We start from the raw sequence: 71,500 nt of genomic DNA, 5'->3' as shown, positions 1-71,500 counted from the left end.
TAAAAAAATTATAAAAATTATTAAATTTTAATAAAAATTTATAAAAAATAATAAAAATCCAAAAAATAAAATACACCAAAAAAATCATTTAACCATTAACTTTAACCGTTGATTGTTAAAGTAAATGATCCCAAGTTATTTTTAAGTTAAAGTCATCATGTATTACAACACAAACGTGATATGTGGTGAAAAATGACAAAGATAAAAATACTTTTTTTGGTACAATAATTTTTATAATTTTTAAAAAAATTATATTTCTTTACATTTTTTATAATTTGCTTAAGACTTATAAAATTTTATATATTTTTTTATATTTCTATATATTTTATAATTTTTTACGATTTTATATTTTTTTTAATTTAAATATTTTTATATTTTTGTTAAAATTAATACTTTTTATAACTTTTATTAATTTTATTTTTTTATTTTTTTTTGTCACATGTTATGTCATGATTATGGCACGTAGTGGCTTTAACTGAAAAAATTTAAAGGCAATTAACTTTAACGGTCAAAGGGCTTTTTTAATACATTTTGGCAGTTCAAGTATCTAATTGAGTAAAAAAAGACAGAAACTTAATTGTTTTATTTGAAAAGTTTGAGAGTCTTGTTGATATATTTTAAAAGTTAAACTATTTAATTGAGTGCAAAAAAAAGGTAAGGACTTAAATATTTTTTTAAAAAAAATTAAAAACTTTTTAAATTTTTGATATAAATTAAAAATAAAAAGCAACCCAATTAAATTCACCAACAATTTAAAATTCTTTAATGCAAATTAAAAAAAAAAACAACTCAATTAAATTCACCAACTAGTCTGAAGGAAAAGAAGAGTGGTGCGTGCTTAAATTTAAAACCACCCCGCTAAAGAAACAAATCCCCTTTGTCGGCGGCTGCCTCTGTTTCTACTTTTGCCAATTTAGGGTTCTTTTAAGCATTTCTTGCTACAATTTAGGATACCCATGATAGTCGGTTTTGTATAGATTGGTATGTACTGTTTCGGTCATCATTTAGTATTGTATTTCATAAATCTCGATTTATATAGATGCATATAGAATCATACCGGTTAATATAATTTTTTTATATTTTAAATTTATTTTTTTATTTTAAAAATTTTAAGAATTACACTTAAACTTAAAATATAATTATAGAATTAAATTATTCAACTCAATTAATAATTTTAAATTTTATAATTGCATAAATGTATTTATATGAATGTAATCATATATATTTAATATAACAAAGTATATACACTATAATTGCGACAAGTGGCATAATAATTTTTTTTAGTTTTTTAATTAATTTTTTATTTAATATGTAGTTAATTTAATTTTTTATCTCTAAAAAATAAATATTTAACTAAATAATAAAATTAATTAGATATTTATCTAATTGATTTAACTTATACATTTATTTATATATTATATATTTTAAATTTAAATTTTAACATCAAAATTTTTAAAAATTAATTATCAAATTTGAATAAAGATAATTTAAGTAAAATTAAAAATTGAATATGCATTTGATAATTAATATATTACCCATAGTAAACAATGGGTAAAAGAAACGTTTATATTTCCGAGTGAAATGGGTTAATATATTCATATAATTATTATATGTTAATTACCCATGGATTATCAATTTTACCCATCTTCATATTAATTCATGGGTAACATATTTATTTTGTTATATTATTATCAATTGAGAAATTATATGTTAATGAATATTTATTATACACAATGATGCTAATTGATAAATAATAATCAATTTTATTATTTTACAATCAATTTCTGAATTGTACAATCGCAATTATGTATCAATTGGTAAATTAATTGCCATATTAATATATTAAACGGAAAATTAGTTAAGAAATTATAAAATATATTTTAATTGATATTAAATTTATCTAAAAATAAATAAGATAATTAATTAGATAACTATCCCTTTGATTTAACTTATATATTTATTTATATATTATATATAATTTTTATCTATTTTAAATTTTATTTTTAACATAAAAATTTTAAAAATTAATTATCAAATTTAGATTTTTTTCGGATAATTTAAGTAAAATTTACATTTCATTTTTTTATATATTACCCATTTGATTATAAAAGTGTTTATTTAATTAAATAAGAAAATTAAATATAAAAATTTGGATAATTATTATATTTAATAATTAAAATTTATTAAAATTCTAATTAGACAATTTAAATTTTTAAAATTTAGATAAATGTTTAATTAAATAAAAATATAATTAGATAAATATCCATTTATATATTTTAAATTTTAATTTTAACATAAAAATTTAAAAACTAATTATCAAATTTGGATATAATTTAAATTAAATTAAAATATAAGTAAAATTCACATTTCAAAATTTTTATATATTATCCATTTGTTTATAAAAATATTTATTTATTAAATAAGAAATATAATAATTTAGGTAATTATTATATTTAATAATTAAAATTTATTATAATTTTTAATTAGATAATTAGAATTTTTAAAAATCTTTGACTACCATGTACTTATTGACGGTTATAAATAGATGAATGCTTGCAATGATTTTCATTACAATAGGTATGTTTCTTGGCATTTAGCTTTATATATATATATAATTTTTAAAGATTTTTACGTAATTTTTTAAATGAGAAGAAAATGGAAACTTGGGGCGGTTACTAAAAGTTGAAGATATAAGCTGTGAGTAAAATCTGATTCGATTAGATTCAAAAAATTCGATAAAAATTTTAAATTTTGAATTAAATAGTTCGAGTTATTTGAGTTAATCAAGTTATTCAGATCAACTCGAATAAAAAAATTAAGTTTTTTAGTTTAACTCGAATATGAATTACACAATTCTAGTAATCCAAAAATCCAAATAAGAAAAACAAAACTACATCGTTTTAATAAATATTTGTCTTTTCTAAAGTTGAAAGTCAAAACTATGTTGTTTTGATAAATATTTACTCGTTAAAAGTTAAAAGGTAAAACAATTATATTGTTTATGTAATTAAATAATCTCGTACTTTGTCTACTAGTTAAATAATCGGTTTATGTAAACACAACATTGAGTATAAATAATATGATTCGTTAACTCGACTCGACTTAACTCGAATTTTTTTTACTTGATTCGATTCGATTCGAAAAAAATTTAAATTGAATTCGGTTGCTAAAATATAATTCGTCAACTCGACTAATTTAAATTTCTTTACTCAATTCTACTCGACTCGATCGAATACTCACGTACTAACATGCTTAGATAAGGAAGGAAAAGGCGAAGGATAGTATTAGAAAGTCACCACTACCAAACCATTGTAATTTATCAGATTCAGAGTTGTAGCATTTGGATTTTTTAATAAAATATTTTCAATTATTTATTGATATAGATTCTTTTTAGCTATAATAATAGAATTTTACTGTACGTTAATTTTTTATTCTGCTTATGTATTTTATAAAATTATTATTATTTAAATTTATTTTACTATAAAATTGATTACAATACATTAACTACCCTAAATCTTGCTTTACCATGACAAAGCTAAAACATCGTCTAATTACATTAATCAGTCCATATAGATAACTACCATTTACATATGTGTCATTCAAATTTTTCTGTCTCATTTATATTGTTAACAAATCTTATCATGGATCAAGTCAATGTAAAAACTTTAGGTCTATTTTTTAGATTTGACTTGGTTTAAGTTCGGCCTAGATAAAAAATGTTAAACCTAAGCTCGCTTGACCCAGTAATATTAAAATTTTTTATATTATTTTTATATAAAAATAATTTTTAAAAAATATAATATATCAAATGTGCTAAACATTAAAATAAATATTTTTAATAAATTAAAAATACATTAAAAATTAGTAACAAAATAAGAGTTATACAATATTTAAATAAAAACAACAAAATAGTATTAATATGATAGAAAAATGATAGCAAAACATCAACAACAAAAAATTACCTAGATCCTCGGACTAAAAAATCTTACCCGAGGTCCGATTCATTTAGAAAACTGATCTTATTTTTTGTTCGAGCCTATATTTTTATTCAAAACTTTCACTTTTCGGATAAGCCTTCGAATCTAAACGAATAGTGGTCACAGTTGCATATTAAAATCTTTTGTCGAAATCACTAAACATTGTTCATTCTTTTTTAATTACAGGGTGCAAGATAAGGAGGTATTAATAAAACAGCAAGTTCAACGGCTTCAACTAAAAGCAGTGGGTTTTACGGGTATAAGTTATCGTATGTAAGATTTTGATTCACTTATATATTTTTCTTAAATTCTCAAAATTAATTTATTATTTTATTTGATTATTGTATAAATTATGCAAAAAAAAAATGTTTAAGATTATTATAAAATTTAAAAATATTTTCGAACAGTTGAAGTAAATAACGAAGCCGAAATCTAGAAATGAATTTCCATCCAGTGACGGCTGAAGGGTAGAAATGAAGAAAAAGGAAAGAAAAACATTATTATTTCATCTTCGGATGGATTATTTATCCCTCCATCTCGTATAATTTATTAATTAGGTTACTCGGCCTTTTTTATTTACAATTTTAGTCCTTGCTATTTCCCCTATCTCAATAATTCTGAAATTTGAATATCAACAGTATCAATCCCTTATATATTAAAGGTTCTTTAAAAATGTCTTATATTTCTTATTATTTTTATGATGCTTAAATTTAAGTGGAAAATAAGCAAATATTCATAATATTTTATGATATGCATGACCAATTGACATATAAAAATCAATACAACTGCTTTTTATATATTATTAAATTTATATGATGGAGGAAATAGTAGGTTTTAGTTACATTTTGATCTGTTATATAAATTTTATATTTATGACCAATTCACTATTTAATGTATTTGATGTATCATGTTTGATCATCTTTTAAGTTTATGTATTTTGAAGTTTTGAAACTGTTGTTAGCAAAGTATAGAAAGAGTGGTAGGGAAGTGGGTATTTTTTTGACACCAACTCTAAAACCAAAAATCAAATCTAACACACAAGAATTGCTTGCACAATTTGGTTTTCCTACGTTTGTGGATCCTAGTTCAGTGAGAAATATCCATTCTCTTCAACAATTATAACAAGTGAACCTAATTTATCACACACCTTGTGAGAATTTTCCTCACCTTTGAACTTTAAAGATTGATACTTTCACTACTAAATTCACATCTGTGAATTCAACAAGTAAAATCAGAACACAAATGTTTTACTATCAATATGCAATCACAAAATATTTTTCCTCATTTGAATAGATTTAGTGCACTTTATTCTCTTCATACAAAAACCTATCCAAGTCTCTCCCTTAAGTAGATTTATGCGCGTGGCAATATGTGTCAACTTGAATGAGCTTTTGGTTGCAAAGATTCAAATTGATGGAAAGCACCAGAAGGTAGAATATGAATCTCTACCAAATATTTGTTTCGAATGTGGATTTCATGGGCACCTAAAGGAGAATTGTGGTATGACTTGTGATGTGGAAGAAGAAAATGAGAAAGTTAACAAGAAAGGGCACCCAAAGGTCCAACGGAAGAAACTGGCGGAGGTTGAAAATCTTGGACTTTGGATGATAGCATAGTGGAAATCGAGGCATAAAAGTAGGAAGGACTAATGACAATTGGAATATGTTGGGAATGAGTTGGATAACTCTAGATTCTTGGTGCTAACAGATTTAAGTGATGTGTAAATCCTCGTAGATAATAGCAGAGGCATATCTAATGTTTCCTCAATTGGTAGAGGTGATGTTAATGGGTAGGATTCTAATGCCTTAAATTTTTAAACAACTAGGTCGGAGAAAGGGGAAAGTAGTGCATCCAAAGTGAGTTGTTAAGAGCCTAGGAGAAATAGTTGAAGTGGCTTGCGAATAGATCACTAAGGAGGCAGACTTAACCAAGGTGTTGGAAAAAATCCACTTTGAAAATGTTTTTTTTTTCACAGCAAAAATTTAAAATTTTGAAAACTAAGCCGATTTGTAATATTTATAGCAATAAACTCTGAATTGAATTCGCATATATGTTTTTAGATAAACAAATCATTGTCGTTCTCGGCTTTAAACCAATGGCCTTCTCCGTTATTCTTGTATCATGAACTGCTTCGAGTGTGGATTCGAACAATTCGAATAAAAATGCATAACTAGAAATAGTTTTCTTTGTTTAAGTTGGAAAACGAAAATTCTCTTCTCAATGGAAACTGACATAAATTGTTATTCCAGAAAATAGATTTAATAGCTGAGAATAAATTATCTCTATTTTTTAGCAGAGTAACAATATTTTAAAGTTGTGTAAATAGCACTACTGGTGTCATCTATTTATATAGAGAGGAGGCATAACTATTGTTGAATTGTAGAAGTTTATTTCAACTAAAAAAATGGAGTCTTAGTCTATCTAGGAGTATGGAGGCAACAATCCTAATTAATAATACCAGGTTTGCCATCCATTTTATTAACATGAAAGGCTTTTGGGCCTCTCCCATATTGGGTTCAATTACAAGTACTTCATAAACTTTTAACTCAGTACTTTATAATTCAATTCAACCAGATATATGTTTTTCTATTTCCCAAAATAAACATCTCCATATTTTTCAATTAAATAATCTTCTCAATCCAACTCTAATTTCGTTAAAATCATGATGACTTTACCGTAAAAGAATGATACGAGTCGCCCAATTCAATTCAAAGTCCATGAGGGAAATGATCTTAGTTTACCTCAAGGCCCAATCACGAGATCCAAATCCAATAAGTTGAAGTCAAAACTCAACTTATTCATTCAAGACTTTGTCACAAAGAAATTTCGAGAAAAAGAAATGAAGCTTCAAGACGATGAACTTTGGAGTTCAATATGAAATGAGGATGAATTAGAAGGGACCAATTTTATTCGCGGAATTGAAATCTCAATGAATAAGGACAAGCTCATGTGAAATATGTTAATAAGCTTAGATGTTACACTTCAAGGACCTCAATCAAGCCCACACATCTAACCATGTTATAATCAGTCAAGTTGCAGTGCATTTTTGGAAGGTATATAGGTATTTTTGGTCAATATTTCTTCATATCAATCGAAGATTTGTTTCATTTCTTTGCAATGCACTTTAAATAACTTAATTTCATGTTTCGGCTTTTAATTCAAGTTTAAATCATATTGGGTTCAATTTTTAGGCTTAATTTTTATTATATATGATACCAGTATTGAATTTATTAGGTTTTGTTATTTTATTATTTATTTATTACGAATTTCGGATATTGTTTAAGTATTTTAAGTTGTTTAGGAGTTTTATGTTTCTTAGTCAAATAAGAAAGTATTTGAATGTGCTTAGCTAGCCTATATAAAGGCTTCTTCATTGTCCATTAATGTCACAAATTGTTTCATTAATAAAGTTTTCAACTTTAAAAGTTTGTTTCTTTGCGCAAGATTTCTTTCTTGTGATTTTTAGAAGTAATTTTTTTCTTAATTTTCTTCAGTGAGAATTCATTATTTATGCTTCAATTCGCCAAGGATTATTTTTAGGAGGGCTGATTAGAGCTATTAATTGAGTTTGTTGGGATTGATATATCAAAGGGTTCAATTTGACACTTATTCATCTATCCATTGGTTTAGTCGTTCTATCTTCCATTTTGTATTTTTCTTTGAATTTGCATTAATAATTTCCGATTCTACTAGATTAATAATTTTTTAACTTGTAATTAACTTGTTAACACATTTATCAATTTGGCAATTCTTTGGGTTTGATCTTAGAATACTTTGGTGTTCCATTAACATTACAAATATACAACTAACACTATACGCTTGCATTTAAAACCACACTTTTAAATCATTTTAAAAAATTGTTTGTTTTTTGCGTACGCACGCATGTAGTCACTGGTTAGAGTTTTTTTGTCTTTTTTATTTGATGAATTTTTCGGGATTATTTTGGAATTATCAATATTCTAGTAAAAGTACATTTCTGCGGATCTTTAGAGAATATTTCAAGGAATTTAAGATGAGCTTATTTGATTTAATATACACGAGAATCAATGGTTTGCTAACATGCAATGTTATAAAGAAACTGCATTATAGTTTCTCCCGCATAATAGAAGTTTTTTGGATTTTCTAGGGGCATTTAGATTATTTAGGATAGTTTTGTCTTTATCATGATTCTTATTAACCACCCTCAGTTTGTTCATCTAAATATACATTCCATTGGTTTGAATAAAGGATTTTTCCTTACCATCATTTATGGTAGTCCCAATTGTTAGTGTTGTAGGCCAATTTTAGCCTGTTTACAAGCAAACCCGAAAGGCCCAATCATTAAACCAAAACCCAATTACAAAAAAAAAACTAACCCACTAAACTAACCCAACTACCCATACAAATTAACCCAAAGCCCATTGCAATAACCTACCCAATTACAATAACTAAACCTACCCAAGCCCAATACCCAAAATTAACTCAAACAACAACAAGCCCAATACATTAAAAATCAGAAAAAAAGAAAAACCCTAGCCTAATCAGCTGCTGCCGCCGCACTTGTCCCATCGCCCCATGCCAGTCACCTGCTCCACCTGCCCCCGCCACCACTGTGCCACCGCTCCACTTGCACCTGCAAAGAAGAGACAGATAATATTAGAAAATATATGTAATTCGGCTTTAAAAAGCCCAAATCGAAATCAAAAAGGGGGATTTTTTCCTTTGCAAAAAAATATAAAAACATTCGGCAACTTCTTGATAAAAAAGGAAAGCATTTAATTCTAAAAACAAACAACAGAATATAAATTCTAGTGATACCAAATCTCAAGCAAAATACCAAATCAGAAGATCCAAGATACCAAGATCGAAAGATTAAAAAACCCTAAGGTGATTTCTTTTTTTTTATTCCTATTTTATTTTCATTTGTTAAGTATTTTTTCTCACCTATATGTATTAAAACATATAATAACATAATAACAAAAAATATAAATAAAAAAAATTTACCTTTTTCGGTCGCCGGCGCAGGCGACGGTCCGGCGATCGGACCGGTGACCGGCCCATGGCTGGAAATCCCCTTCCCCCCCTTCTCTCTTCCTTCTCTCTTCTTTTTTTTTTCTTTCTCTCCTCACCAAATGATTTTTTGTTGTTGTTAATTTTAGAGTTTATATAGCCCTCCAAAACGACGTCGTTTTGGGGGCTACCCTTTAACACCAAAACGACGTCGTTTTGGCCTATGCCTGACCCGTCCGACCCGACCCGCTAGAGGATCCGCGTGTTTTTTATTAATGGGTTATTTATGCGCGCAGTCCTTCCGCTTTTTCACTCTTGTACAATCAAGTTTTTTTATTTTTAATTTGGCCCGAAAATTTGACCCGCTTTACAATTTAGTCCCGCTCAATGTTGTGCGTTTTAGAGGCTTGGGCAAATTGCCCTTTAGGCCCTCCGTTGTTCCATGCGCGATCAAATAAGTCCTTTCTTCTTGTTTTTATTGCGAATTTGCCCCAAACTTTCTGTTTCAATTTCGATTTAATCCTTTTTTCATTGTTTAGTTATTTTGTCATTAAATTGGTTAATTTTATCAGTTTTGCTATTATCTATATTACTATTTCCTATTATTATTATTACTATGTAGTAGTGTATACTTTTTATGTACGTATATGTATATATATTTATATATGTTGTTACTTTATTACTTTATTTTAATATCTTTATTATATTTGCTTCTTATATTTTACTATTATTATTATCATGATTACTATATATTAGTGTATAATTTTTTATATATGTATATGTTTTTAATATATTTATGTATATACTTATGTAGCATTGTTATTAGTCGTTTTTATTCCTAATATTTATGTATTATGTAAATATTTTAATATTATATTATATATATCTATATATTTTTCCTATATATTATGTATATATATTTTCAATATTGTATGTTATATATATTATTGTTTATATATTTTATCATTATTAGTTATACATCTTTTATACTATTTTATATATATTTCTAATATCATTGTATATTTCTAACATCATTATTTTATATATATATGTATGTATTTATATTGCGTATGAATAGTTTTTATATTATTATCATTTCTAATATATATATTATATGTATTTTATATATTATGTATGTATTTTAATGTTATTAGTTACATATATTTCTTATACTGTTTTATGTATGTATTTTTTATATTATTATGTACGTATATAAATACTATGTTATATATATAATATACTTTTTAATACCATATTATGTACGTATTATTATTATATCTGTTTTTATCCCTATTATATTTATTGTTAATACTAGTACATACATTTTATTATATGAGTATACATATACTTTTATGTATAGTATTATTTTCATATATTATTATATTTATTATTAGATTATTTATTTTCACTAGTATTATTATTATTTTTTTTATCGTTATTATACATATATGCGTATAGATGTTTTTTAGTACTAATAAGTAGATTAATTTCTTACTATATTATTTTTTCTATTATCTCATGTATATTATGTTATGTTTTTAATACTATATTTTTTAATACCATATATATTGTGTTTTTTCTTAATACTATATGTTGTATGTATTTTTTATATAACTATATTATACGTATATATATGTATATTATGAACGTATTTTTAATAATATTATGTTTTTTATATATATATATGTGTGTGTATACTTATGTAATGTTATTAATAGTTGTTTTTTTAATATTATTATTATTTTTAATATGTATAAACTATGTAAATATATTAATACCTTATTATGTATACATTTTTATTTATATATATACATATCTTTTTAATATTATATCTTTATATATGTCATGTATATATTTCTAATACTATATTATGTTTTCATATATATTATGTATATACATTTTTTAATATTATATATGTATATATATATTTTTTATATATACGCATATATTTATGTAGTATTATTAATAGTCCTTTTTTGTATGTATACATTATGTAAATATTATATTATGTATATATATATTTATGTATATTACGTACATTTAAAAAAAAAAATATTATATGGTTTATATGTTATTATGTATATATTTTGATAACATTTATTATATATTTCTTTATACTATCTTATGTACATATTCCTAACACCGCTGTTTTTTTTATATATACGTACTTATGTAGCATGTGTATAGTTTTTATATATATACTATTATCATTCTAATATAGGTATATATTGTATATATTTTATATATATTATGTACTTATTTTTAATGTTTTCATGTATATATTTCTTAAACTATTCCATCTACGTATTTTTGATCATCTTATGTATATACATTTTTCATATTATATTATATATCTATCCTTTTAATACCATTATGTATATAGTTTTTTATTTGTTACTATTAAGTATACGTATGTGTAGCATCATTAATATTTTTAATATCATGTTTTCTTAACTATATTAACCATTATTATATGCGTATATATATACATACATTGTTTCCACTTCATACTTAATTCTCATATTACGTTTAATACCGCATACATCTTTATCGTTTTTGATATTATTGTCATATTTATTATTTGCTTCAATATGTTTCTAGTTCTTTTATTTATTTTTATTTCATGTCAATTTGCTTAGCATTACTTCGAAAATCTTATTATCGTTTTCTAATTAATTTCAATACATGAGGCGATGTATCGGTTTAACACTAAGTCGTTGATCTCATCGCTATGTTGGGTGAATCATATCGGCTCGTGTTGAAAACGGAACGCCCTTTTAACCAATTAAAATTTAAAAAATTCTCGTCTTTTCAACCGGATCACAATTAAATCTTACATTGAATTCGTATTTTTGAAAATCAAGACAATGCGTGTTTTACAAGATACCAATTTTGGGCGTCGCGAGGGTGCTAATACCTTCCTCGCGCGTAACCGACTCCTGAACCCTATTTTACATTGATTTTCACGTAGACCCAAATTTGGTCTTCATTTTTGTTCGAGAATAAATTTTCTTAAAAAAGATGATTTATTAGGTGTCCGATCACACCTAGAAGAAAGATCAGTGGCGACTCCCTTTTTTTAATAAAAAGGTTTTTGAATTTTTAAATAATTGCCTCAATTAGCGATCGAAAGCAAAATTTTACGTCGCTACAGTTAGAATTGAAAAGTGCTAGACAAGTTATTAGGTTGCCTTACTAGTTCAGTCTCTAAGACCTTAGATCTTGGCTAAGGATTTTAATGTTACCTTAGAATCAAATGAGAAGAATGAGGGTATAAGTACTTTTACCCCAATGATGAAGGGTATTTATGGGGGATTGAGGTAGAGCATGGGTCCCAGTCATTGTGTTCCCTTTCCTTTAGGTGCAATGATAAGGTGGCGAGTGTGACCTTAAATCAGTTTAGGACACTGTTAGAGTTAACTTAGAAAAAATTTAAAAAAACGTTTATTGGATTTGATAGATTGATAGTTATTGTTAGAGGTTATCTCAATATGTTTTTTTTTGTGCATTATTAAGCCTATTGAGTATGATGTTTAAGTAAGATTATAAGACTGAGTTTTTTTTACGATGCCATGAAGAGATTGTGCGTTACTAAAGTTCTGCAATGATCAATTATTTTGGTGAAAGGTCTAATATGATTGTCTAATATATATAATATAAGTTATTGAAAATTTCATATTTTATGTAAATATAAATATAAAATAATTTAAATATGTAAATCAAATATTAAAAATTGATTCAGCTTTTATTCAATTTACAAAGTTGATATTGAAACAATTAGTGGATTTGAGAGTACTTTAATCACAAATTCTCATTTGCTTTAAAGAAGGGGAAGGACAAGTCATCTCCTCCTCCCAACATGACCGGCAAAAACAGGTAACTTCCACAGCTTGACCGGTTAAAAGAGTCAACGTTTATAAATAAAATGATCTTAGGGTGCATATGTTCCTCGAAACACCCGCATCTCTATCTGTTATAAGCCGATCTCTCACAAATCTCATTTTCGAACCAGATCCTTTCAGTAATTTCTCTCTTATATATAAGAATTCAAATAAAAACCTATATAAACAGCTCTTTTCAAACATTTCTCTCTTTCTTCTCTCAAAATTCCCTCCATTTTGTAGCTTTATTGTTCGTTATTTCATAATTTTTTTAATGAAAAATAATGAATTTGTTCAAATTTGTATCAAACGGTGATCTGTTTTTGTTTTTTTGTGATTTCATTCATTTCCTTCTAAGTTTCGTGTTTACCCTTTGAAAACTTCAAATTTTGTTTTAGGGTTCAGTTTTATTAGACTTGTGTGAATTTCGATCTGCTTTTTTCCCTCGGTGTTTGTAAGAGGAAGCCCATAGTCTTTTTGGAGGATTTTTTTTTTGGGTGAGGAACAAAAAAGCGATGGCAGAACAAGGTGGCTTGGAAGGGAGCCAACCAGTGGATCTTTCCAAGCACCCATCTGGCATTGTTCCCACTCTTCAGTAAGTCTCCTTTTTGCCTCTCGTCCTTGTATTCTGAAATGTATACGTTTTCTTTGTGCAATAAATTTATATGTATGCGTAAGATTTGGTTGAACAGAGTCTCGCGATGGTATGATCTTTTAGGTGTAATGGAGATGTGTTTTCAATTAAATTGTTGGGCGGGGGGGGGGGAAGTGCTTTTGGGATATGGGTGTTCGAGGTTTTGGTGAATTTCTAACTTGAATGGGATGTTATTTGGCTGACCAGAGTTTGTGGATGATATCTTGTATTGCAGACCTGTAGATTAAATCATTGAAAATGAAATCTTTTTGGAGCAAATACATTGTGTGTGTGTGTGTGTGTGTGTGTGTCAAATTTTGCTTTGAAATGATGAGATGGAGTTTTGAGATGGGTCTTGGTTGTATTTTGGGAAGAGAAATGGTGAATTTAGTGGCCATGATATGTCAGCTTGTGTTGTCTATGGCTTAAAGTATGCTTCTGTTGAGAATATCATTGGAGTAATGTAGAAAGCTTTAATTCGATATAATTGGAGTAACATTGTGTTATGTTTCATTTGATGCGCTTGATATAGTAAAAAAGTTTTGTAGATTTCTTTGGATTAATTTTGATATGAATGATAAATAAATTACATCAAATACGATTGTGCAGGCTTAGCCCACTAGCCTGCAAATGAAATCAAGCTCATCTGGTTTAATCATGTATAAAACTTGAGTCTTGTTCTTAGTTAAACCAGCCAAACACATAAATTGCACGGGGCTTGACTTGTTTTGGGCTCGGTTACTCGTCATTAACTGATCTTAACAGATGTAGGAAACTGTTGCATTCAGTAAAATCTCTTTATTAACAATTCAGATTGAATGGTTTACTGAAGTTCAGCATCCGAGCATATATCCTTTCTATGGTTGTAAGGTTTTAATGATTCAGCAACTAACAGGGAGTGGATCTGTATCGAACTTTTAACCAAAAAAGTGGAAAGTTTTTTTTTCCCAATTTCTTCTATTAAATTGTGCTCTGATTCCTTTATGGATTGGGGTTTGACCACAGTTGATATTTAGAAATCTTAGAATTAGTCTTACTGTGTTTCAAGGAACATTGTATCAACTGTGAACTTAGATTGCAAGTTGGATCTTAAGCAAATTGCACTTCAAGCTCGAAATGCAGAATATAATCCTAAGGTATGCACGGGATGGTTAAATTCTAGTTTTTTTAGTTTGTGCAGCTTCTCTATCAGCTGCTAATATATTTGGATGCTAACCTTTTTATTTATAAAACAACCCTACAGCGTTTTGCTGCTGTCATTATGAGAATCAGGGAGCCAAAAACTACAGCTTTGATTTTTGCCTCTGGAAAGATGGTACTTCCATTGGAATTAAAATTGCACTTATTTGGTTGTTTTAAGTATTGAAATCCATAAGTAAATAACTGGTGCTTACATCAATTGCTTGAGCCCAAGCATGTTCTTTTTGTTTAATTACTGATTTAGTTATTTACTAAAACAATTTTTCTTGCTTTTTCAGGTTTGCACTGGTGCTAAAAGTGAACAGCAATCTAAACTGGCTGCAAGGAAGGTAAATATTTTTCTTTGAGATGCTTTTTCCTTTAAATGTGTTTGTGAACTATGTTTCATGTGAATTTGTTGTGTGATTATATGTGTAAATATATTCTATCATTAGGATAGTTGGATGCAAAGATGAAGGCTATAGCTGACATTATTTTTGTGTTTTTAGTATGCCCGGATTATCCAAAAGCTTGGTTTTCCTGCTAAGTTTAAGGTACTTAAATAATTCCTTTTTCTCTTCTACAAACCATGCTCATAAAATTCCATGTATTTAGACTAATATCTCTTCCTTCGATGATGTTTACCCTACTCATTTTTAACCTTTTTGTTGTGATCAGCAGGACTTCAAAATTCAGAACATTGTTGGGTCCTGTGATGTCAAATTTCCCATCAGACTTGAAGGTCTTGCATACTCCCATGGTGCCTTTTCAAGTGTAAGTGGTGTTCATTGTTCATTTTTTGTTTAGCTGTTGTTTCAGAATATTGGATATGTTTCCTTTCCCAGTATGACTACCTGGCTGTCTGAGCTCTTCCCTATGTTTGTATGCACGTACAAAATGAGCCTTTTCTTTGTGAGCTCCTTGAGTTTCACTTGCTGGCCCTTAAGGGTGTTAAGCTCAAGGGATTGAGGTCAAAGTTCTCAGTCCATTGATATTGAAATTTGAAACATCTTTTGTAATGAACTTGAGACTGAGTTTTCATTTAGCTAGTAGACAGCCTTGAAACATAAAAATAAGTTTGGTCTTATAATATGCTATGTATTCTTGGATTTGATTCTGTTTTGGATGAGGTTGAGAAAATTAGTTGCGACTGTTACATATTTGATGTCCAGATTTTGCTTGTTTGGTTTAACGACTGTGACTTATCTTTGATGTTGTTTAAATACAGTATGAACCTGAACTCTTTCCAGGGCTCATCTATCGTATGAAACAACCGAAGATTGTGCTTCTCATTTTCGTGTCAGGGAAGATTGTGATCACTGGAGCCAAGGTGATTGCTTTCAGACTGTTCATCAATTCCACATTCTATGTCCGACATAATTACTAATTTCTCTTTGTTGGAGTGACTCAGGTTAGAGATGAAACATACACAGCCTTTGAGAATATATATCCAGTCCTTACAGAATTTCGGAAGAACCAACAATGGTAGGAAGCTACATCTTGTCCCCTATCTCTGAAGTGATTGACAAGTGTTATTTGTTTTCTTTTTCCGGTTTTGCTTCAACTGATCTTTTAATTTGCTGGCAGATATACCTTCGGATGGGACTTTGATTTGATTTGGTTATCAGCCATGGTGCATGGAGTTGGATTCGTAAGTGTGAATATATAAAGAATGGGGAGGCTGCTTAAATGGATGGTAATAGCCTTCATCTAAGCAGTAATGTAGGACATTTTGGTTTTAGTGATTAAAATTTTGATCCTTTATCTTAGTCTTAGGAAACTTTGGGTACCTTGTATATGCTATAATGTATAATTGTTAACATATTGCAATTTTGGATATTATATTGACCAAGTTAAAATTTTCTGAGTGGAGATAAACTAGTTGAAGAAAGACAAACTCGAGTTCATTCTAAACTTGGAGTTTGGCATTTGATTGAGTTCGAGTGAGCATAATTTTTTAAGCTCGAGCTTGGTTAAGCTGTGTGAAAATGGACTTCCCTCTCATTCTCAGGGCTCTGCTGAATTTGCAAACCGAGCTGCCATTTTTATGGTCTCTCCTTCCTCCCAAAGCCATTTTAACTACGTAGGGTCCATATAAATCAAAACTTAAAACAGTCAACGGCTCGATGGAACTTTTTGATGTCTTTTTGTCTCTCCTCACCCTCCCTAAGTGACTCGGTTGTAAACATCCGGGCGAAAAGCACTATGATGGTTGCTGCATTAGACTTTTCTATGTAGTTTTTAGGGTGTTAGATTATCATCTAGCTTGCCATTTTGATCCTCACAAGGGCACATATGATGAGCTTGTTAACAAAGTCTACAACAAGGTAATTGCTCTTTTAATAATTGAATTATACTGTACTAGGAAATTTCATAGGTAAGATGTGTAATTTGGACTTGGTCTTCTGGACACTTCGGCTGTGTAGTGAAGAAAATTAATGACAACAGCCACTTTTCAGGGTGGCAATGGAGTTGTAGTGAAAAAGATGAAAGTAGGAAAAAGAAAATAAATTATGGAAGATGGGGAGTTTGGTGGAAGGATATGATAAAAGAACAAAATGGAAATCCGTTTAAAAATTGGCCCAAAAACCACAAGGTTTTTAATTTTATAAACAATAAATATATTGTTAATGAAATCATATATAAAGATAAAAAAAATATTTTATGGAAAATAATATCAAAGAATGCATGCTTTCGCAACTAAATCACGATTTTGTCTTTAAAATATACAATTTTTCACGTGGTATATTACTTTCAATGCAAATGTCAGAGTAGTAACCTTTGAAGGGCAGGTTTGGAGACACATTCCAGAACTAATAGAAGGTCGCCTACTTCCTGAGGTAATAATCCGGTTATTCCTAACAACAACTGAATATACTTGTTTGTAAGATTAAGCCATGCAAAATTTGGTTCTATGCAAATGTTTGTTGTAAACTTTAGCAGTGAGTAAATGGCAAGCTAACTTCTGGTTGCAGTGGATTCAACTGAATGGAGTTTGGGAACGTGATAGCAATTTTGGTTGGTGTTTTGAAGCTCTTTTACAAGTTTAAAGGGATTCTTATTTGGCTGTTAACTATTTGATATCAAAATACAAGTACGGATTTAATTATCTCCGGACTGATATACAGAATACATGTATGGTGTCATTTGGAAGAAGATGGCTAATATATTTGTTGCACAAGGGTAGGTCTCAACCTAAGTGATGACTCCTAGTTTGTCATATGTTAATGGTTTGGCAGTGAACAATCAGAATCTTTGGATGAAGATGGCTAGTATTCGATATCATACATGTTTTGCTGGTCTTTATAACGGTAACGGAAGGTATACTACTACGGTCGGAACCTATGGAGTCGCCATCAATCCTTTTTGTTTAGGTGTGATCGGATCACCTAATAAAACATTTTATTTTATTAAAATATCAATTTTGGTCTACGAAGTTCAAGAAAACGAATTTGGGAGTCGGTTACGTACGAGGAAAGATTAGCACCCTCGTTACGTCCAAAATTGGTACCTAATTGATTAAATAATGTCCTTAAGCCTAAAATTTAAAAAAGGATTTTGAAATACGAGTTCTTTTAAAACATTTGAATAACTCTAATTGGGCGTTAAAGTTCTCTTGTTTCGAAGGAATACAATATCACATCCAGTACGTTAGGACATGATCTTTTAAACCCTCGAAACCACGATCAATTATTGATTTTCAAAAGCTCGTACATTTGAAAATTTCAAAAAGATATTCGATTATTTGATCCAAGAAAAAATCGAAACCCAATACGTTAGGGCACGATTTATCGGATTTCCAAATATAGAACATTGCTTTGTTTTGAAGTTTAGAAAACACAGACAAAATTTTAGAGGGATATTTGATTATTTGAACAAACGGAAAATTGAAACCCAGCACGTTAGGGCACGGTTTCCCGAATTTTCAAACATCAAACATTGTCTTTGTTTTGAGAAATTTTCAAATAAACAATTATAAAGCCGGCTCAAAACGTATTAGTTTGACTTGGAATAAAATGGAATAATTAACTTTAGATCAATAAATTGAAAATTACAATGCAACACTCGTGAATGAAAGGCGAAATTGCGAACATGGAGCAATATACACAGATAACAAACTCTACTAATGAATGAAAATAGTAAAATCATACACAAAATAGCAATGAACTCACCTCCTATTTTAAGAAAACTAGCATTAATAATCAAATAATGAAAACTAAAAATATAAACAAATTAGAATAAAATATAACGAGCTCCTAAACATAGATGAATAACAAATTTTAAAAAATATCAAAGACTAATGAACAATATACAACAATGACACATGAAATAATACGAAAACTAAAAGACAACACATAATATACGAAGCAACACGGAAACTAAGAATCAGTATAATATAAACAATTTAAAAACTATTAAATATATGATAATTTACAAATGAACAACACATGAGAGTGCTTGAAAGAGTTTATATATATAAAAAAATAAAAAAAAACTAATAAAATATAAATGAGTATTAAAATAAATATTATGAAAGAAGAGAAAAAAATGTATATATACATAACAACATGGAATTGATAATGTACATAAAATAAGGTTAATTTTATCACAAATTATATATATAATAATATATAAAGGTATTTTTGTTAAATATTATACAAAACCTTCAAAATAACATGATATAAAAGAATTTTAAAATAACAACTATATAATAAAACAAATAAAAAAAACATAAAAATAGCATGCTAAAATAATGTTGTAAAATTAATAAAAAATTTACATCATAACAGGTTTATAAAGCTGAATAATAAATAAATTAAAAGAAATGAAGAACTACAAAAACTAATATGAAAAAGCTCAATTGAGATAAATGCAAACTAAAAGGAGTAATTAATGAATAAAACCAACTATTGGGATAAAATCAGGGACTAAAACTCAATGCGCGAAAATCAAGAAGGACTAAAATAAATAAATAAATCAAATCTCAAAACGAATTGTTTAAATGCGTACCAATTTGAAACGGTGCGCAAATTCAAGGAGAAAATTAAAAAAACAAAGAACATATAAATAAGGTCTAATTGAACGCTAGCGCGAAAGAGGTGGACTAATTGTACAAATCCCCCATTCAGAACCAAAACGCACGGACCCTCCCTGCGGGCCGGGTCAACGCGCGGGTCTTGCTCCCACCAAATGGCGCCGTTTCCTAAACCCTATAAATCCAAAATTTTTTACAAAAATTCATTTGGTCACTTGTTTTTTAAAAAAAATAAAAAACCCTAAAATCATCTTCTTTTCTCTTAACTCACGCACTTTCCCCTTGTTTTCCAGCCAAAAGGCTAATATCCAAGCCCTCAACCGCCCCAAAATCCAATTGCGACCAATGGAGTACTCCATCGATGTGAACTCAAGACGACTCCGGTGAGACCCTTCCTCTCTCTCTTATATTTTGTATTTGTATTGTGGATTCAAATGAAAATAAGTAAGGAAAAAAAATCGAAAAAAAGGGCGGTAAACCACCTTTAAAATGTATTCTTCTGACTGTTTCTTGTTGATTTCTGTATATTTGTTGATTTCTTTATATCTTTATTCTATCTCTCTGGAAAAAAAAAAGAAAAAAAGGTCCCCAAAACAATCAAAATTTGAGGGCTTTATAGCTGAATACAACTAGTCTCTTGCTATTTTCTTGCTCAAGTCGCAGGTATCGTGAAGATGTGGAGGAGGAATGCACGGACGTGGGGTGTGCAACACGCGAGCTGGGGGTCGTGCATGGGGCGTGCGGCGCTCGATGGAGGGGTGGGCAACCAACCTAGGTGCGGCGCACCTAGGGTTTTCTGTTTTTACTGGTTGTGGGTTAGTGCTAGGTGGGCTAGGATTTTGGGCCTAGGTCTTTAGTTTGGGTATTTAATTTGGGCTGTAATTTTGGACTAATTCAGTTATTTTGGACTTTGTTTTTTATTTGGTTTTGTTTTTGGCCCGGGCTAAAATTGGGCTCTACAACTACTATTTAGACTTGTTTATGGGTTGAGTTATTTGTCTAAATCCAAACGTTCACCTGAAATATGAGGGGTTTGGATAAAAATATTAGGCTTGAAAAATTGGTTTTGAGTAAAAAAATTAGGCCCATATAAAATATAAGTGGAACTTAAGTTTGAACCATCAAGGCTTTAGTCTCGCTCGACTCGACTCATTTTTAAATTTATAATACTTTATTTTATGTTATTTTTATATATTATGTAATTTAAAACATACTAAAAAATAAACCAATAATAAATATATAATACTACTCTATTGTAAATATTAAAATAATGATAATATGACTATATAAAAATTTCAATAAATAAAAAATTGTATAAAATTATTAAATATTAAAATAAAATAAATAATTTAAAAAAAAGTAAAAATAATATGAGCAGGCTTAAAATGAGTTTGAGTTGCTTTTTTTAAATATGAACAGATTTGGACAAAATTTTAAGTTCATATTTCGGGTCGAGCCAAACTTGAATAAATATAAAATAGGTTAATATCATTCTTAAGCGCAACTTAAATTCAACCTGATTCAACTCATAAACACATCTACTAATATCAAAAGCATCTAATCAATTCAATGGACAGCTCACCAGCAAAACTTGCACAAAATTCAATCTCTCAAAAAAGCCCTCACCATACTGCGTCAAAGAAAAATTGCAGTTATATTGTATTACCGGGTCGATGTAAAATTATAGTAAGACAATAATTTACAGTTAGAAACTGAACTGGTTAGAAGAGCTGTCCATATTACCCTACTTTTTATTATATAAATTATTATGCATCTAGGATACAATTTTTCCCAAAAGTGAGAGAATTTGAGTAAAAATATAAATTTAAAAAATAAATTTGAATAAAAAATAAGACTCATTTTCTAAATGGGTCAGGCCTTAGGTAAGATTTTTTGATTCGGTCCAGGCCCGAAGCAATTATTTCGCTGTTGTTTTACTACTTTTTTGCTATTAATTGTTATTATTTTATTGTTATTATTTGGATATTATATAACTCTTATTTTATTACTAATTTTGTTACTATTTTAGAGGCGTTTGCTTGTCAAGTTAGTATCTTAGTGTTATTTAAGTATAAAGATTGTTTAATATATTTTTAATTTGTTGAGAAATATTTATTTTAATATTTTTAGTGTATTTGATGTATTATATTTTTAAATTTATTTTTATATAAAAATAATATAAAAAATTTAATACGGATGGGCCGAGTTGGACTTAGGTTTAGTATTTTTAATTTGTGTTGGGTTTGAGCAGAATTTTAAATCCATTTTTGGGTTAGGCCCTAATCTATAGAATAGGCATAAAATTTTGCATCATCTCGGGCCGAACCCTATCCATAATCAAGTCTAATCCAATTGAAATTCGTAAGAAAAGTCATAAGGAAAAAAATTAAAGGACTAAGAGGACTGAAAACAATGGAAGAGAGCAAGGAGATAATTAGCCTTTTCTTTGTGAACTGCTTGAGTTTCACCTTTTTGACCCTTGAAGGATGCTAAGTTGAAGGGATTGAGGTCTAAGTTCTCAGTCCAATTATATTGAAACATCATATGTAATGAACTTGAGATTGAGTTTTCATTTAGGAAGTACGGACTAAGCTCATCCTTTCTTTTATTGGAATCGTATGTGTGTCTGACACGGACATTCGTCGAATACGTATGAGACACACAGGAAAATGTAAAAGAAAAAGGGGTCGGATACGGTCCCAACACGAGTATCTAAAATCAGACACGGTTACATGGATAGAAGCCCCAAATTGAAAAACCATAGTTGAGAGTGAAAGGAGAGTAGAGTTTTAGATTTTTTTTTCCCCTAAAAGGTTTTTTTTTTCGTGAAAGGAAACGAAAGGTTTTTTTTTTCTTAGATAAATTTAAAGCAGTTCAAGGTCCTGTCTTGGGCTATTTGTAATTAATACTGGGCTGGATTTAATTTTTGTTTATTATTGTATGTAGCCTAAGGTCCCGTCTTGGGCTATTTGTAAACTAATAAAATGCTGGGCTAGATATAAAATTTTATATTTTTACCCAATAAAATAAAATAAATACCTTTTAACATAAAAAAGTATTTGGCTGGAAAAGAATTGATTATATATTAATGAAAAATATTAATATTTTTATTTACATTAAGTATTTTAACATTAAAGATATATATAAAAAAGTTAAAAATATTTTATTATTATTATATCTATGTCTTCATTTTTTAAAAATTACCGTATCACCGTCTCTATATCTTGTCGTATCTATATTGCATGTCCGTGTCCGTCATAAATTTTCATTTGGCTAGTAAACAGCCGAGAAACATAAACAGATGTTTGGTCCTATGCATTCATAGAGTTGGTGAATGAGCCTATTTTGCTTGTTTGGTTTCAGGATTGTGACTAATCTTTGATGTTGTTTAAATGCAGTATGAACCTCAACTCTTTCCAGACCTCATCTATCGTATGAAACAACCCAAGATTGTGATCGCCGGAGCCAGGGAGGGTGATTGCGTTCAGCTTCTGTTCACCCGTTCCTCTTTGTTGGAGTGAGTCAGGTGAGAGATGAACACAGCCTTTGAGAATGTATATTCGACCCTTACAGAACCAACAATGGTAGGAAGCTACACCTGTCCCCTCTCTCTCAAGTGATTCACTAGTGTTATTTGTTTATTTTTTCCGGTTTCAATTCGACTCATATTTTAATTTGTTGGCAGATATGTCTTCGGATGATACTTTGATTTGAATCTGATATCGTTCATGGTGTATGGTGGTTGGATAGGTAAATCCTTCATGTAAGCAGTAAGTAGGAGTAGAACTGCTCATTGGAAGATTATTCGTCTAGTTCTAAAAGCTCATTCGTAAAATAGAAAAATTTAGATAAATACGAAGCCCAAAAAAGAACTTGAGTAAAATTTAAAATCCGTTTTTTATATAAGTCAGGCCATAAGCAAAATTTTTTAGTCCAGCTCAATTACATTATGTTATAAAAAATATTATATTAATTATATATATTAAATAATAATTATATGTTTATATTTATATTAAATCATTAACTCAATAATAATTAAATTCATTATCCAAAACCCCAAAAAGAACTTATCCAACTAAATAACCCAATCCAAAATATAAAATTTTAAAAATTATATTTAATAAAATAAAATATTTATTATATTTATTTGTATTTTTTAATATAATAAAAAATTATTATATTTATAGTAGTGTTTTTTAATATAAATACTTTTTAATATATTTTTAATGCCTTAGAAAACTTTTATTTTAATATTTTTCTTAGTCCATTTAATGTATTATATTTTTTAAATAAAAACTAATCTAGAAAAAATCAAATATGGTCAGGCTTGAGTTTACCTTTCTTAAATAAGGACGAGCTTAAGCAAAAAAGTAAACTCATTTTTTAGATCAGGCCCAAGCTTAAAAATTGATCTAAATACTTTATATAAATCCGACCCAACCCATGAACATCTCTATGTAGTACATTTTGGTTTCAATGATAAAAATTTTGACCCTTCATCTTAGTCTTAATTGCACTTTTTAACTGTTATATCATGTCTTGGGAAACTTTGGGTACCTTATCATCTATATGCTAAATGTATATCCAGGTCCAAGTAATAGAAATTATCAAGATAGTATTCTAGTAATATATGACTTCATATAGGTAAAATAAATAACTCAATCATCTTTTAACATACAAAACAGAAGAATCTAAGGTGCAAAAGAATAGCACATATCTTATATATCTAAATAATCAAAGTTAAATTAGTAAATATGAAGTTAATACTAAAAAAATGGCTAATCCTACCATTAAGGGACTTACTGAAGTAAAAGAAGATGATGAAGAAGCAATCTGAATGATAAAATTGCAAGCCCCTTGTGAAATGTTCTGTGTTGTAATTATACCCAATCCTTGAAAATTACACGCCATGTCTTTCTGATTTTGCACCTGGTAATACATGTTAAATGCGTAAGATGCGTTCCCGTTGGCATCCAGGTTGTTACACGAAGACCCGTAACCGAGAGCCGTGCAGTCGGAGAAAGTGCAAGCATAGTTTATGTTGTCCGTAAGTTTGCCAATGTCCTTGGCATTCGGATTGAACATGCACCATTGCTGTTGAAGATATTTGACATCCTTTGCACCAATGAGGAACTTGTTCTGATTCTGGCCTGAAAGATCTAATGGGAATTTAGGCTGCCCGTCGTACCGAAAGATCCCCCAATGACGCTCAAAATTTCCCGGAGCAACACTCTTGGCATCCTCATCGATAAGTCCGAACAAGTAAACTTCAATGTATCCTGGACGGAGAGGGGTACCGGTGTTGGCTGCAAGTCTAGGCAAGAGTCCATTGTAAAATCTCTGAGCATTAGCCATATTGCCATTCTTGTCACCATCAGTAGGCCAACCAACTTCCCCAACAATAATGGGCATATCCCCATGGCCTACTGCTTTCAAAGCCGAAACCAATGTATCAAAGTTGGCATCAAAAACGTTAGTGTACTTAATCCCATTATCCGTGATTGGGTTTCCACCATCGAAGAAAGCGTAATTGAAAGGGAAGTCATCATTTCCATAAAGACTGAGGAAAGGATAGATGTTTACAGTGAAAGGTGCACCATTCTTGGCAAGGAACTCGACCATTTGCGTCATAGGTCCACTGATATCAGTCCGGAACTGGCCAGCAGACGGAACAGGGTTGCTTTCAGGCGAGTTGTAGACATCAGCATTTAAGGGCACAGTAGCCTTTATGGTGTCCCCAACACCAGCATCATTCAGTGCATTTTGAATGTTTTGAAGAGCAGGCACTGTAGTGTTTATAAATGAGCCATTGTAGGACTTGAGAAATGGTTCATTTCCAACGGCAACATACCTGCGAAAAGATAGTGAAAAGGTTCAACAAATTGATAGATCCATTAGCTTCATTTTCGAAGAATACTTCAAATATATGAAAAAACTTAAAAATACTTGTATGCAACACTGGCACTCGAATCCGAATAATGTAAGTACATAAGTGAAGACACTTTCTTCTTCCTATTCCAAGTGTTAATCACATTTATGCAAATATAACCTTTAACACACTCCAAATATATAAAAGAATTCGTATCCAAACCCGAGTAAGATCATCTAGATGAAGAATTAGAACAAGTTTCCTTAATGCTAGTTATAAAAATTCCAGATTAAGCATTTATTAAATGGATCAAAATCCTCAAAAGAAGACAACAAGAAGATTTTCTCATCAACTTAAACAAATCTTAAAAAATGGTCTTAACACCAATCAATCAAAACCTCAAAAACCCAACATCAGAGAAAAAAAATGAAAAAGAAAATGAGCTTACTTAATGTTAACACCTCCTTTGAAGTTATATGTGGTGATATTCTTCTTAACCCATTGTTTAGCACGATCATAGCTGTTCATAGCAAGAAGCTGATCGTTTGGAATGGCAACCATTACTTCAAGATCACTCCCTGAAAGAGCATCCATAGTCTTTGAATCTGCATCGAAAAGCTTCACTTTTGTAATACCATTGTCTTTCAACATCTGAACCACTGTTTCTGGAGGCAATTTATGGGTTGCCATTGTGCCCCAATTCACACCAAGACCATCAACAAATCCACCAAAGAGATTAACACAAAGGAATGTCGGTAATAATAATGTTGCTAGAAACCCGGAATTGCCCATGCTTTTGTTCAGATTTTTAATGAAAAAATTTCAAAGAAATAAAAAGAAGATGAAGCTTGAGGTAAGGCTAAAGGGGTTTGCAAAACAAAGAAAAGCAAGGCTTCGTTCTGAGGTTTTTTTTTATTTATTTATAAAACTGATGGTTATTTATTGATTAATGAATCTCTGTTAAAAAAGAGAACGAAATGCGGTTATTTGCAGGATCAACCGAAAATCAAGCCATTCTTGTGATCATGGGAGAGAAACAACACAAAAACAATCCTTGAAACTGTTTTTTTTTAAAGAAAAAACTTCAAAAAAGAGAGAATATTTGTGTATGTTTCACTAAATTATTTTTGAAAAAAAAACAGGAAGAAAAACAGAGAATTGGCTACGTTTTGGGGGGTATCAAAGAGAAAAAGATTGAAGCTTGATTGAATATGAAAGATGGGTTTTGTAGGAAATATTGAAAAACCAAATGGAGGAGTTGAAGAACAGTGAAGAAAACAGAGGAAACAATGGCAAAAATTAAATTACGCGTGTTTACAACAGTACGGGAAATTTTTTCAGAAATATGAAAAATAAGTTGGCAACCTGAAAAAGGTTGAGAGAGATTATTATAAACGATTATTGTCCTCTAATAACGGTATTATAATAATAATAATAGAATAATAAATTATCTTTTTTTTTGAAATTTTCTAAAAGGAAATTATAATAAAATATCAAATTATTTAATGTAGATATTTAAATTTAAATATTTTATTTTATGTGTCTAAAATAAAAAATTTTAATAATTAGGTGACTACTTATGTAGTTTATTTAATAGATAATAATACCATTATCAGAGGCATAGCTAGGGAGACTGATAGTGGTCTCGGTCTCTCTTAAAAATGATAAAAATTTAATTTAAATATTTAAAAACTATAAAAATATAAACTTTTAAAATTGTGAAATTATATTTTTACCATCGTAAAAATTATAATTTAATTTCAATTTCTCTAAAAAAATTTCTTAACTTCGCCTCATACCATTAGTTATCAAAATTTATGTACTTATTTAAAAATTGATTGAAACAATTTCCAATAAATTAGAGAAGATGAAAATTTTTGAAATGGTCCACTTTTCTTTAGGTTGATTTTAGTTTTTTTTTTAACTCTTTTCTTTCTTAGTTTAGAAAAATTATGTAAAAGGGAAGGAAATTATTATTTTTTCTTTTATTGAATTTAGCAACATTATATAAATTAATATTAATACGATTACAATTTTATATTTTCATTTCCGATTTTAAGTTATTTTCTTTTTAAACATCTTGATTTAGAGGTTTTTAACTTTTTAATTATTTTAATACGATAATAAAATAAATATATTAAATAATGTTTTAAATTTCAATATATATTTTAATTACTATTAACTTTTCAAAAAGTTATAACTTTAATTATATAAAAAATTAATTTAATTACCTCTATAATTATTTTGTATTCTTATAATAATTTATCTCACCCTTATTGTCATCATCTAAACACATACCGTTACTTTTAATCTCATTGAAATCAATAACATTATTTGTCCAAATCATCCCTAAATTTCAAAAGGCTAAAGGATAGAACAAGTGAAGCACAATTTAACATATTTATAATTATTTAAAATAATTTTGTAAATAATTTAAATTTAATAATAAAGAATCTAAAAAAAATTAAAATAATAACTAGATTTAAAGCAAAAGGACTTGCAACTAGAATGTGATAATGCATTTCTAGTGAAGTTTCTACTAAAATGTGGTACTGTTAATAGTAGTCTAGTTGAATTATGATTAATCAATAACTTATTTAAACGAGATTAGAATATTAGAATTTGTTATAAACCAATAGCTTAGAATGCGATTACTGATCGAATGATCAAATGCATGAATAGAGGCTCTTCAATTTTAATGTTGTTTGAAGAACTCTCCTCTCTAATACAAGGGATTTTACTGTTTGATAATGATATTTTTACACGAATTTATTAATTTTTTATATAAACGTTTAATGCTATTTTTTTATACAAAAAGAAATAATAAGTCAAATTCTTTTAAGGTTGCCCGTTGCCGACAAGATAACACGTAAGAGAGGAAAAGTGTGAAATGGAGGAGCCTGACCAAAGATTACGGAAAGCTTTTCAAACTTGAGAAGTTCAAACTCCTTTTTCGATAACATGCCCGCGGCTGATTTGGCCCATTTCTTATTTTAATTATTTTTTAAACATATCTTTTAATATTAAATATACTCGTCCCCTATTATCACATAATTTACTAATTACTAGATCCTAAAATATCTATAAAAAATGAAAAAAATAATTTAATATTAATATTTATTACAATTGAACTAATATCATATTGATTCGTGATTTCATTTGATTAAAATAATAATATAAATTATTATAAAATGTTTTTATCTTTTTATATCAAGAAACACACATAAAATAAGAAATCAATCATATGAATGATAAAATATTATACATGTAATATGTATAAAATTATAATAAAAAAATTAAATTATTGATTTAACATTATTAATTGTTAATTATTAAATACATAACAATAATTTCATATTCACTCATTATTTATACGCGGCATTTTTGTTTTCTTTTAGAAAAGTGTTTTGATTGATGCATTTTCAACGGTAATGTAGTGGGTAGATTTTTTCCTTTTTCAGATTGAAAATAGTAGGGTAGTGTACGATTACACACACGTATAAATTTTCACTTTTTATTTTTTAAAATTAGGTTATAACAAGGAGCCGGAGGGTTTTCGCTTTTTTTTCATTTAGAATTATTTATAATTTATAAAATTTTTAATTAATAGTGATAAAAATTTATATTTTAGTCCCTTTAAAAATATAAAAATTTAATTTAATCTTTTAAAAATTATAAAGATATAGACTATTAAAAAATTAAAATAAATTTTCACAAAAAAAATTAAAATGATAAAATTATATTTTTACTATTGTAAAAATATATAATTTAATTATGATCTTATCTAACAAAATTTACTGACTTCGCCCTGCTTTTAATCATATGGATTTTTTAATTTGAATAATAGTTTTATTGTGTATTTATTTACAAACAAATAATAATTTTTTTAATGTTTAGGATAAATCTTTTAAGTATAGGCTTTTGAACAATCAACTAGATCTCCAACAATAAGAGATATTGTTCTCGTGTTTGAGTTTTTTTGTCCTTAATTTCTGTCGAGAGCCGTCTACAGTTTATGAAGGAAGGCACCTCCTTTGGTGGTAATACAATGGTACAATTTGCAAAACTCAAGAAGTATTACTGTAAATCGTAATATATATTATGTAAGTAACATAAGTACATAAAAACTTGAACCACCAACTTAAAAGACTTAGGGCTTATTTGGATAGGTGGTTTACATACGATTAATGTAAAAATAATAATAACAATAAAATTAAATATTATAATAATATTATAATGTGAAACAAAAAGAAAATTAAATGCTAGAGGTAAACGTGCATCTAAAGGGTCCTTACACATGGCACATTTCTAATTACAATCTATATATTGATTGTCCAATGAAGGAAATAAAAAGCGAAAAAGATAAGTTAATGAAAGAGGTGCTGTAGTTAGGTAGGTGAGTTGTAGCATAACTGTTGCTTTCACGTGAAGGGAAAAAGAATTATATATTGAAAGTGAAAAGAAAAATAACAAAGGGGTGGAAAGCACCTAACTACATACCAATCCTGGGAAGGGTAAGATTCTAAGCAAAGTTGTCATATTAGAATTGGTTATCAAATCCATCGTATTATTGGTTTATTTAAATAAATTATTAAAAATTATAAAAATAAAATAAAATTTATTAAAAATTCAATTCAATTGGTTTAAATTGCCTATAATCTTTTCCCGACCTATAAATAGAAAGATAATGCATTTTAATACACTCAAACCCACATTCTTTTATATTAGTAATAATGTTCATGTCAATCAAGCAAGACTCAATCAACAAAAATATAAAATTTTTAAATATGATTAACACGATATAATTAGATTTTGATATATTTATTATTTTTGTTATATTTATATTTACATATTTAAAATGAAATAAGACATATATAGATTTATTTATGGAATGGAGTATCCCTACAACCTAAGTTTTTATTGATATTTAAGAAAATTTAAATAAATTACTAAAATTGAAAAATGAGATTAAGACTATTATTATTATAGGATCTTGAAACAAATATGCAATTGAAAGATGGTAAATAATTAAGTGATTTGTAAATAAAGAAAAGGACGCTTGCAATCAAAGCTGTGCCATCCCATCCCATTGATGCAATGAAGATGAGTTAGTTCACCACCAAAGAAAGTGCTTGAATTAAAACTCTTTGTTGGTAGTCCAACTATGCACATGGTCCATTTATTATACCTTCTGCTCACTGTCTCTTGAAAAAGGGCTTCCTCGAGGACGAGTAGTCATCAAGCTACTCCTATTTTCAAGGGTTCTTTTAAGAGAGTAGTCTTCAAGGCTCAAGCCAAATATGACCTTTTGGGTCTATTTGATTCAGTGAATTTTAAATTTTTAGGGTAATGTGAGATTATGGTATAAGCTCTCATATTTAATTTTTTTAATAGTCTTATTATATGTTTTGGTCATATATGTTCTTTATGATACAATGTCTATAGCTATTTATAATCCCTCCTAACTCATAAATAAAAGGATAATGCGCTTCAATATACTCGAACCTACGTCCTCTTGCATTGACATTAGCAACAATGCTCATATCAATTAAGCTAATACTCAATTGACCTCACAATTGATTTTCAAATATTATTTTAAATTAATAATTTTATATTCTTAATCAAGATTTTGGAATACACGAATTAATATCAATATCATATTTTTTAAGTAAGCTTACAATTCATTGACAATATGATATATTTAACAATTTTATCTTATTTTTAATGACTATAGTTAATTTAGTTAAACTAAAACGAAATTATAATAAGTTATGAATCAAATTCTTCAGTTATTTTGATTTATTATAACATTTCAATTATATATATTTATTATTATAAGTTGAAGAAAATCAATATATGTTTATTATATTACATTTTCTTGGAATATTACTTTTATAATCTTATTTTGCTCTTAAACGATAATAAATAATATGTTTCAATAATAATAAAATATATTTTCTTTTCTTTCTCCTGTCACTTTGATTAAAAGAGAAGTTTTGGCTGCTTATTTTCCATGTTCACTTTCAGTTTATTTGAGAAAGAAAAAAAAAAGGAGATATGATGTTATTTCACTAGAGAAATGCATAAAATAAAGCATGAGTTTCAAAATCTTCGTATTTTTATTATTATCATGTTTTAGACATCTTTGTGCTCTATACTAATGTTTTAGATATCTTTTTCTCAAGTTTATCTCAAGTATTTATGCATGTTTATTAATGCTTATTTGGTGAGTGGTGAGTCGTAGATAATTATAATTTATTGGAATTTAAGTTCTTAAGAGGGCTAGAGTTCAAGAGGAGGGAGCAAGATAGATAGAGAGAGAGCGAGAGAGAGAGAGAAAGAGAGAGATCATGTTCTTTGATTTTAAGGGTATCTTCAATCCTCTTGAGACTTCATGTGTCATTTTTATATTAGTTTCGCGTTCTTTGGAGTTCGGTCGATCTACTAATGTCATTTTATGTAAATATAGATTGTCATATAAGGTAACATATATATGATGTACAAATAGACAAGTGTTTTGTCTACATCAGGGATGTAGTCCCTATTGTATGAGTCTTGCAAGGTCATAGGCTTGTAAAGTCATGGCCTTGAAGGTACTCTTAAGTCAAAAGATGATTTAGTGATTTAGTTCGTGCTTTTGATTGACGAGAGCAACAGGAGGCTAGCCGAACTCGATAGGTGTAAGTAAAGTTAAAGATCCCATGATGCAAAGATGCCTTTTAGGAGTTGATTGAAAGGGTGATGAGAAAGGGTTCTAGTGTTAATCTGCCCTCGATGTAAATTCAATCCATTGTCGTAAGAGAAGTTTGTTCTTTGGTTGTTTGGAGCTTCTGTCCTTATAGCCTTTCTCATTTTTTGTGATTTTGTGCTATTGAAGACATCATTTGAGACTATCATATCCAAATACTGGTGGCGAAGCCTAATTCAGAGCAAGATTTTATAATTTGTATCCATATATCTAGCATGAATGAACCTCCATTTTGAATGACTGCTGTTTCATGTTTTATTTTGTTAACTTTCTCTTTAACATTGCCTTCGTGTCACTGCATGTAGTATTTTCTGACCTTCTGCCTTCGATGAACTTATGTTCGCATTTGACTGAAAAATAAATAATAAATTATATCATGATAATTTCAATACATTCAGATATTATATCATATCTTTTTACATAATTATTATTAAATTTTTTACTGAGCTTAAGATATCAGGGTCCGCAAAACTTCAACTTTACCATCTTAACCCAACGGTTTTTTCTCATAAATATTGAAAGCGGTTGTAGAGGACTGGTAGATTGCTTATTTGGTTTGCTTATCTTTTCGGGCTTTGGGCTCCGTTCATTCATCTTGATTTTATTTGATCTGCTTATCTTTAGCGAAAGCCCATACGGCGCCGTTTTGCTGGACAGAAAGAATTAACGATATAAACAAAAGAAATCGCATATCAACTGTAAAGATGGGCCAGCGTAGAAATAGAAATGTTTTAATCTCTTTAATATTTATCAATAAATAAAAAATAAAGTAATATAAAATTATGTAAACAGATTAATTTTTTTTTTTTAAAAATCAACATGTATTTTATTCTTATTATTTGTGAATCCGTCAATGTATTAAATACAATTTAAAAAAAATATTTTTTTAATTGCAAAATTCATTTCTTCTTCCTTCCTTTAATTTCATAATAATTCAAACATATTTTTATATTAAATATTACACGTTTTAATAATTTTTATACAGTTTATATTTATTTAAACCAAAATATTTCATACAATTTATATCAACATAAAAGGAGTAAGGCAGAGACATGGGTTCTTATAATCCCAATTATCACATAAATTCAAACTCGGACAAGGATTATGATGCTTCAAATATATAAAACTTAAAAATGAATTGAATATATTCATATCCAACAAATATCAATATCCCACTTATCCGGCACTCATCCTGAGTCCAAGTAACGAAAAAGATTGCCACCACCAAAATATAAGTAGTTTGATGTTATAGTCAGCCAAAGAGACGGAATAAATATTAGGATAACAAACATGGTGCAAGAATCAGCCAAGTAAATTCTATTTCAGATCATAAGATGCAAAACGAAAGAAAGAAAGAAAGAAAGAAAGAAAATAGCTTCCATCTACCTCATTGTATTAACTGTCTGTCAAAGATGTTTCTTTTTTCATTTCCGGGTTAAACTTTCTGTACAAACACCGAATCCAGAAAAATCCGTCACAGTATCGCTGCCAAGCCCACACTGTCGCCCTCCTCGACTCCATTTCCTGGAGCATTGACTGGACCACGTGCCCGCGCTGAAATGGAAAACGTTGTAAACTGGTAAGGATATGTCCATGGAACACACATCAACAAAAATGGAAGGCAATTAGATGAAAGTGGGGGGCTTTACCAGTAACATTTGTAATAATGTTTACATTTTTCTGAGCAGCAAGAGCTTTTAGGTTGTTCCCAGTAGCTAATAAAAGCAAGCTTCTCATATGCTGCTTTTGTTCTTTTGGACTTGCGGTCTTTGTCAAGGCTTCTTCAAAGGCATGTAAATCGTTTGGGGTAATACAAGGGAGGGAAAGTAAAATCTGGGATAGTCCAACAAATGCATCATTGAATTAATATTTTGAGGCACTTGTATGATCAGAGAGTGTATCAACTTAACATTGATGGAGAAATTAGTGTTCCGAAAACTAACCTGTCTGGGAGCCGGATCTCTGTCACAGAGATAAATGAATATTTCGCGACAGAGGTTAACCAGATCAGCGCTGATAAAAGCATTTGACTCAAGGGCTAGACCTCGGATGAGAGCAGAAAATAGATCTCTCGAAACAAATTCCCGGAGATCGGCATTGTTCGTAAGTATAGCTAGAAGAACCACAGAAGAAGAGAAAGAACAAACTTTGGTCACAGCTTCACTGTCTGTCCAAGTAAATGCTTCTAACGAAATTTGGAGTACTGGAATTGCCAGGCTTTTGTGCTTCAAAAGGAAACTGCAAACAAATCCAAAATGTTGAGAAACTAGGTTTACAGAACGAAATAGTATAATATCGTGAATGTAAAAGTAATGTTGGATGTCAACACTAAAAGGAAAAAAATTTAGTTTCATACCCAACCATAGAGCTCGGTGCAAATGCATCCAAATCTTTAAGGGAAGACATGTCCACGCGACCAACATGCCCCGAATGTTCTAAAGCAGGAAGGCTAGTGTTTAATCCAGGTGACGATATAGTAGAAAGGAGCAAACATATCTCACGAGTTAAATCTCGGAGTAACTTCTCTTCCATTACTTCCACTTTCAAGTCTGACCCAGTAAGGATACCATGATTATCGGGAACCTTCGCCCGACCTTCATGCAGAAGACCAAACCATGAACAGCTCAGAGCTTGCTGACAGTGGACAAATAACGGGTGCAGTAGCTTTTCCAGCCATACCCCCCACATGTCGGGAGGACAAGATTTAACCAAAGGAATCAAAACAGAATGAACAAGCTGCCTTGTATGTCTGAACTCCATTGACTGTATATTCTCAATTAGAGCTAAAGCAACAGAATCAACATCAGTGCATTTGAAAAACGGATCTCCAATGGTTGCAGATAGTCCCAATACATTGTACCTATGAATGTGGAAGATGCATTAACACCAATTAGAAAAAGACTCGAGGAGTGGATGATGATTGAAGTATGCCTTCCAAAATATTAGTTTTGTCTACAAAGCTACGAAATGGAGAAGGCTTCCTGAATCCTCGATAAAGGTAGGATATGATCTTTAGCCCTTTCTTTAATCTACCAAATTATTCATTACCTATCAAAATATTTTCTTTTTCAGTTTTCAAAATGATATATGCGTTCATGTTTAACTCTAGACGGTTCATAATCACATAGCTAAGCACTTTATACCAAATACACACCAGACAAAAAATGGAGTTCCTTTTGGGGTAAATCAAGATATCATTTAGGGATCCTTCAATTTATGCGCCATCCACGTTATTGTGAGAATTAACGGTGCATTGTTTCTTAGGAAGACCATTTTCCTATGTCAGAAAATGTGCAAATGCCATACTTACCCACTGTCTCTGATACCCTTTAACCAATTCCGTATATCAGCTTCATTTGGTTCAGTATACCCTTCCTTATTCACATCAAACGGAGATCCCTCTATGAAAGTTAATGCACCCTTTGACAATTTGGGGTTCCCAACGCCAAGAAGACTAGACCGCTCCACATCACTCATGCTCATTGCTGCTTTAATCTCCCCAGGTAATACTTGGAATACTGATGGTGACCAAAGGGAATGTATAGCACGAAGCAGCTGCAGAAGAACAATAGAGTTGTAACAGCCTGTTTCTATAGTATCTTCTAGATAAGATATATATGATATAGGTCACAATAGCATACTTTTAAGAGGGGAGGAAGCATCCAAGACAGATGAGAAGCCATTGGATGTGGGGTAGAACTTGATGTTGAGCTGCTTTGGCCTTTCCTCATTCCACTCCTCTTGAGTGCTTTCTCAAAGAATGTGATAGTGTGGAACAGTGACCACATAAATGCTGTCTCGGAGCATAAACGAACTAGTCCAAGAGGTTCGGACAAGTAATTGTTTTGCCATTCTATTTGTATCCATTGTTGGCTCAAGGGTTCAAGTAACCATGCCAAAACTTCTTGCTGCTGTTGAACCCTGCTCCATTTCAACAAATGTCATATAAGAAAAAGAAAAGAAATCCAGCTTTACATAGCAATTGAAAAACTTTAAGCAAGTAATTACCCTGCAGCAGATGCCATAACAAGAAATGCTTCACCTAGAAGATTATGTTCACCGCGAAGCAGACGGCCTTCTCTTTGCAAATACGCCATGGTATCAGCAATACCCTGCATAAGAAACATCATGGAGTGAATATAAAGTTCAACTAAAACATATGTTTCCCCAAAACTTATAAACAGGCATATAAATGATGGTTTTAAAAGCTAACAATCTAAACCTGTGACAGTTTCTAATGAATTGCCTTATGAAGCACACAAATAAGTATTTGCTCAAGGATAATGTGGACATTTTCTACTCAAATTTAAGAGCTAAACAACCATTGCAAATTTAGAATTTCACAATGCTTTCCTCCTGCAAAAGAATACACACGGCAATTGGCAAGTAAGTAGCTCTAATTTCGTATGAGCATGAAAGAATATGCTGTTTAAATATAAGGGAATCTGTATCCGCTCCTCAAATTGAAAGTATCTAAGTTAGCATTTCAGAAACTTCAAAGCTTCAATTGGAAATTTTATCATTTTGCTTGACAGATGCATTACCTTCATGTGGGGCAGAATACTTTTGTCAGCTGCTTTGGCTATCCGAATAAATGATGTACAAATTTGCAACCTTGCATGCCGTGCACTGCTCGTCGAAGGATCCTGCCAAACAAAACTTAAGGTAAAAAAGACAAGTCTTGGTCCTTAGGGAAAAAAGATGAAAAGGAAGAAGAAGAAGAGAACCTTAACAACAAAAGGAAGTGAATTTAGGAGCTCAAATAGCTTATTGATGACACTACCAACTGCATCTGAGAAATACTTCAGGAAGGGACCCATTGCATCTAGATAGTGCCCAAGTACTTCCACAAGGGCGGGCTCAGTCCAATTCAATGAAAGAAGTTCCCGAAGTAAACCTTCAATTCACGGTAAACAGAGTTTTTTGGTAGGTATGGGTATCATAAACATAGAGCCTCTAACAAAATACAGACAAGTTGTTAGCAAACCTTCAAATATTCCACATAAAGCAACGTGAACTTCTGAAATACCCCCCGCAGACTCATTCGAACCATAAAAAATAGAGCTAACAACACTTTCCAGAGCTACTTGCATGCTTTCCATCACTGCTAAGTCCTGGAAGTTTGTAAAGGTAAAAACAATAAAAGCTTTTAAGCCTGAAAACCTGAACACTAGGTATAATGGAAAGGAACAAGATGAAAAGGGTGAAACCTCAGCAGGCATTGGAGAGTTCAAGAGGTTCTTAATGATCATAATAATTCTTTCAGAAACTTTAGCACCAGCCACAAGGGGCTTGTTTGAAGCAATAAACTTGATTAACTCGAACTGCAATGAAAAAAAAAAAAGTATGTTTATGCTTGAATTTCCAAATCGAAGGAAGATAAATCAAAGATCAAAATATAAATGCATCTGAGATGGTAGAGCATACAAGTCTAGAACGGTACTGGCCAAAATCACCCTTTCCTTCAAAGTCATCACTCCACAACTCCAAAGTCCCTAGAGAAAGGGCTTTTCCAGTGATAAGCTTTTCTTTCTTAAGCATGCGTTGGAATGATATATCCAGAATCGTACTACAAATATCATCATTGAGAAAACTTAAAATCTTTCTCTTTTCATTATCAACCTGAACTGAATTTGAGTCTGCATTGTTAGCAGCTGACCCTTCTCCAGATGAATGCACTGAAAGCTTCGGCTTTGACATCAAATCCCGCATCAGTGCCTAGAGAAAACATTTATTTTAACTTAGTTATTTGTTATTCATGCTTTATTATCGCAATAATTTACAAAAAAACTTTCACATACCAACCAAAATTGCAGGGATTGATAATGAAGAGCTAGCTTAAAATGTTGAAAGAACCCAAGCATCTGAAAAAAGATAAAATATTAGGCCATAAGTTTTTATTACTCATCACTAGACTAAAGTAGCTAAAAGAATTAGCAAATGAAAATGGTTCACAATCCTGCATATAGACTAAAATTATGTTACTTGGACTAGGTCTGATTGTTGGACACATATAGGGGATCATATCCCCATACCAATGTCTGGATATGTATCAGACTCATGTAGTTCAAGAAAGATGAAAAGTCGAAGCAACAAATGACTAAAATACACTCCTGTTAGGAAACCTGTTTGCAGAAATACAACTTAAATCAAAGTAATTCTAAAAAACTTGCTGCAATCTTTTGACAGTCATTACCTGCTGTAAGTAGAGAGAGGATGTAGTGCTGTCTCCGAGAATACATTGCAAATTTGAGGAACCCAAAGATACCATACTTTCACAAACATATTCTGCAAACTCGAAGTCACTTTCATCTATTGCCCTGCCTGCTGAGTTAGATCTGACCAAGAATTCCCGAGATACATTCATCAAGATTTGAAAGATGCTACTCATTGCAGAATCAAATTCAGAAGCAAAGTCGTCAGCAGGTCTCTTTCTGCATGCCGGAATCGAGAGTTTGCAACGTCAAGCAGTAGTCTTCTAGGAGAGAAAATCTGTACTTTAATCATGTAAACCATAAAGCATACCTCGGAGAGACAAGTTTGAAAAACTCACAAGCATGAAGGCGAAAATCAGGAGAAGAAAGTAGGAAACCACACCTGTCAAAATACAGAGATGAGAGTGTAAGGAAGGGATCACGCCAATGATTAAAACGCTATCTTTCGAGAAGTGAAAAGAAGAATATCATACCCATGAATGATGCCGAATTTAGCAAGATCAGACAAAGGTGCCCATTCGGCATAGGCATTTATGGCATTTAAAGTAGCTGTTACAGCAGCCGCATGTTGTTTTGCTATGTCAAGATGTTGTCTACCCACCTCACTCAATGCTTCCCCGAAATGCCTTTCCAATAACTGTACCAAGAATTAAGGATCGTAAATAATGCTAAAGGAAGCAATGTATGTTCTACAAAAGATAGAGGCATACTGTGTATAGTAGTGGCAAAATTTCTGGCAAAGATTGAGTAAGCCCACGTAACAGTAATCTACGCCGATCACCTGAATGATAAATTTATTTCAGAGAGAAGCAAAAAGCAGTAGAAAAACAAACGAAGCTTAAAACATATTAAACATATAACCGCCTCAAAATAAAAAGTTATGAAAGAAAAGGAAGTGTACTACTTCTAAGGTTTGAATAGAAGCAGCATCTTGAGATATTGGGTGCTGAGAGAATGAAATTATTCAGTTGGTGCAAACAATTCAAATCAAGAGAGATAAAAACCTTCCAAATCTTCATTGTGGACTGTAATATCTTCAGGAAGCCATCTCAGCATCATTGAGACCAACTCAGCCTAAAATGGGGAAAAAATATCCAAGGAATCATTCAATGTATGATTCAAGAAATAGAAAAAGATCATGACTACGTATAGATTACAAAGAGCTTTACTTGAACAGGGCCATTGCTGGATAGGGAAACTAGCGACGGAAACAGCTCTTGCCAAAGATTTAGTCCTTCTCTTCTAACTACCTGAAACAAAGCCCCAAAAAGAAAATGAAAAATGAAACATAAATGAAAAATGATAATCCGAGATAGCAAATAAGAAAAAAGCTAGGTTGCCAGGGTAATGTGTTGAAAACCTCAGCAACTAGGGCAGCCGTTTGACTTTTCAAAGCCCATTCCTCACAAGGATCTGCAATTTCAGACATTAACTCAACAGCAACGTTTAAAAAGTTCCTACGTTCTGAGGGACTGAATTCCTCCCACCGCAATCGAACCAAGTGCTGCACAGAGATTAAGATGACAAGGATCTTAAAGTCACAACTCAAGACACGCAATTTAATCAAAATTAACATGATAGAAATCAAGTAATGAATCTTTAAAATTAAGTCATGGACAGCACCAGTTTCATTAAAGAGGGGATGCAGCAAGAACAGAAAGGAAATAATGGTGAATGAGCTTAACCTGTAGCATTTTAAATGCATGTAATCGTATTTCTGAAGACCAATCCTTTTTAACTAATAAGAATGATGTGTTTGCCAAAACCCGTATATCTCCTGCTTTAATCTGTAAATATTCAAGAGAGATAAGTCACTAAAGTGATATAAAACTAAAACATGCAAGTATTTATGGTCATGATATAAAAGCAAGACACTAATTCACAGAGGACACAGACAGGCTTCCCAAGCTTCATTTCATAAGCTCTTGTCACAGGAAGCCTTTAGCTGTCATAATACAGCTTCTCTCCCAACCAGTTTTTTCGAGTTCAGTTTTACTTAACAAAACTTCACTGATTAAACTATATCTTAAAGATGCAAGAAAACATACAGCCTGAAAAACTCGATTGCTTTTTGTATCGTGCTTAAAAATTTCAGCACAATACCTAATTATTCATACTTACTTGCTGATGTCCTTAAATCCTAATAATATTATTAGTAAACCGTCTAAATGTCTAAACAAGGAACAATTGTCAAACAGTTCAAATCATTCGAAGGAATCGAAGTTCGATTAAATATAAACATTGAACATTTATCAATCATAAACAGCAAAGAATCACAAACTCCATTTTAAAAGTGCAAAGTAAAAGAAATGGGAGGAACAGACACATTCTAGTCAGAATGCAAAGCTAAGAATGCAAAGCTAAGATAGAGCTATAAGGTTCACAAAAGCAAATTACAATGACACTTTAGATTAAAACCTTAAACTCAATCGAACCACTAATCAACCTTCAAAAAGAAGAGTTCATAAATTTCCAAATTTTCCACCAATTCAAAACGTCTACTGAATCAAAGTTCAAAACTTTCACCAAATGACATAAACTTCAATTAGGAACTTTTTACAACCAAAGTTGATTAATTTACATGCAAAGACCAAGAATATGCCAAGAAAACCAAACAGAAAAGAGCCTAAACCCTAAAAACAAAGATAAAGGAAATAACATAAGAAACAGACGAATCTCGTCAAAATGGAAAAGCTAAGAGAGACTTATCAATTTCGTAAAGCAAATTATAACGATCCTCTAGCTTAATTGAACAACTAAACAGTCTCCCTGAAAAAAATTCCAGAAAATTTCCAAATTCATAGAAGTTCAAAACTAGTCTACTGAATCAAAAAGTTCAAAGTTACGAATTCTGACATTTTCTGATTCAAAGTTGGAAAGTTCACCGAATGATATGTACTTTAAAGAGGTAATCTTAACAGCCAAAGTTAATTAATTTACAAAACAAAAACAAAACAAAATAGAAAGATAGAGAGAGAAAGAGAATACAGATTCAATGTAAGAAACGGCAGCTTTCCGAGCATCAGGAGTAGAGTTCCAATCAAGGGCTGCAACGATGGCTCTAGCCACATTGTTTACTGTGCTATTGTTACTGTTTCTTTCTTCCATTTTTGCACTACCTTTACCCTTTATGAAACTAAAACTTTTCTGGGTTTTTTTTTTTTGCTCTCTTCAAATGAGATTATGTTGGGGTTTCATCAAAGTTTCTGCCTTTGTTGTTTGAATAATTCAAAGAAAATAGAAAGAGGGTTGATGGGTGGTTTTGTTTAAAGAGGTTTATCACAAGTCATGCGGAGGTTTAACATCTTTGAGCCTTCCATCCACTGGATCATTTGCAGTGATGCTCTAAATTTTATTTTAATTTATTTATTTTTATTCACTATTCTTTTCTCTTTTTGGTTACTTGGGTATTGGATATTTATTTATTACAGACAACTTACCAAATAAGTTTTTATTATATATTTTAAAAATAAATAAATAAATAAAAGTTTTTGTTAACTCATTTCACACTTCATATGCTGATTCCTTTTTATTATTTTTTTCCTTAATCTTCTTTTTACTTTTTTAAAAGAAAATGTTAGTATTTTTATTTGTTATTTTAATTTAAAAAATTGGAATGAAAGTCTCATTAAATAAGGTAAATATGTCGGATTTTTTTAATTGGTCTTTTAAGTCATTTTTTTAAATTAGGAAAATAAGTTATTTTTAGAGAGTGTAAAAGCATGCTTTCGTCGACCTTTTTTTTTTTAAATTTTGATAAGGTTAAGATTAGGGTTTTTAAATTTTTGTTTGTGTTTTAGGAGTGAAACTGCAACAGTTTATAGGTAGAATTGAAGGGTCGGAGATACGATAACGCGTCTCAAAACACATACATTTCATATGCCATGCCGGAATAAAATCATTACCTCATAAACCCATCCTATGGAAGTTAGGTTTTGGGGTGACAGTGCTTGATATGGTCACAAGTCGAAGTCTAAGTAAAGATTCCAGGCGGTCGTGATGCGGTCACGGGTTTGAGTATAATTGGGGGCCAGTTGACAGTCGTTATGTGGTCACAAGTTCAAGCTTTTTAGATACACACAAATAATGCCTTATATATATACTATACATATGGTTAAGGTCATAATCATAGGGAAAAGCAAATGGTTTGTCAGTGTAATCAACGGAATTTTTTTCTCTATTTCCAAACAGCCGGTATCTTCAACCTTTCATTCTTATCTAAAGGTTAACATCGAGGTGGACACAATAGGGCTCTCCAGGCGGAGAGTGGATATTCTGACACAATAGATGTCGAACTTGGGTCGGCGCGGCAGCAATTGTAGTTATTAATAGGTTGTTTAATAACAACAACCATTGTCACCCCAAAAAGAGCATCACTTTTACTGCACTGCAATAGTTGTTGTCCGTCTAAAAGTCCTCCTACGCCCACGGCGGTGCCTACGTCCAAGGCAATATTTTTGGTTATCTGAAAGGTTTGAGCTCATGCCCGTATAATAGCCATCAACTAGCTCCCCTGTTACGGATCCATGACCACATATGACTATCCATTGAGACCTCTACATAGACTTCTACTCGTGACCATACAAAGAAAAATAACCTCGAAACCCGACTTTCACAATGTCACTCCCATAACCTATTTTTATCACCAAATTAGAGTTACGAAGTATTACCAGACGATTCAGAACAATCAATAACAAATAGCATCAAGTTACCTAATTAATTAACGAAATTTCATAAATAATTCAGATCGAGGTAGAACCTACACTTATGGGCCTTAAATTGAGCCTACAAAGCCTTTAAAATAGTTTAGGAATAATCAGGGACCAATTCGAGAAAAAATAGAAGATTTGGGGCAAAAGTGTAATTTTTAAAACAGGGGCCACACAGCCGTGTGTCCAAGCTGTGTGATAGAGCCCAGATCGTTTAGCTCAGACATATTTGTGGCTATCCCACGCTCCCGCATGGCTACTCCACATGCTCGTGTGCTTAGACTATGTAACTCACTGTGCTCGAGTTAAGGTCATACGACCATGTAACTCTGTGCCCGTATAGTTCAGGGTCACACGGCCGTGTAACTCTTTTTGCCCATGTGGATTGACCTGCACCATAACACATTAGAGGCATAAGCTCGTGTGGGTTACCCTGTGCGACACACGACCGTGTAGCAGCCCGTGCCACAGGCCGTGTGTGCCCAAAATTAACTTAAAACAAGCTCATTTTTCATCCAATTGCATAGGTACCTAAACCATCTTCTAGTACATGATTACAAGCCTTAAAACACATCCAAGAACAACCATATCATGCCAAAACAATCAAACAAAAATACTATGTAACACCCCGTACCCGAGACCGTTACCGGAGTCGGACACGAGAGGTTCACAGACTAAATTCGCTTACTATCGCAGTCCATTTTAAAAATTTCCAGGCAGTTGGCTAACTGCGTCACTGTCACCTTAAAAATCATATCTTGAGTTTCACAAATCGAAAATCAGTTTCGTAATTTTTCCCTGAAACTAAACTAATATGCCCATCTACATATTTTTTTCTAGAATTTTTGGTCGGGCCAATTAGTACAGTTTATTCGTTAAATTCTCCCCTGTTACAGGGTGCGACTACACTGACCTTCATGCATTACTATTTGGATATCTCCCTGCACAGAGTTTCAATACTGATGCCGTTTGTTTCTATAGAAACTAGACTCAGAGAGGAATCTATACATATATGGCATGACTCCTAATTATCTCTAGTTAATTTATAATGAATTTCCAAAGTTGGAACAGGGAATCCAGAAACCGTTCTGGCCCTGTCTCACGAGAACCTGAATATCTCTTAACATACTGTCCATATGATCGTTTCGTTACTTTCCTATGAAAATAGATTCATAAAGGTTCGCTTACATAATTTATTCACTATTTAATTCCATTCCTACTAGTTTTAGTGATTTTTCACATCCACATCACTGCTGCTGCCAGCATCTGTTTTTTTTTAAGGTAAACTTTACCTATTTCATGATCCTCCATGGATCAACTAGAGTTTGTCATACATATTCCAAAAGTGATCAAGAATAACCCTTCCCATGGCTAACCGTTACCAACATTTCCATATCTCTCGACGGACAACATACAAAACGATTATAATGCTATGATCAAAGTATATTTAAGCCATTTTCGCATGGCTATCCAAATTTACACAAAACCGAAGGGTACATGACCAACAACAAAAGGGTAGTCCTATACATGCCATTTCAAAGTTCAACCAAAATTGTACCAAAAGGGGGCTTTGATAGTGTGGGAGACTTCGACTTCCAAAAATCCCGAGTCCGATAGCTGACGAACCAAAATCTATAAAACAGAGATTCAAAGAACGGAGTAAGCATTTAATGCTTAGTAAGTTTTAAGTAGTGTCAACAGATAACAATCAAATTATAACATAGTTGTTCGTATTTTTTATTTCACTCTTCCTTCGGGCATACCATCCCTTTACCGAATATGCACATCTCATCATATACAATAGACAGATAAACTTTCACATAAAAGTGAGCTCATGTGACATAGATATATCGTATGATTTCACATAACCTCTCACACTGATCCGATGTCACATAATCATAGGAATAGTCTCATAGATTGCTCTCGTATGCATCACATAACTACCTTATGATTTAGTGCAAATCAAGCTCACATATAAACTTGGAGTACATACCTGTTTAACCTTTCGCATTGAATATATTTATAAGCAATTCTTATTACGAAGTTTTACCCGGACATAATCTCCACACGAAGTTATCGGGTCTTACCCGGACAAAATCCCCACACGTAGTCATCGGGTCTTTAGAGCTCGGATATAGTACGAGCACGAAGCTTACGGACATTAATCAGTGATAATATTCTCGCATAAAGCCTGCGGGGTTTTAACCCGGATATAGTACTGACACAAATTCCCTTCGGGACTTATCACATTTATACACTTTCACATCCATCACGTTGGCCACTCGGCCCTATCACATATATACACTTTCACATTCATCACATCGGCCATTAGGCCTTATCACATATATACACTTTCACATTCATCACATCGGCCATTAGGCCTTATCACATATATACACTTTCACATTTATCACATCGGCCATTAGGCCTTATCACATATATACGCTTTCACATTCATCACATCGGCCATTAGGCCTTATCACATATATATACACTTTCACATTCATCACATCGGCTATTAGGCCTTATCACATATATACACTTTCACATTTATCACATCGGCCATTAGGCCTTATCACATATATACACTTTCACATTCATCACATCGGCCATTAGGCCTTATCACATATATATACACTTTCACATTCATCACATCGGCTATTAGGCCTTATCACATATATACACTTTCACATTTATCACATCGGCCATTAGGCCTTATCACATATATACACTTTCACATTCATCACATCGGCCATTAGGCCTTATCACATATATATACACTTTCACATTCATCACATCGGCTATTAGACCTTATCACATATATACACTTTCACATTTATCACATCGGCCATTAGGCCTTATCACATATATACACTTTCACATTCATCACATCGGCCATTAGGCCTTATCACATATATACACTTTCACATTTATCACATCGGCCATTAGGCCTTATCACATAGAATCCTAAATCAAAATATAGATTTTCATGTATTCACATCACAATTATCCAAATATACTTCACATACCACATATACTTTCACGTATACACACTGTCTTGGCTGAATCTACATCTATCATTTTCCAATATCACAATTTAGAATTCACGTATGGGTTTAATCAATAGCTTATGAGCAACTAAAACAAGTTTATCAAGGTTTACAACACAATCACAAATTCAGCACAAGCTGTTTTTCCTGAGCAATAGTCACTAAATTATTTATAACTGAAGCTACAAAACTCCAAATCACTTTCCGTTAATTTTTCCTGAATATATACTCGTATATCTTCCATCCATAAAATTTCCAGAATTTTAGGTTTGGCCAATCAATACCAGATTTTTCTTAAAGTTTCCCCTGTTTCACTGTTTGACTAATCTGACCACTCTTCACTACGAATCAAATTTCTCATTTTACAGAATTCAAAATGTGTTGTATTTGATTTCATTTGAAACTATACTCATTAAGGAGTCTAAGCATATAAATTTTATCTTATAACCATTTTTGTACAATTTATAATGATTTTCTAAAAACAGAACAGAGGATTACAGTGTCATTCTGCGATGTCTCACACAACTTTAAGTATCTCATTATCGGAAACTCCTTTGCTTACACGGTTTCTTTTATAAGAAACTAGACTCATTAAGCTTTAATTTCATGTCTCATTCAGACTCTAATTCAAATCCATAAATTTATGGTGATTTTCTAAAGTCACGTTACTGCTGCTGTCCTAAGCAGACTATTTCAAATTTCCCTTAAATTCCCAAGCTCAAACACTTAAGAACTTACCATTTGAGCTTAGAACATATCATGGCCACATCATATCTTATTAAATCAACTCATCATGTCCTATTATAATTGAATTTACTCAACGTTTAAACACTTAAAACTTACCTCGGATGTTGTCGAACGATTTCGGCGGCTATTCGACCACTTTTTCCTTCCCTTTATCGGATTTAGTTCCCCTTTGCTCTTGAGCTTAATTCAAACAAATTTAACTCATTAAAGTCTCATTTTGCTAGCTTATGGCCGAATATACACATAACTTATGTACTTATTCATGTGGCCGAACATACATGTCTATGTTGGGGCCGATTGCATCACAACACCATACCATTTCAATTTTTGGTCATGGTTAAACAAAGAACTTAATGTCTCACTCAAAAATGCTAAAAAGAAGATTCAAGAATCATCAATCCACCATCACATGCACCATTACAAAGCTTCACTTTTAGCATGTAAATGATATCAACACCAATCCACCTTGGCCGAATATCATCTCCATGACATAGTAAAGATTTGAACCATGGGCTATTTAGAACTCAAGCTAACTACTAAAACATGCATGCATCTCATGGAACATCATCAAACATACCTTAGTCTATCAAACCACCATAGCCGATTTCCTCAAAGCTCTTTTTCCTTCTTTTTCTTTCTCCTATTCGGCCAAGAACAACATGAGAGCCTTTCTCTTCTTTTTTTTTTGTCATGCATGAGAATGATGAACACATTTTTTTCTCTTTGTTTTCTTCCTTCAATTTCTTATTAGTTTATTGCCCATGCTTCTTATTTTATTCTTCCATTAACACAACATGTTTCATGACATGTTTTGCCCATGCTTCTTATTTTATTTTTCCATTAACACAACATGTTTTGCCCATCATCCCTTGTCATGGCCGGCCACTAGTACTTAAATGGGGGGAAATTGACATGCAAGTCCACCCCTTTGATTACATGCACTATTAGGCCACTTGCATTTGCCTAGCACATTTCTAAATTTTCTCACATAAGTCCTATCAACTAAATTCACATGCAATTAACTAAATCGAAGCTTAAAACTTTCACACATTTATATTCACATATTTTAGGCAATAATTATCACATTCAAATAATTTGGTGACTTGGTCTAGCGGTCCCGAGACCGCTTTCCGACTAGGGTCACTTTAGGGGTGTCACATACTATCCAAAGTCATTAAAGTCTTCACATCTTAATTAACTAACAACTCATTACCTTGGCTTGACTTCGATGCTTCCACACTGGACTACATTTAGCACACATATAAGTTAATAAACTTACCATTTGATTCACATATCCATAACACTTATGCCTAGGTTAATACCTTACACGCATACTTCAAAAACTATAAAACACAACCAAAGCATAGACAATTCAAGTAATACCACACAAACCATTATACATAATTGCATTCAACTTTAACAAATATCATATGTCATATAAACCAAGATGTATACAAAATCTACCAAAAAAGATCCTCGGATAGTGTTATTCTTCGAGTTGATCTGATCTCCCGATCTCCACAAAACGCAATATACAAAGGAAAGACAAAGACACAAGTAAGCTTACATAAAGCTTAGTAAGTTTGTCAATTAAACGATAAAGCTTACTGAATTAAAATAATAATTCAAATAACAGGGTTACTAACAGAGTTCCTGTCAATTACAATTCACAACAGGTGAGCAATGCACAACAATAGAACAAATCAATTTCTCATATTTCAATAACATTCAACGATCAATAAAACATTACCAGATGAATGATATACAAATACGAGCACACGGTTAACCATCCAGAATACACCAGGTGTTCATATGAGCCAATCCAACTGATAATGCATCTCGGCACTAAGTGCCTAACCCGTAGGTTAACATCTGCCCTTGAAACACACTAGGAAACATTGTAATATAACATGATAGTCCGCAACAAATGTAGGACCTCAGTATATTCAGTGAACAGAGGATATATAGAAATCATCGTCACAGCTCATCAATCTCATACCACAAGCAAAATAACCTATTGGCATGCCAATCGTACTCTATCCTACGTTCATCAACTTAGAGTATTTCAATCAAAAATAAAAAAAGATTTTCAAGAAAATATATAAAAAAGATTTAAGAAAATTAGGCTAAGTTTGTTATTATACATATTTTTAGCTACCACGTCAACTTGTCGTTTGTGATTTTAACGAAAGTGACCAAAATGGCCGAACAATGTAATATAGGTGCTTAAATTGTAAACTTTTTATTTTGTGAACTTAAAATACAAATTTTTATAATTAAGTGACTATTTCTGTAGTTTTCCCTTATTTATATGAATTTGAAACAATGTTATTTTAAAAGAAAAATAAGGGGTAAAGTGCAAATTTACTAACATATTATAAATGAATATTGAAATTTGTCATTGTACTTTATTTTCTTTGATATTTACCACTATATTTTGAAAATATGAGTAAATTTTCCATTATACTTTATCTTTGCCAAACATTGAATTATACTTTATATTTGCCAAACATCAAATTGAATTTTATTACTGAACATTGAATTTCATTATAATTTTCCACCAACTTTATTTTTTTAATTAAATTTTAATACTCAATATTAATTTTGATTTAAAAAAAAATTAATAAGAAAATTTATTTCAAATATATTATTTTAATAATTAATAATAGTTTAATTTATAAATATTAAAAATAATAAATTAACTAATAAGTGTTAAAATTAACATGTTTTAGTCTCATTCTTAATGTGTTTTTGGGTGATTATTCGTTGTTAATTGTGAATTTTATACTCCTAATCCTTTAAATTCATATTTTAATGTTTAATAGAGCACTTGAGAGCAAAAGGAGCGAAAATCGAAAAATCGTAGCAAGCTATAGAAGCCACACGGGCGTGTGGTAGACCGTGTCAAATTTACAGGTTTTGACACGGAATTTTGAAAAATTGTGATTTTTAAGTTTTTTAAGCATTCTAAGATATATATATATAACAAAAATAAGAAGATAAAAGTGAGTAGTCATGAATATTTAAGAAAACAACTCGAAAAATATCATTGAAGCCGATTTTGAAGTAGATTTATGACCGGCTACGTGCGTGTGCATTAAAACAACTAATTTATGAAACAATTTTAAAGTCCGATTTTACTGCAAGCGTACAGCCAATTGTAATATTTATAGTGTTACAATGAAACACCGAAGTATTCTAAGGATCGAACCCAGAAGAGGATATCGCAATATCTCAGGCAGTATTAAACTTGGGGGTCTTCCTTGAGAGGTGGATATTGTGATATCAAATGAGGATGTCGCGATACCACTGAAAGGTCTCATTGGTCTTCTATACTGCCAGAGGTATCGCGATTCTAGGGGTTGGATATTACAATACCCTTGCCTTAGATGTCGTTCTCGCTCGTTTTTTACTACCGACACGTCCCTACATCACTCAAACACATGTTAGACTTCCCAATGGCACACTATCGGCCAATTTGAGTAAAAAAAAATACAAAAACGAGAGATTTTCACTTATTACCCAAAAAAAATAAAAATACGAAGATAACAAAAAACTAACCTAAAAACCCTATTTTGCTCGAGAAAAAGCTCTTTAAGTGTGTTGGAAAAACCTAATTTGCCATATCGATTTGTGGCAAATCAATTTTCGTCAAGATTGAAGATTTCCAGTTGATTTCTTATAAGGCTATCATGAGTTTCTTTATTTCCTTCGGTTATACTGTATCTTGGATGTTTTTATTTTCAAGCATAAACAAATTTTCTAAATAACTAGGGAGATGAACCCTATAATGGATTTTGTCGTTTGATTTTTATTTTACGTAATAAATAATTAGTTTCTTGTTCTTAATTATGTGTGCTTAATTATTGGTTTGATATTTCTAAATTATTGATCCATGTTTGATGTGTTTAAATCGGAAGTTGAATAAACCCTATTTATGAGTAGATCTTGCGTAATTGAGTGGAATTGCATGCAATCCTAGAAATAGATAGAGATAAATCTACCGAATTAGAGTCAAATCTAATAAAGGAATCCATATCATGAGTTAATGCGATAATAAAGGTTTTAATTAGAAAGAAATTTCAATTAATTAACCTAGAGTCAGCTGTTTTTATGCTCAAAAGAGATATTTGCATAATTTAGGGATTTCTATAGATCAAGATACTAAGTAAAGAAATTGCGTAATTGGATTGATGGTAACAAATGAAATCTACGTGAATTATTTCCTGGCTATGTTCTGTTTCTTAGTTGTTAATCGATTATTTCCCTAATTTATTCTTGGTTGTGTTCGTTAGTTAATTAATTTAGTTAATTTTAGTTTTTAATCAATTACTTGAATTATTCGGTTAAATAATAGAAAGATAGTAATTACTAGTACTTGTAGTCTTCGTGGGAACGATATCTTTGCTCACTGTAGCTATACTATTAATTGATAGGTGCACTTGCCTTAGTCAAATTTTTAATTAATTCCATGAACATCATTAACATAGAAATTCTATTTAATGAAATAAATATTTAAAAAATAAAAATTACATATAAAAAATAATTAGAATTCAATAACATTATATTTTTTTAAATAACCATTTTTATTACTTCTAATATTATATTAATTAGCTTATTATTGTTAAATATTAAAATAAAATAAAAACATTTTTATTAAATTTTATCTTCGAATAATGTGAAATTAAAATAAATAATAAAATTCAACCAAAACTGATTTTAGTGGCAAAAAAATAAAGGGACAAAATTCAATATAGCGTTTTAAGTATAATAATGAATTTACTTTTTGTTCATAAGTTCAATAACAAATATCAATGAAAATACTTAAAATTTAGTGACAAATTTACATATTAATCCAAAAAATACTTATTTCAACTTTTCAATTTTATTCCAACCAACTAATCTCTAATCTCGAGTCCCAACACTGCCGTCAGCTAAAGGTTATTATTATAAATATTAATAGAGAATTGAGGTAATGGTGATTAGCCTCTTAGCTGATCCACTATTAATATGATTAGCATAACCTATGATATTTATTTATATAAATTATAAAAACACGTACCATGCATGCCCAGTACTAATAAAAATGGATGTAACATCACTTGTGGGTAGTATTTTCTATTTAGTTCAAAATTTTTATTTAATTTAATTCAATTATTATTTGTTCTGATAAGTTCAAAGAAAATCACAAAGATTTATATTCGATCAGGTTGAACAATTTTTGTACCATGAAAGGTGCTGTCTGTCAACATAAATCTCAACAAAAAGTGAATTTTGAAGCATTTTTTAGTTTTTTTTCCCATGATGTTCTCTAGTCTCCATTAATCTAAATAGTGTACAGTTTAGAACACAACACTGTAAGAACTGAAGAAATAAAAATATGCATAACAACGGAAAACTTATCCTCAAAGTCAGCCACTTAGGATTGTAAAAAGAATAAAAAAGGTAAAAGAACAAAGGAAAATATAGAAAAATAAATAAATTGATTTCAAACCCTTGAATACATGCTTCTATAGCAGTAAGAGTTCTGGACACTGTCACCGAATGCAATATCAACCGGTTTTCGTAAATCTGAGAGTTTAAAGTGTGCTCTTCTTGCCTTTAGCCCAGTATCGCCACTTCATTCATTTTTGGGATCCTTTTGGAGGTTTAGATGGTTCATGCGAATCGACTGCAACATGCTTCTTTTGCCTCAGAGCACCATTACTGGCAGACTCGACCAGCGGACCAGACCAAGTTTGAATTGGTTCTTTCGAATATGTGAATGTAGTGCTGAAGGGGACATCAGGAGGAACACATGAAGGATCAATGTGTTGTGATGCTCCTAAAGGAAAGCCAAGTGCTCCATCTTGGTGTGGTGGGGGGAACTTTTCGCTTTTGCTCTTTGCGTTTGCATGGGTTATTAACCGCCTTCTCTGCTTACATTGAAAAACCGAAATTAGTTAAAAGTAATGGAAATGTTCAAACATGTACTTGACGTCAGTGTATTTGACTGCACTTTGGAGTGAGTCTTGAATATAAAATGGAAATGTTCAATATATAACCGAAATTAGTTAAAAGTAACGGAAATGTTCAAACATGTGCAATCTTTTTTTAAAAAACTTCTATGTATTTGAAGAGTTCTTGGAGAGTCATCTCTTCATACTCGTGTCTGGAATATATAACAGACACGGATATTTCAAGAAAAATGAAAGGTTGCAGCAATACTAATATGCCTTAATATTTGTATAGACTCTTGATCACAACTGAAATTGGACAATATATCTAACAAGGAAAGTTAAGACGAGATTTAGAACACCTTATCTTCGAACAAGTACTTATGCGCGTGCCTAACTTCTTGTTACTGATATAACAACTTGAAAGCTGAAACAAACAAGCTCCGGTTTCGAAATTCTATGCTCAATTACTTAGGGGAAGTAGGGAACAAATTCTAACAATAGAAGATAATGGTTGATGACAAAAGCAAATGGTCGCACTTACATCAAGATTAGACTGAAGCTCGGCATTGGCTTCTGGGGCAGGCACTGCCCTTGTACGATCACGTGTTCGTGTCTTCCTTGCACCGTCACCTGGGGCTTTACTAGCTGCTTTGAGTCTGCACATTAGACCAGAAAAAGAAAGGGTTCATACATATTTTCTTTAATCATAGTTGAAATATAAAGAGATACATGGATGTCAGTGCTTTCAAATATACAATAATTATAGCAAAATAGCTTAGATTGAAACTTTCGAAGTAAATAACTATAGCTAGAATACTAATTACCACAATGTCACGGTATAGTTAAACTCAAAATGGAACCAATGTCAAACATAGACTGAAGAATAGAATGATTCAAAACCATAGAACATTCTTTTTTATAGTAGAGCATCTATCTGACCAGTAAAAATCAAAGTTCTTTAGATCATAACAACCTTTATCATCTAACTCTAGGGAAGAATCATCCACATTTCGGAACAACGTAAATAAGATCCAGAAAACCCTGAATCTGTATACCTATGCATGCAAACAACATTAGTTTATTAACTGCTCCTATCTCTACATATACACACGTGTGCGTACACACATATATATATTCAGAACAAGGATGTATTTCCGTAAATGGCATATATGTTTGAGGGTCTGTATAATTCTTATATACATGCATACAGTAAAACTGAACAAACTATCGTTTTCGGTCATGGAAATCCATCAAATTGAAACAATTTCCAACCTCAATCAGTTAGCACAGTTTTGTAAAAGAGCCGGTGACTATAGTCAATAGAGAAAAAAGGTAAAAGAATTAACCTCCGTGCTTCATCATCTCGCCGTTTTGCATCCATCTCTTTACTGGGGGGATATTTTGGGAGGCTAGAAGGTTCACAAGCATAAGGCTCAGTCGTGAAGAACTGCAGAAGAAGAATAAAATGGTGGAAAAGACACTTTTCAGAATGGTATCTTCAAATTGATCTTTATATATAAAAATCAAAAGATGCCAAGAATCGAGACTGTTCATCAAAATCAAGGAACTTACTTCGCTTCTTAATGCAGCAGTCGCAGTTAGACGTTCCGCTGGATCAATTGCAAGTAGAGTGTCGATAACGGGCAGTGATGATGGTGGAAAATCTTTAAATGTCTCTTTTATGCGTCTTTTATATGGCTCCCGAGGCTTAAATAAGGTTGCATTTGGCAACTTCGACTTTTTCCAGTATTCATCTGACGGTGAACCACATAACTTGTATATTTTATGTAGTTGCTCTACCTAATTTTTCAAGAACAGAACTATAGTTAGTAGCAATGAAGTGCTAGTAAATCTACATAGAACATCACATTATTCAAATCTTCACCATGCAGTGACCGGCAAAGATCGAATATAAATGCATTTCGATATATGATGTTGTAATTTATTGGTCGCAAGATGTCAGCTCCAGTCTCTATGCAGTAACCATGGAACATAGCAATATGATAAACTGAATAAACAGCAAACAAAACAAAAACCTACCTCCGTTCGACCAGGCATAATGGGCTTCCCAGCCAAGAGCTCAGCTAAAATGCATCCTGCACTCCAAAGGTCCACACCAACACCATAATCCGTAGCGCCAAGAAGAAGCTCAGGGGCTCGATACCACAAAGTAACCACTCGACTAGTCATGGGATGCTTGCGATTTGGATCAAAGAACGTAGCCAATCCAAAATCAGCAATCTTAAGTACTCCTCCATCATCAATAAGAAGATTTGACCCCTTAATATCACGGTGAAGCACCCCACGGTTCTGACAATGCTCAAGGCCAGAGAGTAGTTGATGCATGTAACATTTAACCTACAATGTGACATACCTTTTAAACCACAGATTTTACTACAATTTTAAATCACGAAACAAGTTGAAGCAAACCTGTGGCTCTGTAAACTTCACTATAGGGCTTGCTGCAAGCCCCGCCAAATCATGCTCCATGTACTGAAACACCAAATACAAACTACACGACATCCTTGATGTAACTAAACCTTCTAATTTGACAACATTAGGATGATCCAATCTCCGCAATATGAGAATCTCTCTAGCCATGAATTTCACACTCTCAGGTTCAAGATTATCAAACCGAACCTTCTTTAGAGCAACGATTTTACCTGTTACCATATCTTTAGCTTTGTACACATTGCTATATGTTCCTGAACCAATCTACCATCAGTAGGGAAATGTAAGTATCTGATTCAAATGCACTAACTTCGAAAAACATCAATAAATGAAGAACAACACTGAAAACCAAGCTGCATCCTAAGCCAAAATTAAACAAAAAATGGAACTACAATGGAAGAAACAACCAATTATATCCGCTATAATTTCGAAACAAACTACAATTCTGGCATTATCATTCAATAATGATCAACATGAAAAGCAGAAATATTGAACAAGAACAAAGCAACCAACCTTATCAATCTTCTCAAATGTGTCGGCCCTTCGTGGAATCCAACCATTAAGCGCCTCGCCACAGGCATCGGACAGCCACGCAGGCCATCCGGCTGCCACTTGCTCTCCAAGCGAATGTTTCGGTAGGTTACTCGACTTGGGGTTTGGCTTTGCCCTTCTCCTTTCCCCCCTTTGTTTCCTTTCCCCATTAGCTTTTTCCTCCTTTTGGGTACCCTCATTTTCAACCTCTACAACACTAGCATCAACCTTTGGAATTGTGACATTTTCTACTTTCTTGTCTGATTCAAAGCTAGCATTTTTACTTTCCCTAGACTCTGAGACAATCCCTGAAGATACCTCTCTTCCCAACACACACCCCATTTCTTAAATCTAAACCTCATTTCCCAACATGTTCGAATCAGGGTTTTGCTCTAAATCAACAAATAATCAGTTTTCAACAAATCAAGCAACTTTAACAAGCATGTTCAAGCTGTTAAATCTGCAAAAATAAAATAAAAAAGTTGACTATTACATGAAATCAACAAAAACCCAACTTTAACTAGTAATCCGAACTCTAAGTTAAGCAAGAATTTAGCTTTTGGAAAAAAAAGAAAAAAGAAATTCGGGATGTATTAAAGAGGGAATTTGCAGAAGTCAACATCAGAAATGATCCAAAAGTAGAAAAAAGAAAGAAAGAAAGTTTTTAGAGAGAGAAAGAGCTTAGATTAAAAAAAAAAAGACAATAAAAACGAGCTTGGAAGTGTTGTAGTCCAGTTCAACTGCAATGTTTTGTAAGAGAGAAAGCATAATAAAATTGATACTTCACTTACTTTTGGTTGAATCTGAAAGAGAGAAGACAGAGATTTCCCATTTCTGCTTACAAGTGTTTTCTATATGGTAAAAGGACTTTGGACTCGCTCTTTGTTCTTTGTTGCTGTGGACTTTTGTCAATACCCTTACCATTGCTATCAAATTATAAATAAAAATGTCTCCTTTAATATTATGAGTCAAGTGAGACGATTTATATAAAATATTTGGAAAAAAAACACTTAATCAATAAATTGTTTTATTTTTATATAATATATTTTAAAAAAAGTAGGCAAACTATTTTTAAAAAAAATAAATATTATTTCAGAAACCACTGAAATAAAAAATTAAAATAATTTATTTTTTAAAATGATATATTTAATATTTTTATTTTTATTTAAAACTATCTCAAATAATATAAAAACTAAATAATTTCCAATTTATCATTAACACCCTCAATTAAAAACTACACTCCTTTTTGAGAAAACTGTTATTTTATTTTAAATATTTTTTTTTAGGTATTTGTCTTTGTCCGTGCAATGAATGTGACATATTATATAACCTAAGATATTATTTCAATTACTGTGAAAGTGGCAATATTTATATCTTAAGCAATAACTTTCTTCAAAAAAGAAAATTTATTTTAAGCAATAACTATGAACTAGACTTATTCTTTTAAGGCAAGTCCTAAACTTTATATCGATATTAATTTTATTTTCCTATTAGAAAAAGTCATTAAGGACTAGACCTGTAATTTAAGTGGATTGAATTGATTTTATATTTGATTAATTTGGATCAAATTATTCTAGATTTAAATTAATTTTTATACAATTCATTTGTCGTCAATTTTCAGAGTACCTTTCATATTCAACTCAACTCAGTAAATAAGAGTCAGTGGATTGTGTACGTAAAGATTTTCTTCACCACTAATTATTCAATTATTTACCCTTAACTTCATTTTTTTAAACTCAATGAGTAGACATATTCCCCATATTTTAGCTGATTTTTTTCGCAGCAAATGTGCTTACTGTTTCCAGCGGCTGTCAAAAACCTGACACCTTGTGTATCAGCAATGAAATATGCAGCATGCAGTTTTTGTCTAAACAACACATTCTGCCCAAGGATCTTGAAAGGAATTGAACATTCTGAAATTTGTACTCCAAACATCACAAGTGTCTTTTACAGTACACAAGAAAAAAAAGTGGTAAGCTAAACATCTCATTCCTTCAAGAGTAACCAATGGAGGCTCTTGGTTACCATTTCCATATCATTGCAAGAAGATATTAAACTCAAATTAAAAGGATAACAAAAAATTGTTTTGATATTCCCAGATGATTAACCCAACAAAATACCACATTTTACAAGCATAAGTTCTATTCTATTTTCTTACCCAAAATTTGTCTGGTAGTCAATCACCACGTAAGGCCTTTGATTTTTCTCAATCTTCAGTCTTCTTCTTCTTCTTCTTTTTCTCTTTCTTGGTCTGCACTTCAGATTCTTTATCTTCTTGTTCTTCGTGCTTTCTCTTTTTCTTTTTCTTCTCTCCTACTTCAGCATTCTCTACATCCTTGGTCTGATGTTTCTTCTTTTCCTTCTCCGTAGGTTCTTCGCATTCAGGTTCATTTTCATTAGTTGGCAAACCTGCTTCCTTATCAGCTTTCTTCTTTTTCTTCTTCTCTTTCTTAGCTTCAATTGCAGGTACCTCAGCTGCTTTCTCCATCTGTGGAGGTTCGGCCTCAACCTTCTTCTTCTTCGGGACTGTGTCTTGTTCATTAAGTGCAGCGGTGTTTGTTATTTGACTGAGAACAGAATCTGCTGCAGGATTGTATGTCTGTACACGAGAAAAGTGTCATTAACCACCTAAAGGAGGAGAAAAAAACACAACCTAAAAAAGAAATGATAAATCAGTTACACGGACCTTAGCAGGAGTAATCAACCCAGCTCCCTTCTTCCGATCCTTGTCATAGACTTCTATCTTAGGCTTGCCTTTAGCCGACCCGGCAGAACGTCCCAGTTCTTTGCCTTCAAGAGCCCTTAATCTTGCTTCAAGCTACAAAAATATAATATGCAAAGAATACCTTACATTCCGCTTTTTTTTTTTCAGGAAGAGTGTGCAGGTGCAGGAAGAAAGAAAAAAAAAGTTACCAAAGCAAGTATGTAATTTACCTTGGCTCGGTTCTCAAGTCCCATCGAGTTATCTTGGTCGTCTCCAAGAGCATCACAACGAATTGCCAATGCAGCCTTTGCAGCAAGTGACCTGGAAATCTTCCCCTTGTGTTTTGGAGCTGCCTGACCAACCAAGGATGCATGGTAGATGAGTCCGTATTTGGGAGTCGAATGCTTTGTCTTGAGAGCTCTGAAGAGAGCCTTCTCCGCACCTAGAATCTGAACAGTACTACCAGGCTGTTTGGCAAGATTTATTAAGCTGCCACCATGAGCAATGAGACGAGCACCAACAAGTTCACCGACAAGAGCAGTCAAGTTTGGTGCAACAGTGTTCATCCTGCTCTTTAAATAATCATATAGCTGAGCTCGGTATTCAGAAAGATTGAGAACCTGATCACATAAATCTTTGATATTTGTCAGATCAAGGTCACTAATTTCAGTCCCCATGGATATGACTGCTGCCTCCTTTAATTCTGTCTCAAACTCTTCTGGTAATACCTGTGAAAATTTAAGCAAACAAACTCTTTAAAAATAAGGAAAACATTCCTTCAAGCACTTTATGTCAAAACCCATGAGTTAAAAAATTGATAGTTGGCAAACTGATAAGCTTTGTACTACCATAATAGAACACTTGATACACAAGTTGGGGTATTATTTTTCTGATTAGTGAATCGGAATTCATACCTCTGAGAAGTCGAGCTTAGCAGCATTAGCACGGTCACCCATTAGTTTTACTGCCTTGGCATACATGATATTGTCTTGTATGATCTTAGTAAGCTCTGGAAAATGCCAACCATACCATTCACGAACCCTCATTGCATATGTGTTGAGCTCTTTATCAAGGTCATCAAGCAAACCAATGGCTTGAACAATCATTGTATCAACCTACAACAAATACAGTTATATTATACCATCACCAAAGCTCTAGAAATCATGTGACTTAACATCCAGGAATTTCTTTAAAACAGGACAACTTTTCAATAGCATACAAGATCCACCTTATATCAGCACAGCACTACGCACAACAACGCTTCTCCTAGATAACTTCAACCCCAAGTAAGCACTTTTTTCCTATCTTACTGACTTCATTTTCATGACGTACGAATGCCTGACACATACTTGGATGTGACAATGGGCATATGACTCTCCAAAGACCCTCCACATACATGAAAATTGTGGAAAATTTTGAACATACCCAAAGACACATACACCCCAGTTTCAGTGACCTAGCTTTGGGCAAATGAAACTACAAATATGAAGAGCAATTCATTTTTTAAAGAGCATTCACAATCAGCATCTTACTCTTAACACCATATTTATTACAAACCAAAGGATTAGCTTTAATATGTGCAACTAATTTTACAATATTTATTGCTTTTACCTGTGGTCAACAGGATCATTGTTGTCAAATCGAACAACTACAAACATCTAATGCTTACGCTGAAAACTAACAATTCATCTTACTAAAGTTACTAAAATCGTAAACCCACTTATTTATATATTCCTGCAATCAGACATTTTCCCTGCAAAACTCTCCTCATTCAAACGAGATAATGCTCAATCAAGTTCAAAAGAAATTGTTATAATTTATAAGTACCTTATCAGCACTGAACTTTAGCTTGTATCTAGAAAGGCTATGTGAAAGACCCAAACTCATCGGAGCTAAATCTTGAGCACCTAGACCAGATATGAGTTCTGTCAACTGAGTTCTCACACCTCTCAGCAACTCCATAACAGCATTATTGTGAACACAATCAATTTTCTGCAAAAAAGTAATTACTTCTACTTAAATAAGATTTCTGGAACAGAATAACATCACCATAGAATCTGCAATATGAAGAGTATTAACAGACCAGTTTTTCCTTAATTGCATTTCCAAGCTTTGAATCAGCCACTCCAAGTGTTTCACCATCACAATGCGCACGCAAAAACTTGCGCAGGCCTTTACTGGGTGCACTTTCAAGTAGTTTGGTTGCAGCTTCCAAAGCTTCTGCAGTGTTTTCAAACTTGGAAAAGGCTTTCAACGACACAACCTAATTATATTATAAATGAAAATGGATCAGCTCCATAGTCAAATGTAGACCCAAAAGGCATGATACTAAATGAAGGAGAACAAATGCAATCAAAATCCAAGAGGGTGATAACCTTTCTGGCAGAGTCAGGAGCCAAGAATTCCTTTGACAAGTCCTACAACAACAAAAACACAAACTTCAAAATCAAGACTTCGAACATTTAAATCCTACAAACTAAAACATAAAGCGATTGATTTCATTCAATCAATGCACTTTTTCCAAAGTTAATAACTAGATTAAAAATGCAACTTCCTATTAATTCTTACAAGATATGAATGAGAAAATTACCTCAACTTTATTCAACTTCCCTTCATCTAAGACTTTGAAAAGGGCAAATCCTGCCGGAGTCTCGAACAACACAAGCATGTCTCAACCCTCAAGAAAAACAGACCTAAAACACTATCACCATAAAATTACTATCAACGACATAATCAAACTTCAAACCAAATAATCATAATAATAAAGGCCCGAACATGAAGAAAAACCACTCCTTTCCTAATGCCCCATTCATAAAATTACCTCTTCAATTCATAACCATAAAAAAAAACAGTTAAAATTCAACATTTAGGAGTTTTTAAAATGAATCCATTATATATACATATATATAGCCACTTATTTTTAAATCCCCAGTTCATAAAATTACATCTTCAGTTCATAGCATAAATAAGAAGGCTAAAAGACAACCATTTGTGCGTTTTTCACAGGAGGCCATTAGCGTTAAAGTTAAAGTTACAGTAAACAAAACCAAGAATCCAACTTAGCACCCACGAAAACCTAGCAAAAGCAAAAATCAAAGAAACATGCTGATGAAGAGAGAGGAAAAATGCAAAGTCGTTAAAGGAAAAAGAAACCCTAATTTCCTTTTACCTAAGTTCTGTTTCGGTCTGCTGAGTTGCCGAGAATGGAGAAACGAAGAGAGACAGCGAAGAAGTGGGTTTAGGGTTTTTAAGTCAGCGCTTATATTGACGTATTGTTCATAAGGGCACTTTGGTAATTATGTCAGTGCTTTGCAGCAGAGTCATTTAAAAAAAAATTAACCTTTTTTTTTCTTTTTCAGTTTGCGATGTATCAGTTGAGATGTTTGGCTTTTTTTATCCATATATACGAGTTTGAGTAAAGAATTTGCAAAATAGATTAGTTGGAGATATTATTGAATATTTAAGAGATAATAGTTAGAACAATATAACAATGTTCAAGGAAAGACTCACTCTACTAGAATTGCTATGAAGGTGTATATATAAAATTTTTAGTTTTTCTCATCTTTGCCTTGTTTCATTATCTCAATTCTCAACCAAAAGTTTCTCTCATTTCAATAGGAGCCTTATTCCATATCTCGGGCTTCCACTATCTCAACTTTACCTCAAAAGCCTCCGCATGCATGCATGAGTTTTATTGCTCTATTTCTCAACCTCTTAACATTCACGTGTAAAGCCTAATTATTATACATAGAATGTATTGTGCATATTGGAGTCAGCACCTCCAAAAGCCATCTTCCATACAAGTTAAAATAGAAGTTAGCTCATGCTTCCCTCATTTTAATCGAAATTTTATTCCATCATCTCGAACTTCCATTATCTCAACTTTGCCTCGAAAGCCTCTCACGCATGCACGAGCTTTATTTCTCTATTTCTCAACCTCTTAACCTTCAAAGCCTAATTGTTGTGCACTGTGCGTATTGACCTCCAAAAGCCATCTTCCATACAAGTTAAATGGAAGTCGGCTGAGTTTAAAATCAGGCCCCAAAATTCCAACTTGATTAGTTTACTAAATAACTGAGCAACCCAACTACTTATGCAAATCTCATATACACAGGTAAAGAAAGGCTGAGATGTTATCTATTTAAAAGATTTTAATATTTTTACAGTATTTTTTAATAGCAAAACAAGGAACCTAAGCAAGTGAAAGCATAAATTTCTAAAATATGAATTTCAGTTTTATACAGGTATTTATCTATGCATTGCTATATTCCGGATTTAAATTAACGTCTTATTACATTTATCACGATTGCAAATACAATTAATATTATTATAATTAATTTAAAAGTCAAAAGCAGTTACTAAATTCTGAAGCTGCTGTTGATAGATCCTCAGCTACTGTATCTTTTTTCTCTTTGTTGGGCAATAGTCTCTCCTTGTTGAAATTTGGTGTTTTTCTTGATGGTGGAGCTGAACAGACCGGTACAACGGACCGTATTCTAACAGGTGGTGCAATGGAGCTGTGATGCATACTGCCAAGGTTTGTTCTCTCGAAGCTCGGCCTGGTTGAAAATGGCGGAGCTCCAATTCTCATTCTTGGCAGGACAGGAACCTGAGTTGTTGGCTCTTGCATGTTCGGTCTCATGGAAGAATTCGGGCTTACAGTTTGGATCGTAGGAGAAGCCACTGCATAGGATGGTGCTGGTCTAGAATTTCCGTAATAACTTCTCCTCGGAGGATACTGTGATCGAAGATGAGAAGACTCAAAGGCATGTGGATTTTGTAACCGGTTGTTAACAGGCCGAGAACCAGCATCCGATTTCCTATGACCAGTATCACTTTTGCTTTCCAACTCGGTGTTCTTCTGTTTGTGGTCTTCCTGTTTTGATTCACCAATACCTGTTTCAGCATTAGTTTGACCCGGAACAAGCCGATCGTTAACTACGTGTGGAGGAGGGCTTTTGGGTGATTCTTCTTTTATCTCTTCATGAATCTCTTGAATGGTCACTGTAGATTTACCCATGGTTGGTTGAGAAGCTGAATGATTAGAGATGTAAAGAGAAGGGTGTGTTGTAGAAATGGCAATCCTCGGAGACATAAATCTTGGTTCTTGGCCTCTAACTTGAAGATGACGATCCAGGTCTAAAATAGGAAGAAACTGAGGAGCAGGAGGAGGAACAGGAGAAACCGGAAACGAAAACAGATGGCTTTGCAACTGCAATAGTTGTTCTTGCTGCCATATTTGGTATATGGGCATGGTCATTTCAAGGGGAAAGCTAGGGTAAGGCCAACTTTCACCATGTGCAGAATATAAGCTTTGATTTGGTGGGGTTAGGTCTCGACATACAGGGACTGATCTGTGCTTTTCATATTGATAATCGTATTGCATAGACGGTCTCACTTCAGATGGTCGTAACGATGAAAGGAAACGAGCAATGACAACTTGCTCTTGTTCTTGTTTTCCTTTAAACTCCAATGAAGGTGATGAAGATGAAGATGAACCATCCTGAGACACTGCAGGCACCAGACTATATTAGAATATTTAAGTGAAAAACATGCATATAGGAACATCAGAAGGAATATTCAAGTGATTAGCAAAAGCTTCAAGTGGTAGAAAGTGAGTACCAAAGTTTTCAAAGGATAACTAATAGTAAAATGATTTTAAGCTTCTATTGAAATATTTTTGTAGCAAATGAATATAAAGAAACACATATCTAAATAAATGCGAGGGTATAGTGCAGTATCTGGTACAGGTATGTATATAAGACAGATATGTTTAACTTTTTCTAAGTTTTTCCATGTATTTGGAATATTTGTGGAGTGTCATATGACATACATATATCCCGGTATGCATCAAACACAGTGACTTCGAGCAAAATGAAGACTCGGAGAATCAAAATACTAAACCTGGAAAAGACCCAACCTTAGATAGGAATAAACCATGTACTTGGAATATTCATGGAGTGTAATATGACATACATATATCCCAGTATGCCTCGGACATGGTGACTTTGAGAAAAATGAAGAGTCGGAACAACAATACTAAACCCGAAAAAGGCCCAACCTTAGAGAGGAATAAACAATGCACTTGTTTAATTCTAAATGAAGTGGAACCTTTAATACGGAAGACAGGAATCATACACTTTCTCAGGGCTGACCATGCAGCCATTGCTGCATTCTTCTGAGCTTGTTTCTTAGTCCGAGCGGGATCCCCTGTAAAGCTAAACCCAGCAAGGTCAACCATGCATGAAAAACTAGGAATATGGCCTGGTCCAGATCGAACAGTGGTGTAGACAGGAAGATTTAAGCCTGCTCTATGAGCAGTCTCTTGAAGCAAGTTCTTATAAACACCGGTTTCATCCTGCACAATAGACACAAAATCAAAATATTTTTTATTTAATTTTATTTTACTTCACTAGAGCAAGCTGAAGGAGCAAACAGCAATACAAAGACACAAATTCAGTTGGCTGCAGAGTTGAGCTCAAAGAGAGAAGGAAAACACTTGACATCCACTGTTTTTCTAGCATCTCCATCGCTTATATAGAACTATAATCTTCACACAGGTCACTCAACAGTTTTAAGTGAGTCGCCAGAAAGGAAATATCAAACCCATAAAACATCGTATTAAAAGGAAAATTTAAATGTGATGACTATACTGTGCAAGCATGCTGATATTTGATCTAAAAGAGGTTACAAACAATAGAGACTACCAAGACATTATGTTCAAGGATACAACAGATGATTACCTCGACTTCTAATTAAAACCCTATATAATGTCATTTTCTGATGTTAAAAACATGATAAGTTACTAATAGAGATAAAAATGCCAAAGCACACAAAGTGTTCTTGAGTCGCAATTCACAATCAACCTGAGAAAGCTTTAGGAGAGTATGTTTGGTAGATAAGGTCAATCAATCTCAGTCAAAGATGAATCAATTTGAAGAGTTCGATTCAAGAAGAATACTGGTATGGATAGAAAAAAATCATCCAGTGTGAGGAACTAACAGTTGTCATTTTGTCTTTGATGATCATAGTGGCGTTCAATGACTAGGAAAGAGTGGGACAATAAAATGATTAGATATTGAAAATTTCTGTCGGAAAACCGTGTTCAAGTAACTAGAACCGGAATGTAGATAAAAGTTTGGTTCAATGCTTACCAAAACTCTTGCAGCTAATGCTCTGGAAGGGCCTCTGTTGGCAAGTGTATTTAGAGCTATTTCTGCGGCAGCGTGTTCCGCTTGTCTCAAAGTAGAGCAAAACATGGGGCTTTCAAAGGTCTCTCCATTAAAGTTTACAGTAGCTTTAAACCGAGGAGCGTGATCAGGGCCTTCCCGGATGCACGAATAAGATGGTAGATTAAAGCAACTTCTTTGAGCCAACTCTTGCAATTGGTTCTTGAACATACCTACACATAAAAGTATTTATTTACAGAAATGAACTCCATAAAATCATTCGGAAATTTGTAACCTAAATTGAATGAAAAATCAATTACTTTTCTATTAAACATTTAGAAACAAAAAAAAAATACAGTAGTAAGATAAGGAAACTAAGACTCTTGTTATCAAAGTAATGCAAGATTTCATCAAGTTGTCAAATGTTTCTCTAACCTTAAAAAATAATGAAAAATCCAGCATAAATTAATAAAACCCAACAGACGAAATTCTAAATTGATCAATCTCACAGTAGAATTCAAATAGAAAGATCATAAGAACCCTAAAATCTACATAGGCAGCTAAAAACAGTTCAAAGAAGTAGTGCTCCAGAAACAACAAACTGGAAAACACCTGACATTCTCTTTCCTTTTCCTACACTTTCTAACCAACCAAACAGACACCAAGTTCTCAATAAATTCCGCCAGAAAACGTGAATTTGATGGGCAAGGATGTCTCTTTTCTCATTCATCAAAATCCCTTGCAATCTATCACAAAAACCAATAAAAGAGGCACCTTGACCCAATGATCCAAATACCCAAATTCGTAAATAAAAACATTATAACAATTCAAAGTAAATGAAAAGCAATTTTAAATATAATTTGATCTGAGTATAGTCCAAAACCTAAAATATGAAAAATAAAAAAATAAAAACGAAATAAAAGGGCAACTAACCTTCTGAATAAGTAGACTTTCCGGGTATTTCTTTCTTGTTGATGCTTGAAAAATTCTCGGGAAAATGATAGAAAAAAAGAAAATCAGGGTTTATTGAGAAAGTAACGCTTCTAGTACAGTAAGCAGCATTCTCTTCGCACACTAATCAAAAAATTTCAGAGCGTTATGATAAAAAAATATATATTTAAAATGCAAATTTTACAATGAAAGGAAAGGAGCAAATTTGGTTGGGTTTCGAATTGACGTGGATCAACAGTTAAATTCGGTTCGATTTCGTGGTAGGTTATTTTTGTATTTATATTATTTCCTACTTGATAATTGAAATCATAATTTTTTAAAAGAAACACATGGAGGCTTTAATTATAAACTGTTGCTTGAGTGGGATTTTAGGGGGAAAATAGTTTGCTAATTTTATATTATATAAAAAATAGAAATGTAATATCATCATGTATTTTCTGGTTTCCTTCTTTTAGATGTAGATACTCTAGTTGGTAAATATTTTTAAGCGGTTAAAAAGGTATTAGGGCTGGTTTCAATGGTTAATAGGGTATTAATTTAGCTAAAAATTATGAATTATTATTTCGTAATTATAACGAATTATATTATTTAATGTTTTTTTTTTATTTTTTTATTTTAACAAAAATTTAAAAAAATTCAATTAAGAAATTATGGAAATATTTTTCATAATTAAAATGAGTTGTATTATTCAACAATGTTTTAGTTTTTCATTTTAAATAAAAATTAAGAAAAATATGCATATGGTGATATTTAAACTGTGTTTATTAGATTAATAAAACCTTAAATCCATCACTCAACTAAAACATTATTTTAATTTTTTTATATATTTTTTAATATGCACAAGTTATTATATTCACTAATTCTATATTTATATTATTAATAAAAATATTGGCTGAGTTGGTGTTACCCTCAATCGAATCACCAACTCGATTAGAAAGTTATAAGAATGTCATTCCATAATTAAAATAAGTAATATATTCAAGGATATTTTAGCATTTTCACTTAAAAAATTAATAAAAAATATGCAGACAACGGGATTTGAACCCACACTAATCGCATTTGCAAAACTTTTAATTTACCACTCACCTAAAATTTTATTTTAATATTTTTATTCATTTTAGTTTTATCATGTATACTTTATCACCTCCATCAGTTGTATATATTAATAATGTATTTGATTGAGTTAGTGTCACAAGATAACTCAACATCGATTTAAGATTGATGGCAACACCTTAATAAACAACTTAATCTATTTTTTACTTTAGTAATATATATATTTCATGTGTCATTATTAAGTAATTTCAAACAATACATTTTATTATTTATTATATGTTATTTTTAAATAAATATTTATATTTTAAATTTGTGATTTCTCACGCATTGAGATTACTTTTATTTTAGGTTAAACAAGCTAAATGTTATTAATTATTTATATATTTTATTTTAAAAAAAATTAGATGAATAATATCCTCAATGTCTATTACAATATACCTGTAACACCCCTAACACGATCCATCGCCAGAACAGAGTTACAGAACATTACCAGAGTTTACAGATCAAATAAACAGATATTCCATAAAAAATAACATTCATATCGGAAACCAATCAAAAATAAATATATTGTCCGTTATGCGAGCCCTCGAGGCCCAAAATACACTTTAGAAATAAGTCGGGACTAAACCGGGTACTCAAAGAATTTATCGGAAAACATTAAAATTTTTCAAAGGTGCAAGGGACACATGTCCGTGTGGCCAGGCTGTGTGGACATTCGAAATAGGGACACATGGCCGTGTCCCAGCCTGTGTCCAAACTTATGAGTTCTCTGACTTGGGTCACACGACCAAGCCACACGGCCATGTGCTAGGCCGTGTAAGCATTCTGTTTTGAAAATTAAAAGATACAGGAGACACACGGCCGTGTCACCTGGCCGTGTGTCACACACAGCTGAGACACTCGCCCATGTGGACAAAAAATAAGCCCTTTCCAAGCCACATTTCTCACCCAATTTGCTAACAACCTAATCAAACATTTTTGAATATCAACAATCTATATCAAGGCAATGAACCAAGCTAAAACCAAATTTTATGCATGACATAACACCACATATATCCCAAAATCCATGCTTGCCAAATTGACCAAATACTTATTTATGCAAATTTATACCAAGTATAAGCCATACAAATGACTAATCTCAACAAAATGTTTATATACCAACATTGGCCAAATTAACCTATACATGGCATTATAACCAAAATTAGTTTACTATATATACCGAAAAGGTCGATGGATAGTGTGAATCAACTCTGACCAACTTTATCCAAAACGAGCTTTCAAGTTACTATAAAACAGGGAAAATAAAATAGAGTAAGCATTTAAGTTTAGTAAGTTCGTATAACATAGAATTTAAGCTACCATTTAATCACATTTAAGATAAGCATACAAGACATATTCAAACCAATTTTGTAACACCCTTCACCCATATTCAATGCCAGAATAGGGTTACAAAGCATTATCGAACTTATAACACAATTAAACATACATTTCATATACGTTTTTCAATTCTTGTAAACATCATTCAACATCAACCACAATGTCTCTAATATGAGCCTACGAGGCCCAAAACATGCTTTAAGAGTGGTTTGGGACTAAATCGATAACTCAAGAAGTTTTTACAAAACTTAGAAATTTTTTCAAACTACAGGGGACACACGCCTATATGGCCCAGTCATATGTCTCAAACGGCCAAAAACACGCCCATGTCACTGGCCGTGTGGGCATTCGAAATGGGATCACATAGCCGTGTCTCAACCCGTGTTCGACCCGATGTAACTCTCTGACTTGGGTCACACGGCCAACACATATGCCTATGTGGCTAACTCGTGTACCCTTCGAAATGGCCAAACAGGCCGTGTGTTAGACCGTGCCAATCCTGTAGGGTATACTGACTTATGCCACACAGCCAAGTCACACACCTGTGTGTTGGGTCGTGTAGAGCATACTGACTTGATTTTTAATTCAACATCAGGGGACACACGGCCGTGTAACTTGACCATGTGTCACACACGGCTGAGACACACGCCCATGTCTCTACCCATGTGGACAAAAATAAGCTATTTACCAAGCCATTTTGCCACCCAAACTTGCATACACCTACATCAACCCAATTGGCACCAAAACATGTCATATAATTGGCATTCCAATCAATTCCAATCAAGCTCAATTCATGATAATCTCATACCATTAACCACAAAATACACAAGTATCAAATTTAACAATCTTATTCATGCTAACTCACAATCATAAATCACCTAAATGACATCTTACAATTATACATCATTTTGCCTAAATAAATAAGTATATAACTTCTCAAATATTAACCATTCACCACAAACATTAATATAGCAATTATCAACACAAAAAAGGCCATTTTCATATATATACACACAACCAAATCAACCAAAATAAGCCAACTCTCATGGCTATAGACAAAGCCAAACATTAAACATTTACAAGCCAACTCAAATAACTACATTCATTACTATCATATATGTAAAAAAATGACCAAACTCCTATACATGCCATATACTCAAAATACTTAAGTCCAAAAGTACCAAAGTGGTAGTTGGATAGTGTCATAAGGTCTCCGACGATTCTCGAATCCGAGCTTGTAATGGCCTAATTTTCAGTGGTGTCGAAAACGGTGATTTGAGATCACTAAATCCAACAAGTAAGGTTGAACAAGATAGTAATTTAATATGAGTCAAGTAAGAATTTAGAAGAATTTGTGAATTGGTGAATTTGGTGAATTAAAAGAATTTATTAGGTCAAATGGGTTAAAAACAAGGTATCGAGACCTCAAATTTGAAAACCGAGCCATAAATATTTTTATAGATATTTATGGAATTTAATTAAGTTAGTATTAAAGTTTGGTTGAGAAATTTTAACGTTTGGGTAGTCAATTAAATAAAAAGGACTAAATTGTAACAAATGCAAAATTTGCTAGAAGGATTAAATAGCTCAAGTGTTAAAAGAAATAGAATTTAAAGGGAAATTAAGCCTAAAATTGAATATGCTGGATGGAAAGGGCAAGAAAATCAGCAAAAAAATTAAGGGAAATAAGGGCAAAATTGGAAATTTTACAATTTTAACATATAAAATAAGGACAAAATTGAAAAATTTAGAGATCTCTTCATATTTTCTCAGTAAAAACGCCATAGAAGGTCTGGAGAAAGATTTTTTTTCATATTTTTACATCATTTGAGTTTAATTCTTGCATTTTCTTGATAATTTTTATGTTTTTATGACTTTTACAATTAGGTCCACTTATAGAATTCATTAGTTTTTGATTTGGTGGGTGAAATTGGAAGTTACCCTGGCTGATTAAGGGAATTTTATGATGAATTATTATGAAATTGAAGTTCTAATTTCATATTAAGATGGTTTTATTAAGTGATTTTGATAGGAAATGGTATTTAGGACCTAATTGTAAAAAAGTTGTAAATTAGAGGTTGGTGTTGGAATTATGAATATAAAAGGTTATGAAATAGTTTATAATGATATAATATAGTGTTAATTGAGAAAAAATAGTTCAATTGATGGGTTAATTGAGCAGGGCAAAATTGTAAAAACTATAAATTTTGGGTTAAAAATGTAATTTTGAAAATTGAAGAGCATAAATTATGAAGTAAAATAGAAATGAAATAAATGCTAATGAGTGGAAAT

The 71,500-nt window shown here is 31.8% G+C and overlaps 6 protein-coding genes and 1 long non-coding RNA gene across 13 annotated transcripts; 2 read left to right on the top strand and 5 right to left on the bottom strand.

Annotated features, from left to right (window-relative positions):
- The first annotated feature begins 12,912 nt into the window (after positions 1–12,912).
- On the top strand, positions 12,913–16,512 carry LOC107893254 (TATA-box-binding protein). 2 transcript variants are annotated; one of them, XM_016818191.2, is made up of 9 exons: positions 12,913–13,442; positions 14,530–14,617; positions 14,725–14,796; positions 14,960–15,010; positions 15,170–15,214; positions 15,339–15,434; positions 15,889–15,990; positions 16,072–16,145; positions 16,248–16,512. In XM_016818191.2, coding segments are annotated over exons 1-9 (609 nt in total). In that variant the 5' UTR covers positions 12,913–13,362; the 3' UTR covers positions 16,249–16,512. The 2 variants fall into 2 exon arrangements, with proteins under 2 accessions (XP_016673680.1, XP_016673681.1); XM_016818192.2 differs by having other exon boundaries at positions 12,914–13,442; positions 15,342–15,434.
- A 3,145-nt stretch (positions 16,513–19,657) lies between these two features.
- LOC107893253 (uncharacterized) lies at positions 19,658–20,816 on the top strand. Its single transcript, XR_001682778.2, has 2 exons — positions 19,658–20,078; positions 20,353–20,816. It is a non-coding gene; the product is annotated as an uncharacterized lncRNA (long non-coding RNA).
- A 3,497-nt stretch (positions 20,817–24,313) lies between these two features.
- Positions 24,314–26,956, bottom strand: LOC107893252 (glucan endo-1,3-beta-glucosidase 8). Its single transcript, XM_016818190.2, has 2 exons — positions 26,013–26,956; positions 24,314–25,546 (listed from the first exon to the last, which is right to left on the bottom strand). Exons 1-2 carry the CDS (start codon positions 26,354–26,356, stop codon positions 24,436–24,438), a joined length of 1,455 nt encoding a protein of 484 aa, XP_016673679.1. The 5' UTR covers positions 26,357–26,956; the 3' UTR covers positions 24,314–24,435.
- A 6,477-nt stretch (positions 26,957–33,433) lies between these two features.
- On the bottom strand, positions 33,434–41,883 carry LOC107893251 (protein HASTY 1). The gene is made up of 22 exons (XM_016818189.2): positions 41,516–41,883; positions 40,213–40,314; positions 39,888–40,031; positions 39,697–39,777; positions 39,532–39,601; positions 39,238–39,308; positions 39,001–39,164; positions 38,838–38,909; positions 38,509–38,746; positions 38,114–38,176; positions 37,740–38,030; positions 37,523–37,636; positions 37,300–37,426; positions 37,040–37,209; positions 36,857–36,958; positions 36,321–36,424; positions 35,954–36,233; positions 35,623–35,867; positions 34,669–35,172; positions 34,256–34,550; positions 33,962–34,145; positions 33,434–33,866 (listed from the first exon to the last, which is right to left on the bottom strand). The coding sequence occupies exons 1-22, from the start codon at positions 41,633–41,635 to the stop codon at positions 33,787–33,789; spliced, it is 3,621 nt and encodes a 1,206-aa protein (XP_016673678.1). The 5' UTR covers positions 41,636–41,883; the 3' UTR covers positions 33,434–33,786.
- Positions 41,884–52,398: 10,515 nt separating this feature from the next.
- Positions 52,399–56,911, bottom strand: LOC107893250 (probable serine/threonine-protein kinase At1g54610). Its single transcript, XM_041085544.1, has 8 exons — positions 56,746–56,911; positions 55,937–56,414; positions 55,403–55,687; positions 55,013–55,330; positions 54,545–54,772; positions 54,319–54,419; positions 53,514–53,628; positions 52,399–52,948 (listed from the first exon to the last, which is right to left on the bottom strand). The coding sequence occupies exons 2-8, from the start codon at positions 56,294–56,296 to the stop codon at positions 52,658–52,660; spliced, it is 1,698 nt and encodes a 565-aa protein (XP_040941478.1). The 5' UTR covers positions 56,297–56,414; positions 56,746–56,911; the 3' UTR covers positions 52,399–52,657.
- A 937-nt stretch (positions 56,912–57,848) lies between these two features.
- On the bottom strand, positions 57,849–62,010 carry LOC107893247 (probable nucleolar protein 5-2). 4 transcript variants are annotated; one of them, XM_016818185.2, is made up of 10 exons: positions 61,828–61,888; positions 61,645–61,734; positions 61,249–61,359; positions 61,034–61,075; positions 60,742–60,921; positions 60,486–60,650; positions 59,573–59,773; positions 58,889–59,386; positions 58,641–58,772; positions 57,849–58,553 (listed from the first exon to the last, which is right to left on the bottom strand). In XM_016818185.2, the coding sequence occupies exons 3-10, from the start codon at positions 61,324–61,326 to the stop codon at positions 58,161–58,163; spliced, it is 1,689 nt and encodes a 562-aa protein (XP_016673674.2). In that variant the 5' UTR covers positions 61,327–61,359; positions 61,645–61,734; positions 61,828–61,888; the 3' UTR covers positions 57,849–58,160. The 4 variants fall into 4 exon arrangements, with proteins under 4 accessions (XP_016673674.2, XP_040941476.1, XP_040941475.1 ...); XM_041085542.1 differs by lacking the exon at positions 61,645–61,734 and having other exon boundaries at positions 61,249–61,351; positions 61,828–62,010; XM_041085541.1 differs by lacking the exon at positions 61,645–61,734 and having other exon boundaries at positions 61,828–61,966.
- A 755-nt stretch (positions 62,011–62,765) lies between these two features.
- Positions 62,766–67,086, bottom strand: LOC107893246 (double-stranded RNA-binding protein 2). Of its 3 annotated transcripts, none has more exons than XM_016818184.2 (4): positions 66,761–67,086; positions 65,813–66,060; positions 64,797–65,016; positions 62,766–64,169 (listed from the first exon to the last, which is right to left on the bottom strand). In XM_016818184.2, exons 2-4 carry the CDS (start codon positions 66,056–66,058, stop codon positions 63,004–63,006), a joined length of 1,632 nt encoding a protein of 543 aa, XP_016673673.1. In that variant the 5' UTR covers positions 66,059–66,060; positions 66,761–67,086; the 3' UTR covers positions 62,766–63,003. The 3 variants fall into 3 exon arrangements, with proteins under 3 accessions (XP_016673673.1, XP_016673672.1, XP_040941474.1); XM_016818183.2 differs by having other exon boundaries at positions 64,770–65,016; positions 66,761–67,079; XM_041085540.1 differs by lacking the exon at positions 66,761–67,086 and adding an exon at positions 66,263–66,708 and having other exon boundaries at positions 64,770–65,016.
- Between the last annotated feature and the right edge of the window lie 4,414 nt (positions 67,087–71,500).

The sequence above is a fragment of the Gossypium hirsutum genome, chromosome A13, assembly GCF_007990345.1.
Source record: "Gossypium hirsutum isolate 1008001.06 chromosome A13, Gossypium_hirsutum_v2.1, whole genome shotgun sequence".
In the NCBI taxonomy this organism is placed as follows: Eukaryota; Viridiplantae; Streptophyta; class Magnoliopsida; order Malvales; family Malvaceae; genus Gossypium; species Gossypium hirsutum.
This window is presented reverse-complemented; position numbering and strand designations above follow the sequence as displayed.

Coding starts and splice junctions, on each gene's coding strand:
- LOC107893254 (XM_016818191.2), top strand. CDS start 13,363: ATGGCAGAACAAGGTGGCTTGGAAGGGAGCCAACCAGTGGATCTTTCC. Junction 13,443..14,529: donor GGCATTGTTCCCACTCTTCA/GTAAGTCTCCTT, acceptor CTGTGTTTCAAG/GAACATTGTATCAACTGTGA. Junction 14,797..14,959: donor TTTTTGCCTCTGGAAAGATG/GTACTTCCATTG, acceptor TTGCTTTTTCAG/GTTTGCACTGGTGCTAAAAG.
- LOC107893252 (XM_016818190.2), bottom strand. CDS start 26,356: ATGGGCAATTCCGGGTTTCTAGCAACATTATTATTACCGACATTCCTT. Junction 25,547..26,012: donor AAAGGAGGTGTTAACATTAA/GTAAGCTCATTT, acceptor ATCTTTTCGCAG/GTATGTTGCCGTTGGAAATG.
- LOC107893251 (XM_016818189.2), bottom strand. CDS start 41,635: ATGGAAGAAAGAAACAGTAACAATAGCACAGTAAACAATGTGGCTAGA. Junction 39,778..39,887: donor CGGCTGCCCTAGTTGCTGAG/GTTTTCAACACA, acceptor GCTTTGTTTCAG/GTAGTTAGAAGAGAAGGACT. Junction 33,867..33,961: donor CATTATTACAAATGTTACTG/GTAAAGCCCCCC, acceptor TTTCCATTTCAG/CGCGGGCACGTGGTCCAGTC.
- LOC107893250 (XM_041085544.1), bottom strand. CDS start 56,296: ATGGGGTGTGTGTTGGGAAGAGAGGTATCTTCAGGGATTGTCTCAGAG. Junction 54,773..55,012: donor TTATGCCTGGTCGAACGGAG/GTAGGTTTTTGT, acceptor TTGAAAAATTAG/GTAGAGCAACTACATAAAAT. Junction 53,629..54,318: donor CGAGATGATGAAGCACGGAG/GTTAATTCTTTT, acceptor TCTAATGTGCAG/ACTCAAAGCAGCTAGTAAAG.
- LOC107893247 (XM_041085542.1), bottom strand. CDS start 61,326: ATGCTTGTGTTGTTCGAGACTCCGGCAGGATTTGCCCTTTTCAAAGTC. Junction 61,076..61,248: donor GGAAGTTGAATAAAGTTGAG/GTAATTTTCTCA, acceptor TTGTTGTTGTAG/GACTTGTCAAAGGAATTCTT. Junction 60,651..60,741: donor ATGCAATTAAGGAAAAACTG/GTCTGTTAATAC, acceptor ACTTTTTTGCAG/AAAATTGATTGTGTTCACAA.
- LOC107893246 (XM_016818183.2), bottom strand. CDS start 66,058: ATGTTCAAGAACCAATTGCAAGAGTTGGCTCAAAGAAGTTGCTTTAAT. Junction 65,017..65,812: donor CATTAGCTGCAAGAGTTTTG/GTAAGCATTGAA, acceptor TCTATTGTGCAG/GATGAAACCGGTGTTTATAA. Junction 64,170..64,769: donor TCCTGTCTTCCGTATTAAAG/GTTCCACTTCAT, acceptor TGGTGCCTGCAG/TGTCTCAGGATGGTTCATCT.